Consider the following 72,089-nt stretch of genomic DNA (forward strand, 5'->3'; position numbering starts at 1 on the left):
ACATTTGCTGCATGGTGGAATTTGGTCTGCACCATTGCCAAATTTGAACATTATGCTGCGGAAAGAAATGGTTCTTTGATTACAATTCAAAATACATGGCAACCTTTGAAGGATTATTGTAATTTCTTAACCAGTTATTTTCACTGCAAATTATCACTTAGCACCAAAGTGCAAGCCGCCGATGTCGGAAGCATTATGAGGGCATTTAGGGGTGGAATCCAATTAGCTCCCGATTTTCATAGCCAACTGGCCAGTGTTAGCACATAAATAGGAGTACATAAATATCAGTCCTATCTTTGTGCACTAATGAATGGCTGATTAGCTCTGAATACTGAATTAATTGCTCATGTGCAAGCCATCTTGAAAAAAACTGAATATTCAATGCCGGTGAGCAGATATGACCTGGCATTGAAGTTCCAGGTTCAGTGGCAGACATTAATAGTCCTTCCCACCACTGGCTGAATTTCAGGGTGAACTATTCTTTGGTATGCATCATCCAAAAAAAAATATATATATGTGAATAATGGTGCTTATATGGATAAATATGCTACATATAGGATTGCTGATTTTAGGGTTTTAATATTTACACATGTAGAAGCCATAAAATGTACAAATAGGAATTCTATGAGCGTCGGAGCTAATTCTGCCACAGCCGGCAATAAAAAAGCCTAACGTGGCTTCGTAAAAGGAGGGGGAGGGGGGGAAAGTGTGGGAAAATCTGGGTTTAACATGTAATCTGAGAATTTCTTACATGCTAAACCCAGATTTAAAGTGGCATTTTTTTTTTTCTTCTTGCAGGTTGTGCAATATTTGAAAAAAAAAACAACAAAAATAACCCACAGAAATACTTAGGGCCTGATCTATAAATGGCACCTAACTTGGTAGCTGCCAAAGAAGATGGCACCTACTGCATGCCAATCAACGTTAAGTGACATTTGTAGAATCACGCCTAGCTGTACCTAAATCAAGTTAGGCTATGGTAGGCACCAGTATATTAGGCCAGGGTTTTTTCCTGGTCTAATATATAGGCACCTACCATGATCCACGCCCAGACTCTGCTCCTATCAATGTCTACTTTTCGAGTAGGTGCAGCTAGGCCCCTTGGTGTAAACAACTACCCTGAGGTTGTAGGCGTCTACCACCTAATTAAAGAAAAGAACTCACCGGGATGGGACAGGAAAATGAGTTCCTGCGGGAATGGGGAAAAATTTGTCCTCGTGTCATTCTCTATAATTCCCTAATTAACCCCCTCTTTTACAAAGCCACGCTAGTGTTATTGGCTCTGACCACGGTTGGTAACAGCTCAGACACTGATAGGAATTCTATGAGCATCGGAGCTGTTACCGTGGTGGCTGGTGCTGAAAACGGAGGGGGTAAGTCAGGTGCCTAACTTATGCGCCTATTTATTTAGGTATTTAGGTATTTGGCGCCTGTCTCTAATCACCTGTTATAGAATTTCCCTTTAACTGGATATCATAAGAATGCCTACTCTGACTATGACTTTTTTTTTTTTTTACCACAGGGTCCCATTTTAGGTGATGAGACCCTGTGTGAAAATAACCCGACTGATGGTAAAATAACCTGTCTTGTGGTAAAATAACTCAACTTAGCAGTAACTCACAGTGAGTTGTGAGACTTCCTATATTAAATTTATGGCTCCTTTTACTAAAGTGCGCTAGCGTTTTTAGTGCACGCAGCAGATTAGCGCATGCTAACCTGTGCTACATGGCTAGAACTAACACCAACTCAATGCTGGCATTAGCGTCTAGCACGCATGATATTGTAGTGGGCGCTCTTCCGCGCTTTATTGCCCTATCGCAGCTTAGTAAAAGGAGCCCTTAGAGTTTCTTTAAAAACCTATTTATTTGGATTGGTGTTTCTTTCTTAGTTTTGTTTTTATCATATGTTTTAAATCCTTAGTTGGGCATTGGATCATACAGTAACTAAATGAATAAGAACATAAGAAGTTGCCCACGCTGAGTCAGACCAGAGGTCCATCTTGCTCAGCGGTCCGCTCCCGCAGTGGCCCATCAGGCCTAGTGCCTGAACAGTGGTCCCTGATTAATTTTGTAACTTACCTCTAATCCCATCCCAATAATCTACCTTTACTCTTATCTGTACCCCTCAATCCCTTTGTCTTCCAAGTACCTATCCAAAGCTTCTTTGAACCCCTGTAGCGTGCTCCTGTTTATCACATCCTCTGGTAGCACGTTCCATGTATCCACCACCCTCTGTGTGAAAAAGAACTTCCTGGCGTTTGTTCTAAACCTCTCCCCTTTCAATTTCTCTGAGTGCCCCCTTGTACTTATTGATCCCCTTAATTTGAAAAATCTGTCCCTGTCTATTTTTTCTATGCCCTTCATGATCTTGAAGGTTTCTATCATGTCTTCTCTAAGTCTCCGCTTTTCCAGGGAGAAAAGCCCTAGCTTTTTCAGTCTGTCAGTATATGAGAGGTCCTCCATGCCCTTTATTAGCTTAGTTGCTCTTCTCTGGACCCTCTCAAGTACCTCCATGTCCTTCTTGAGGTACGGCGACCAGAACTGAACACAGTACTCCAGGTGCGGGCGCACCATAGCACGATACAGTGGCAGGATGACTTCCTTTGTCCTGGTCGTGATACCCTTCTTAATGATACCCAACATTCTGTTTGCTTTCCTTGAGGCCGTGGCACACTGCGCCGACGCCTTCAATGTTGTGTCTACCATCACTCCCAGGTATCTTTCAAGGTCACTCACCCCTAGCGCTGATCCCCCCATTTTGTAAGTGAACATCGGGTTTTTTTTCCCTATATGCATGACCTTGCATTTCCCTATGTTGAAATTCATTTGCCACTTTTTGGCTCATTTTCCCAGTGTTGTCAGATCTTTTTGGAGATCTTCGCAGTCCTCCATGTTATTGACCATGCAATATAGTTTGGTGTCATCCGCAAATTTAATAACCTCACATTTTGTTCCTGCTTCCAGGTCGTTAATGAATATATTGAATAGGAGTGGTCCCAGCACCGACCCCTGTGGAACTCCGCTTGTGACCCATTGCCAGTCTGAGTAATGTCCCTTTACTCCAACCCTCTGTTTCCTGTCCGCCAGCCAGTTATTGATCCATCGGTGGACCTCCCCTTGCACCCCATGGTTCCATAGCTTCCTTAGTAGTCTTTCATGTGGCACCTTGTCGAAGGCTTTTTGGAAGTCAAAGTAAATGATATCTATGGATTCCCCTTTATCCACCTGGCTGGTTACCCCCTCAAAGAAGTATAATAAGTTCGTGAGGCATGACCTGCCCTTGCAGAAGCCATGCTGGCTCGACTTTAGCTGCCCATAGTTGTCGATGTGTTCCCAGATGTTGTCTTTAATCAGTGCTTCCATCATCTTTCCCGGGACCGAGGTCAAGCTCACCGGCCTGTAGTTTCCTGGGTCTCCCCTTGAGCCTTTATTGAAGATGGGCGTGACATTTGCTATTTTCCAGTCTTCTGGAATCTCTCCAGTTTTTAGGGATAGGTTGCATATTTGTCGAAGTGGCTCAGCTATTTCGTTCCTTAGTTCCTTGAGTACCCTTGAGTGAATGCCATCTGGACCTGGCGATTTGTCGCTCTTTAGCCTTTCTATCTGCCTGAGGATATCCACCTTGCACACCTCTAGCTGGACCAGATTTTCATCCTGCTCTCCTTTTACGATCTCCTTGGGCTCCGGAATGTTGGTTGTGTCCTCCCTCGTGAAAACTGACGTGAAGAACTTATTTAGCCTGTCAGCTATCTCCTTTTCCTCTTTTACCACTCCCTTTCTGTCCCCATCATCCAAGGGTCCCACTTCCTCCCTTGCTGGTTGCTTCCCCTTAACGTACCTGAAGAATGATTTGAAGTTTGTTGCTTCCCCTGCCAGTCTCTCTTCATATTCTTTTTTTGCTTTCCTAACCACTCGATGACACTCCTTTTGGTGTTTTTTGTATTCCTTTTGGTTCTCCTCTGTTTTGTCCTTTTTCCATTTTTTGAATGATGCTTTCTTGTCACTTATCGCCTTTTTCACTGCATTTGTTATCCACACTGGGTTTTTTGTTCTATTTTTTTTTGCACCCTTTCCTGTACTTGGGGATGCACAGGTTCTGTGCTTCGTGCACTGTGCCCTTGAGTATGGTCCAGGCATTTTCTATGGACTCCATCTTCCTTGCACTGTCGTTGAGTTTCTTTCCCACCATTTTCCTCATGGCATCATAATTCCCTTTTTTGAAGTTAAGTGCAGTCGTTGTAGTTCTTTTCACCTTTGATGATCCAATTTCTAGCCTGTACTGGATCGTGTTGTGATCGCTGTTTCCTAGTGGGGCTAGTACCGCCACCTCCTTAGCGGGTCCCCCTAGTCCGTTGAGGATTAGGTCAAGAGTGGCATCACCCCGTGTTGGTTCCGTGACCAGCTGTTCCATGAAACAATCCCTCATGACCTCCAGGAATTTGGTCTCCCTCATGCAGTTTGAGTGCCCAATACTCCAGTTTATTCCTGGGTAGTTGAAGTCTCCCATCACCACCACACTTCCGCTTTTGCATACCTGCCTCAGTTCAGCCTCCAGATCCTGGTCGATTTCTTCCGTTTGTCCAGGTGGACGATAGTACAGACCCAATTTTATGTCTTCTCCAGTTCCTCCTGGTAGCTTAACCCATAGTGATTCCAAGTCGTCCGCCCTTACTGTTGTTTCCATTCTGGTTAAAGGTATGGAATCTTTTATATATAGCGCTATTCCTCCACCCTTTTTGTGTGACCTATCTCTCCTGTAGAGTTTGAATCCTGGTAAAGTCACATCCCATTCATTGTCATCAGTCCACCACGTTTCTGTGACTCCAATTATGTCTAGGCCCTTTTTGCTGGCTAGGATTTCCAGCTCTCCCATTTTAGCCCTTAGGCTCCTAGCATTAGTGTATAGGCAAAGTAAGTCCCGTTTGTTCGTCTTTCTTGCTGTTTTTCCTCGTGGTTTGGCGCTCCTGGCCCCCTCGTGAGTTGCCAGACCCCAAGCCTTGTCTCGGTCATCCTCCTCCTGTGGTGTCTGTTTTGTCCTCAGCCTGTTCCCCTGTTTTTGGTTGTCCCTCTGGATTCCGTTGTTCCCTATTAGTGCTGCTTGCCAGTTTTATTTGTGCACAAGACCCCTGCAATTCTCCCTTAGGTCCTTTTTCAAAAAGTTCCCTCTTTTACAGTGTCCTTGCTCAATATCTTTGGCCCGGGTCCCCTGCATTGCGTCCTTAGGTTCTTTTTCCAAAAGTTCCCTCTCAGTCCCGATCCCTTTTTTACAATGTCCTTTCTCTATGTCCATGGCCCTGGGCCCCTGTGTTGTATCCTTAGGTCCTTTTCCCAAAAGTTCCCACTCAGTCCCCAGCCCTCTTTTATCTAGTCTTATAGCCCGTTACATTAACGGGTGCTAGAATATATGTGTGTGTGTCTGTCTTTATTTCTTTCTCTCTCTCTCCTTAGCCGCTTTCTTTATTTCTGTCTTTCCTTTTCCTTGGCTGTCCATCACCACCCCTTGCCTGCTCCCCCTGTCCATTCTCCCTTCCTTTTACCTCCACTGTGTCCACCACCACCCCTTTACTGCTCTCCTTATGCAGCAGCAGCCCTTCTCCCTTTATTTTACCTCCCCCCTGTCCAGCAGCACCTCTTTCCTTCTCCCCCTGTCCAACATTAGGCCTCCGTTCCTTTTTCTTCACCCCCCTGTCCATCAGCACCTCTTTCCTTCTCCCCCTGTCCAGCAATAGGCGTACCTTCCTTTTTCTCTTCTTATCCCTATGATACACTTATCTTGCTCTGCCCCTGATCAGAGGTTCCCGACAGCCACCCAGTTGCACCCATTGGAAAAGTTCCCACTGCCACATCCCGCACCCCTCCTGACGTGACTCCCGCTGTCTTTCTTTCTGTCTGTCTCTGTCCCTGGCCCCCTTTGTCTTTCTGTGTATCTCCCTGCCCCTGTCTTTCTTCTTTTCTTTCTGTCTCCCTTCCTCCCTCTGTCTGTCAGTCCAAAGCAGCATTCCCTCCCCCTCCATTTCCCTCCCCCCACACCAGTTCCCTGCAGCAGCATTAGCGTTTCCTCTACCCCCCTTTCCCTTCCCGCGGTACAGACTACGAATCTGGCGATTCCAGCATGTGCAGCAGTCTTCACATGCTGCTTTGGGTCCTTCTACTGGCCTGATTTACTCTGGCACGTCACTGATGACATCATCAGAGATGCGACAGGGCAAATCAGGGCAGTAGAAGGGCCCGAAGCAGCGTGTGAAGACTGCTGCACACACTGCTTGAATCGCCAAGGTAGTCGGATCCGCGGGAAGGGAAGGGGGGCAGCAAAGGACTCGGGTCCCGATCCGGGGCAGAAAGTTTCTGGGCTCCTCGGTGGGGGCGCTGAGTGGCTGCGATCCCTCTCCTCCGAGACACCCCCCTGCCCGGCCGCTCGCCCGCTGGCCTGCTGGAGGAACGGAGATCGGCGGCTGGCTGCGGTCCCGGCTTGTGGAGGCATCGGCGGCTGGTGACGTAAGTGCGCATGCGCACTCCTACCTAAGGTGCCCTACATCTCACGGAAAACAGACGCACGCAGATGGGAGTGCGCATGCGCGGCCTAGCATTTTATTATATTAGATATACTCGTATATACTGTATATATTTTTCTCTCTCTTCTGTTCCTTTTCTTTTAACTGTACTAAAATTATTGGCATTCTTTTCCTTATAATTGTACATCATACTGATGTTGTAACAAAGAGCGGTATATCAATACTAGTAAACATAAACTTAACTTCACCCCATAGTCTGTTTACCATGGCCTTGCCGTCCCCGTTTGCCCGTTTTGTTCTTGGATGGTCTAACAATCCAACTAACTTCCTCAAAGGCTTCTTGCTTCTAATGTACCTGAAAAAGTTTGTATTATATGTTTCTGTCTCTATGGCAATCTTCTTTTCAGATTCTTTTTGCCTTATTTATCAATGCTTTTCATCTAACCTGCTGGCACTCTCATATGTAGGTGCCAGAAAATATATGTGTATTTTTAGAGATTAGCACTTAAGTGTGTGCTTTTTGCCAGCAGTTACACTTATTATACCCTGCATGAAACAACTCTTGTTTCAATGTATTTCTTTCTGAAATAGCTGTTGGCAGTGGATATATCAGAATATGCATTTGTATTTCCCATTGTCCTTATAACTATTTTCTTTTATTCTTAATGTCAACACAATTTAGATAGTAAATTATATGAAAGTGAGGTAAATTTCTACAAAAACAAGAAAATAGAAAAAAAAAAGCTATAACATTAATTTCCTCACTTCTTGACCTAATCAAAGTGTGTGTGTGTGTGGGGGGGGGGGGGGGGGACAACAACCAAAAAGTAATTAAAAGTTGACTGGCTTCATAGAAGCCCACTCCTGATGAGTCTCAAAGGAAGCTAAGGGACTCTTTTGGCTAGAATCTGCTAAAATAGGAACTAAGGCCCAGAATCTAAAAATGGTGCCGTACTTGGTGGCTGCCTTAAAAATGGCTGCCGATCGCATGTCAAACCGACGACAGCGCCATTTATAGACTTGCACCTTCAGGAAATATAGGCGCTGGAAATGTAGGATAGGGTTTTCAAGGCCTCCATTTCCAGCACCTACCTTATACATGAATTGCACCAAGGGAGGCGATTTATAACACCTAATTCCACTTCCAGTGTTGGCCACGCCTACAGTGGCATTAGGTGTCTTAAAGCGCCTTTGTAGGTGCAATTCTGGTGCTGTTTTTATAGGCATCAGCAGGTGCCTTGAATTTGTTTTAAGACCACTTTTAAATAGAGTTTTGCACTTAACTTTGGTGGCAGTAAGGTGCCTACCAGTGCTTAAGTTAAGACATCATTTATTTAATTCTTTATTTATATTTTCAACAATTTACAAGAAAGTTAACTTCTTGTTAGAGAAATACAGCATAAACATATATTTTGCAGTCAAAAGAAAACGAAAACAGTGGCATATCTGATTATCCTTCCTTAGACCACAAACAAGGGGGCGTTGGCTCAGAATTATAAGAAACTTATTAAATAAGAAGAAAAGAAAATGTAAAGAAAGGCTATAACACAAGTAGCTTGCCATTCTAATTACACTGGGTCAAAACTTCAAGTCAGCTTTTTCAACTCCAGAAAGGACTTTAGCTGGTCAGGAAGAAAAAAATACATATTTAATTTGTGCATACTTTACAACACATTTACAGGGGTATGCCAACAGGAAAGAGGCTCCTAAAGCAATTGTTTCTTCCCTTAAAGATAAGAACGGTTTCTGTCTTTCCTGTGTTGTTTTTGAAACATCCATATATGCCCATATTTTTTTTTCCATAAAATAAAGATTTTGAAAATCTAAAGTACTGCTTCATAAATGAGTCCAAGTCCTGTTGGAAAACGAAGGAAATCAATAATGTAACTCTCTCCGCCACCTCAGAGATAGATTCTTCCAAAAAAGCAGATATATTTTCCATATCAATTTGCGGAGCCTGTTTAATTTCACCCTCTCCTTCCTTAGACTCCTGGGGATTTTTTTGTGAATGATGGAAGATAATAAATTTTGTTTAATGGAGGTATATGTTCAGAAGAATATTTCAAAATTTCCATCACGTATTTTCTAAACATTTCATATGAGGAAATCCCAGGGGTTTTCGGGAAGTTTAAAATTCTAACATTTAACCGGTGATTAAAGTTCTCTATATTTTCTATTTTCTGTTGTAACATAGCACTATCTTTTATCGCAGCGGTTCTATAGGCTTGTAAAGACTGGACTTCATTTTGTAATTTAGTTATGGAATTTTTTGTTTCAATATTCGTCTATTCAAAAACCTTTGTGAAGTTATCCAACTTCTTCTCCAAAATCTTTACCTCTTCTGAAGTCTTCCTGGTCGCTACGTCCACCCTCTGGAGTGTTTTCAAGATGACTCCTAAAGTGTCCTCTCTGTCAGGAAACAAGTTCCCAGAGCTGGTCAACACCGGCAGGGGCTCCTCTGCCATGGATCCATCCTCCACGGAAGCATCGGGGGCATCTCCGGCCGCCATGCTCTCGTCCTCCAGTGCAGCTGCCTCTGCCGGACAGGGAGGCAGGACATCTAGTGCGGGCGAGAGCGAAATCTCATGACCCAGCAGGATTGAGCGCCTCTGACTCTCCCCCACAGCAGGGCTTAACTCGCCCGATCTCAAGGCAAGTGTTGCTAGGCATTGCTTAATCGTAGGTTGATTGGAGGGCGCCGAGGGTGTTGAGGAGGAAGGCACCCTCACGGTATCCTTTTTTGTTAGTATGCAGCATATTTAGAGCTAGTAGAAAAACTCCTCCAAACGAGAGTAGGTCTCAGCATACCTAGCACGCCGCTGCCATCTTGGCCAACTCACTAAGACATCATTTATAAAATATGGGCCTTAGTGCATTTTAATATTAGGCTTTCCTGTACCCTACGTCCATTTTTAAGGTTTTGGAATTTTATAAACCTTTTATTTTGCAGATTATATGGTAGTTTTTCTATTAGTGCATGGAACTTGCAAATAATTAGCACGGGAACACTTACCATCTTATATGTAGGAGTCACTTACCCCAAATTCAATAAAGTCTACGGGCTTTGGGAAGGCTTAGCACTTGGACATCTTGCAGTAATAACATAGGCCAACAAAAAAACAAATTTTTCATGGTGCCTTGGGTTTTTTGACCTGTTCCTGGGGTTATTTGGGGTACTGATTCAGAAAATTACATTGGATAGACCGCATTAGCTCTAGTTTCTTAGATATGGTTGAATTTATTATATTTTTTCCCACTATTTAAAAGATCTTTTCTGCATAATTGAGATATCATACCAAGTTTTTTTTAATGGGAAATTTATATATTTGTATTACCCACATTTTTTGTGTATAATGACCTTTGTTTCACAACTATTCATTCACTTCCTTTACTATAATGCACACTGGAATAAAAATGTAAAGCTCAAATGACAAAATCACCTTTGTTCTGTTATATTACATATTTATGGGCAAAAATTTAGATGGTAGACATAGCTTCCTTAGACTACATAAATTTGTATTTCTAAGGTTTCTCAACCTGATCTGTTTAAAACAGTTCCACATAGATTTAAATTCTAATGGGTTTTTCAACTTTGCTTCCTGTTACCTGGTTTGTATTTTGGGGCCGGATTCTGTATAGGGTCTCAGAAGCCGCCTATCTGGCTTTTGAGAATCGCATATGGGCGTCCTATATAGAATCACCCTAAGCCACCTAACCACCACTCATGCTACAGACGCCGGTTAGAGAATCGCATTGCCACTGAGCTGATTGCAGCAAGGGAATCTCTCTGCTCTGATCAGTTTAGCAGCCTTGGCAGGTAACCCATCCCCCTATGGAGATGACAAGCAGGAGGGATGCCCAGTCCCTCCTGCTGGGACCTTCAAAGCCAGCCCCCCTGAATGTCCATGGCAGGAGGAGTGCCCAATTCCTCCTGCCGCCACCCCTCAAAGACATCCCCCAGCAGGAGGGATGCCCAAGCCCTCCTGCTGGAACTCCCCCAAGATCACTAGCAGGAGGGATGTCCAGTCCCTCCTGATGGAACCCCCCACCTCCTCAAAGATCATCGGCAGGAGGGATGCCTAGTTCATCCAGCCGGAATCTTTCCCCTCCATGACCATCGGCAGGAGGGATGCCCAGCCCCTCCTGCCAGAATCCTCCTCATTGGTCCTTTGGCACAAGCTCTGGGGCTCCTAATAGCGGGATGGAGACCATTGCACTGACTTCACAAATGCCGGAATTTGCACCCAATGTGCTCACACTGACCGACATTGAACTGGAAACCGGAAGACCTAAAGGACCCACCTTGCTGACTTCCCTGCCACCCAAACAACCCAGGTCCCCCAATAATACCTGCTCTGGCCTGGCCAAAGCCCAATGGTCCCCCAGAATTACCCCTCCCCAAGAGGAAAGAGACCACAGAGGAGGGTGCTCCCCATAAAATGCTGATCTCAGAGAATTCATTTCTATTAACCATAAGTCAACATCCCAAAAGCCCCATGCCTCCGTCTTATCCTGAACAAGACTATGCCAAAAATGCTTGTCATAATTCAACCAAGCCCACCCACCATAAGTCCTGTAAGCCCACAATATCAAATCTGCATAACGAAGTAAGCTAGAATACAAACCTTGTTTTGCACTACCTAACACACTAGCATAAACATTGAAACCTAATAGCCAATTAAAAATAATCCACAAAACTCTACCTTTCTTCCCCTCCTGCCTAGAATCATCACCCTTTTTCTTTTCAAGACCTTCCTGCATCTACATTTCTTGTCAAGACCCTCCTACATCAACATATCTATCTTTTAATATCTTCCTCTTCCACTTCTGGGAGAGCTGGCCATCCAGCGGAGCAATCTCACATAAAATATGGCCAGACCAGGAAAACTTTACCACGTCTCCCATAGGCACAGCTATATGAGGACCATATTCCGCAGGGTTGACAACAGGTACCACATCCGAAGAGGAAGAAGGAGAATGCGATGAATCCCACAAATCTGATGACTCCCACGCCCTCTTGGCGTCACTCGACTCCATTCGACAACTCTTCCTTTCCTTATCCAAATGTTTAACAACATGCTGCGAGACGATGCATAAATATCCTATCATGCAGAGGCTGACCCAAGGACTTGCCCTTAGACCCACCAGAAACACCTGCCACCCCTCCATCTAACCCTTTGTCGACCCCCAACATCTACCATACCCAACAAATCGGAAACAAAGCAAGAAATCTCACCAGATGGAGCCAAAGCAGGATCTGTAGCACCCTGTGAATGCAAAGTACCAGGGACAGCACCCTCCTCCACTTCTTTTGAAACTCCAGGCAGCATGGCCTCCTGAGCAGTTCACCTGGACAGGGTACTGGCCCTAGGTTGAGTAGACAGTATCTGGTGCTGAGCACCAGCAGCTCTGCTCAGGCATTCTGCTGCTGCTCTCCACTCGCACGCACCAGCAGGAACTTCCCTTTTTGCAGAAGAAGCAGACTTCCCAGCGGCCCTCTGTACTCCAGCCACGTTCTTATCTTTCCTGGTAAAAACCATTTTTTAGAAAACATAATATCCAGAATAAGATTAAGGCCCCCAACCACTAACTCCCAACCTCAGTCTACCCTAAAACTCACCACTTACAGGCAACTCACAGCAGAATCCCCAAAACCCTTAACAAAAAAATGCTGATCCAAACCCCCCCTCAAATTCCATCTGCCCCATATTTACCACACCCAACCGTCCTGACCAGGCCTCCCAACCAGTATCGCAAAGGAAGAACCACTCTCTATGACCAGCAATGAAGACTACCAGCCGACTGCAGAGCACAAAGCCGTGAAGACATGCCGTTGTCAATGCCGCCAGCCCGATGTACTGCTGATCACACGGCCTCTCACTCACCAATAACTCACCATGCAAAAAACAACCTGAAAGATCACTGATAATGCATGGGAGGAACTGGAGTTGGAAACAGCCTTGTGCACGGCACCTCATCCGCCGAGCAACAAACCTTCAAAAAGCCGCCAGCCAATAGGTAACAAACACCCCGAACCTACAACCACTCCAAATAAAATAATAACCAAAAATAAAATAAATCTAATATATATTCTCCATTAAAACTTCGCAAGTCATCTCTAATCACCTACCCTCCTAAGCATCTACCACCCAAAACCTTTTCTCAGAATCTCCCGCCCAAATCATCCAATCCCTGTCATTACCATGTCCTCCAATTACACGCTATCTCCCCCTTGTATCCAACCATTCCCAGATATCCACCCAATCACATCTTCTCACTGTTTACATACTGTGTCCCAATCACCACTCAACCCTAACCCCCAGCCCCCAATAACATTTTCATGCTGTGTGCTTGCCCAATGTTAATAGCCCACTGATTACCTCAGTGGGCTTTCTTTAGTGTGAGAAAGAGAAACCATAATCATCACCTAACATAATTCTGGACTTAAGGGTACACACATGTAAATAGAGTGACTTTTTGGCCAGTCCTGGTTTTAAATTTACATCCCAAAGCAGGATGAGGTTGGCCTAAATCCAGGACTGGTCAAAAAGTTTCCCTTCTGGAATGGGTAACCTGGTCACCTTACATATAAAAGACTGTTTTATCTTCCAAAAATAATGGAAATAGTCAATGTTTAACATTAGAAACATAGAAACATGATGGCAGATAAAGGCCAAATGGCCCATCTAGTCTGCCCATCTGCAGTAACCATTATCTCTTTCTCTCTCTGAGAGATCCCACTTGCCTATCTCAGGCCCTCTTGAATTCAGACACAGTCTTTATCTCCACCAACTCTTCCAGTAGACTGTTCTACACATCTACCACCCTGTCTGTAAAAAAGTATTTCCTCAGATCACTCCGGAGCCTATCACCTCATAACCTCATCCTATGCCTTCTCATTGCATGCTAATCGGTTAGCGCACCTTAGTAAAAGAAAGCCTTAGTAATGAAACTTTGCTATTACAATTCTAGGTCTGTGTCTGCCAGAAAGCTTGTGGCCCATCCTATGTACCCTATCTAATTTCATAGGCCATGCAGCAACATTAAACTGTAATACCTATATCGGTTAGCTATCCAACACTTGGATCAGAGTTCGATCACCGATGGTCTACTCTAAGGTGAGCCCACAAACTTCAGACTGTTTCTTCAGACTATTCTCCAAGACCTCAAGTTTTTCTGATTGTGTTTGAATGGCCACCTTTAAAGTCTGGAGTTTCTGCAGCACATTTTTCATGCTGTCCTCAGTGCTCAAAATCCTCTGCTGTAGCTCATTGATACACCCTGAAGTTTTGGTAAGAGTTGTTGAATACTAACCAAATTTTGAGTCCAATGCCCAACCCACCATAGCTGTCAGATCTGTAATCAAAGATTACTGAGAAAGTATAGAAACCCAACCAGGTCGTGCATGTGCAAGACCGGAGGGCTAGGACTTCGATGGGAAGATAGGACTCATCAGGAAACCAAGGTGGCATGGGGGCCCCTTCTGATGATTTAGACAGGTCATGACCTGTTTGGGCCGCCGCGGGAGCGGACTGCTGGGCTAGATGGACCTATGGTCTGACCCGGCGGAGGCACTGCTTATGTTCTTATGTTCTTATGATTTGCTGAGAAGTAGCTGTGGGCTGGGTGGCCCACTCAACATTTTATCATTGGCAGTTTTGCTTCAGTCTCCTTTTAATTAATTAATTTATTTTTTGCAGCTTCAAGGACATGATAATCATTGATTTAGTAGTGTAGATTTCTATGAACCAAAATAAAATAAATGCTGAAGCAAAAAGGCTTTAAGATCTGGTTGGGAGAGTTGGATGGAATAAGATTGAGGGGAAAGCCAGAGAGCAAATCAGGATCATACCCTGCTCCACTTACTGCATCAAAAGACCATACCTCTTATAAAAAGTTGTAAATTGCCTTGGAATGTAACTTTTATTTTCATTCTTCCTGGATACTTTGGGGTTCCTGTAGCTTTATTGTATGTTTTCTCTGGGAATTCTTCGCCTTTCCAATTTATCTTTAATAGAAGCATTGTTTTTTTCTCAGGCACTTTAGTTTTAGATTGTGAGGCCCACCTGGGACAGAGAGGGTTGTTCTTAATGTGCCTATTATTAGCTTTATAAACCGCTTAATACTTACCATATGTAACAGCGATATATCAAATTCAATAAATACAATAAAAATACAATACAATTCCTCTGAGCGTCGGAGCTGGTTAATGCCATGGCTGGTGCTAAAAACGCTAGTGTGCTTTTGTGATTCATTCCACTCACATAAACATAGATAGTAAGTCCAATAAAAAGCTATATATTTTCATGTTGAAATTCCAAGCAGTTGCTAAGAAAACAGCAAAAAAAACTCTTGGGAGTTTCTTTTTTTTGCCTTACCCTATATATAGGTTGCAGAAGCCAAAAAAATTCCAGCTTTACTTACAACAGTTAATCCATCCAATACCAACAAAACATGATATGTCTCAGATCAGGTCATTTTGTTCCTTCCATTCTTCTCAAGCTGTCTAGCTTCTGTTATTTCTCTCTAATGGAGATATAAAACCTTTTGTAATGAACATCTCCCCGTTATAGTGAATGATCACTTGGCAGCCCAGCTTATTTTAATGAAAACATTAATTTCGGTTTCAACTAAACATTTGCCATCTGTTCTGCCCTCTAATTACAAATATATGGAGGCCATAATTTACAATTGCATCTTGAATAAGCTGTAAGTACAAGGGATTTAAATACTTTTATTTGACATGGTTGTGCTTTAATTAATGCAGATAGGATCAGCTACATTAAGTAATGCTCTGCTCAGTTTTTCTCATTATAAAAGAAGGAATACACTTATAAAGTGATGCCATGTGCTATTATTGAATGTCTCTATCTTCCTCATATTGCCTTTTTCTTGCCTTCCCTCTTCTGTCCTACAAATGTTCTGTCCTTCTATTTTATGCATCCTGTACTTTGTCCTCTTCAAAAGAATGGAAAAAGCTGCCATCTCTTCCTCTCTCCACTATTTTGTCCCATCTCACCCGCTCAACTCATTCCAGCAAATGAACCAAACATGGAGAAACTGACAATCAATACACAGTACAAGATCATAAGGAGGGAAAAGAGGCAGAAGTCATCATCTTTCAGTTTTTTGCTGGGATTATTAAACTTTATTATTTTACTTTTATTGCAGCTAGTTCGAAAAATCTGAAGGTCCTAGGGCTCCTTTGTAATTGCTCATGTTTATTCTCTAAGCAACCTGTGATCAAAGATGTTCATTTGCTTTGATAGAGTATGGAGTGTAGAGTAATTTTTAGCTGGTGCAGTGACCATATTAATTTAAGTGCTAGAGCCAGCCCTTCATTTATGTAGTCAGTGCTATCTGTATATGTAGTGGAGCTGAATATCTGAATAGTGAAATCACTGTGCTGGCAATATCCACTTCATTTAGGCTTGCTATTCAGAAAAGGCTTGCTATTCTGAATGTACCGTGGCAAAAGGGGAACTGCTGTAAAAATGGGGGTTCTGCCAGGCGGACACTAGTTGGGTGAGGGGTGTAAGAAGTATTCTAAGGTTTTTATTCTGTGTGTGGCACCGCCACAGATAATTGTGAGGCCTAGCAACACCGCAGGTCTTGCAAATAGGATACATGAAAGTGAACATGATTATTAGAATTGGTGGCTGAGCAGCTAGGTCATGACCGACTAGCTGATGGGGGAAAAGGAGAGTTGGAGGGAGGGTCGCCTAGGAAGAAGGGTGATAAATTGTAGCACATTGTTATTAAGACTTGTTGAAGTTAAATAAAGCTGCAGCCAAATTATTGCCAATACTTGAGTTTGATCATTATTTAATGGTACAATTTTGGTTAATTGTTGTGGAGGCAGTAATGCGAATGTCAAATGTTAGAGAAGACCGACAGATAGCAGTGTCTCAATTGGCTGCAAATTTGGATATCAGCTATGGATCTGCATTTGCCATAATGCATGATGACTTGAGATACAGGAAAGTCTGCTGCGCATGATGGGTTCCCAAACAGCTTAGAGATCTGCTCATTTAACACCGTATGGAGGTTGTGACCCAGTTCCTGAGAGAGTATAAAGACGACCCGAGTATTTTGGAGAGAATTGTCACCAGAAACGAGAGATGGGTGCATCACTGTGACCCAGAGAGCAAAAGACAAAGCATGCTTCGGGAGCAGCCAAAAAATTTCTTCTCTGCAGGAATGCAGAAGCTAGTTGAGTGATACAACAAATGTGTCATCTTGCATGGGGACCATGTGGAAAAGTGATATGTTCAGTTGCTCACAGTTACTTCTATTAAAGCTATTAAATGCATTTTGCCCTTACTTTTTGATTTAACCTCGTACTTGCTGGAAGCGTGAAAAGTTAACATTTGATGTGAGATGTTAGGCCTTAAGAAGCGCACTTTAAACAGCAAGAGGAAGAGATCATGCCATAATATTTCTTGTGTGCCTGCTAAATTCTAATTTCCATATGGAATTATTTCATTTACATGAGGGCAATTTTAGCATATATTTGCTAATCTCTTCTGAGATCAGTTTAACATGCGTGATAGAGCCTTGGTGCACACAAAGTTTGCCACCCAATTTGCAGAGCTATTTAACTAGCTAGGAATGCCTCCTGACCAGCTAACTACTACTATTAATCATTTCTATAGTGGCACTAGATTAAGCAGCGGCTGTACACATTATATGCAGGTTCTTTCTCTGAAACTAGTGGCCTCATCTAAGTTATGTTTTGTTTTTTAATCTAGGGCAATAGAGGGTTAAGTGACCTGCCCAAGGTCATAAGAAGCAGCAGTGGGAATCGAACCTAGCTTGCTAGGGATCAAAATCCACTGCACTAACCATTAGGCTATTCCTCAAGTAAATAAGCACATTGCTACATAAGTGCTAATATTCAGTGTGAGATGGCCGCTGAGTATTAGTGGTTAGTGGTTAACGCATAGTCAACTATATCACGCGACTTACCCAGCTATCCACAAAATTCAAACTGCTGGATATCTAGGTAGAGAGGCTAAATCAGGCCACTCAAGTAGCTGATCTACCTTTTGCCAGTATAAACTTAGCTGGCCAGTGTTAAATATCAACATGGCCAACTAAGTATTTAATAGCCAAAAATAGACCGGATATTCAATACCAGTCACTGGAAATGAATATCGGGCTCTTGGTGTTTAATCCCAGTACTTTTATTTTTTTATTTATATTCTTTTACAAATTGTTAAACAACAATTTTAGTAGAAATTAACAACAGAATAAGAAACAAAATATAAATTATAAAAGAATTTCACATTTATGACTAATTCAAAGAATGGAGAAATGGCTTAGTCCTAGAGGACCACTAGCCAGAATAGCCCTAATGAAAATGCATGAAAGAGATTTGCATGTAATAAAGATGATAGGAATGCAGATATGCCCCATGCATATTCATTAAGGCTATCCCAAAAACCCAGCTTAGTGGGTAGAGTAACAGGCTGAAAACCAGGGAAGTTAAAGTTGAAATCACAATTAACATAGCCTAATCATAGTTCTTATTGCATAAAATCAGCTGAAAGACAAAAGTCTTCAAAATGTTAGCCTTTTGTTACTAAAATATCTTTCAAGAAATAAGTTTGGATCTGTACTGGTTATAGCCATGATCGGGCTCTGGTACTTCACAGTTGTCTTAGAGCAGTGATTCCCAATCCTGTCCTGGAAGACCACCAGCCAGTTGGGTTTTCGAGATAGCCCTAATGATTATGCATGAGAGAGATTTGCATACTCATATAATGCTGTCTTTCTGTGGTTACAATCAAAGCAGTTTACATATTGTATTTATTTTCTGCCTGGGGCAATGGAAGGTTAAGTGACCTGTCCAGAGTCTCAAGGAGCTGCAGTGGGAACTGAATCTGGTTCCCCTGGTTTTCAGGCCACTGAACTAAACATTAGGCTACTCATTCAGGTGCGTGCACAAAATATCGAACAGCACCTGTGTAACTTCAGCAGTCACTCAAGACCTGGATTATTCAATGCCAATGTCCTGATATTGTCCAATAGTGAATGCCCAAGTCTAATTCAGGGTTCAGGTTTATTAAAAATTTGATATACGGCCTTATCAAATATCAAAGCGGTTTTACATAGTATAAAAAAGAAACTATATAAAAATACATTAAAAACATACTGGTGCAAAAGATAACTGGAAATTCAGTTGTCAACGGTGAGCATTTATGAAAACACTGACAACCATGGCCTGAATTCCTATCTCTATATTTCCAAGTGCTTTATTAGCAAGAATGGAAGTTTAAAATAAACCTGGAGAATAAATCACAATTTTAAATAAGAACGAGAGACTGATTTAACGAAAGCAAAAAGAGAGGGGTGCGAAATGGATGACAGGAAACTAGCCACAAATGTATACATTAGTGTAAGGAACAGATGTCAGCTAGCACTTTCCCCTGTAGCGATGTCCTGGAAAAGCCTGAACTTGTTAGATCTCAGAAACATGAGGGTCCTTTTATCAAGCTGCGGTAGGGGTTTAGCGCGCGTAATACCACGCGTTAAACTGCCTGCTGCGCTAGCCGCTAATGCCTGCATTGAGCAGGCATTAGTTTTTTAGCCGGCCGCAGGGCTCGTGATGAAATGTCTGATGCGCTAACCCCGTTAGCGTGGCTTGATAAAAGGACCTCATGGTTAAGCCTTGATAGTATATGGCTAGAGGAGGATGGTAGGGAGGGAACACAAGGGGAAAGCAAGCAGACTGCAGAAAGCAATTGTAATCTGGAATATTCTACCAGTAAAAGGTCACAGGTTCCATAGCGGTGCTCTGGTCTTCTCAAAACCTAGAAATGGATATAGAGGACAGAAAGAGAAGACCAGTCTACAATGTGTTTATTTACTCTTTATTTTTTTTTAAATAACAAGAAAAGCAAGTGACTTATTTAAGATCACACGGGGAGTGACTTGAAACCTGTACCTATGGATTCACAAAGGCTTTTTCAGAATAGTCATTAAGCTATAATAAAAGTTAAATTTGTTCCCTTAAATAAACAATTTTATGTTCTCTCTCTAAATAGAGTTGTGCTTTGTAATGATCCAAAGATGACCTTAACACCAGTCAGTATCCCATTAGACACCATCAAACTACGCATAGAGAAAACAGCTATCAGAAGGGTCCCAGGTGAAGCATTCCATCTTCTTTCAAAACTTGAATTTCTTTGGATGCCCTACAACTCTATGGTCAGCCTCAGCCAAGTTTCCTTTCGGGGTCTGCATAAAGTACAGGAACTACGGCTGGATGGAAATGTCCTTTCTTCATTCCCATGGGAGGCTCTTGCCGATATGCCCCAGCTGAGACTGCTTGACTTGCATAACAATAAACTCGGCTCAGTCCCAAATGAGGCTGTTCTGTATACGAAGAACATCACTTATTTGGATCTATCCAGCAATAAACTGATCACCCTTCCACATGAGCTAATTGCAAGTTGGTGGAATGTCCAGGCAGATTCTTACATCTCCAGTGACTATCCCAAAATCATCGTAGGTAAGTGGCATTACATTTACTAAAGACCAGCTGCATACAGAACATTAAGAATAATGAGGTGTTAACACTTACTGTTCCTCTTTCGCTGTAGTGGCATTACACTCCATAAACTGCACCATTTCCTTAGGGTTTTGCAGCCCAAATGTATGACATAATGACGTAAGAACATAAGAATAGCCTTATTGGGTCAGCCCAATGGTCCATCAAGCCATCCAGGTGGCCAATCCAGGTCACTAGTACCTGGCCAAAACCCAATATTCCATGCTACTGATACAGGGCAAGCAGTGGCTTCCCCCGTATCTTTCACAATAATATTGCATTTTTAGCTGCCAAATTCTGGAGCATTCTTCAAGCTTCACTGGGTCCTTCCTCATGTTAATGTTCACTGACCAAACCTCTGAAATAATGAGAAAAGATTTCTAAAGACTTAGGCCCTCTTTTACTAAGGTGCGCAAACGCATGCATGTTAGTCTATGGACATGTTAGCGTTTAGCGCGCTAATTCAATTTGTGCGCACTAATCAGTTAGCGCACCTTAGTAAAATTGGAGAGCCATTATAAAAACCTACAAACAACTAATAAAAGATAAACGCAAAACATTTTACTCAAACAAAATCAATTCATCCTGCAACAGCTCACGGGGAGTTAATACAAAAGAGCTGTTCAATCTGGTTACTAACCTATTTGACACCACCCGCTACACTCTACCCACACACAACTTTAAATTACCCTCGGCGAACGACCTAGCCCTGCACTTTGACTCAAAAATTAAAAAACTAAGAAACAATTACCCAACAGAAGAACCTAATGAACACCATATAGCTAACACACAGGGAAATGAAACCTCTGCAGACATGTTCTGGGATTCATTTCAAGACATAGATTAGAATAACTATACCAAATTATACAACAAATACTCCAAATCATACTGCTTCCTGGACTCATGTCCCCCGGAAATCATGAAAGCGGCACCACTTGAATTTAAACTATCTCTACTGCACTACTTAGCCCATAACCTGAAAAACGGAAAATTCCTCACCAACAAAGGCCACATAATAATAACCCCTATTCTAAAAAATAGCAAAGAATCGTCAGCCCTAGTTTCCAACTACAGACCAATTGCTTCCATACCACTCTTTGTAAAGATCATGGAGGGGCTGGTACACTCCCAATTAATGGAATATCTAGACCAGTTCTCACTCCTTCATGAGACTCAATCCGGCTTTAGACCGCTTTTCAGCACAGAAACGGTAATTGCGGCCATCTTAGATTACTTGCACCTATTTTTAAGCAAAGGCCTCAGTGCCCTGATCATGCAATTCGACATGAGCTCTGCCTTTGACCTTGTAGACCATGCGAAATTGCTACAGTGTCTAGACGCTATTGGCATCAGAGGCGAAGTGCTAAACTGGTTTCATGGTTTCCTTTCGTCCCGAACCTATCAGGTTCGCTTCAACAATGATCTCTCCAACACCTGGAGCAACCCATCCGGCGTTCCGCAAGGGTCCCCACTATCCCCTCTGCTTTTCAATATCTACATGACCTCACTGAGCGTTCAATTAACCCAGCTGGGGATAAAATTATTCAGTTACGCTGATGACTTCACAATTATTATCCCATTTGCCAACTCCATCTCGGAAACAATTCCAAAAGCATCAGAAGCCATAAACTTGATGGAACATTGGATGACAGACTTCAAACTCAAGCTCAATACTGAGAAGACAAAATTCTTTGTCGCTTCACCGCGCCCTCTTGACACCAAAACCCCACTAGACATCAACAAACATAACTACCCCATACAGCCCACCATTAAAATACTTGGTGTAACTCTGGACCAATGCCTCACCATGAAAGATCAGGTGGACTCCCTAATCAAAAAGAGTTTTTTCACCCTCTGGAAACTTAAATCCATTAAAGCATACTTTGATAACTCTGCCTTCAGAATCTTGGTACAATCCCTCGTATTAAGTCAACTCGACTACTGTAACATCGCCTACTTAGCAATCCCCCAAAAGAATATGCGACGATTACAACTAATGCAAAACACTGCGGTCAGACTAATCTTCGGTCTAAAGAAGTTCGATCACGTGACGCCATACTTCAAACAGCTACACTGGCTGCCGATGGAAGCTTGTGTAAAGTTTAAGTTCGCCTGCCTCTGTTTTAAAGTTTTCTACGGTCTAACCCCTAAATACATCACTGACCTATTCTCCTTCTCAGCCAACAAACACAAGAGAAGCTCCCACTCGCACTTCGTTTCTCCCCCGGTTAGAGGATGCAAACTAAAAAAACACCATGAGCATCTTCTCTCACATCAGGCTGCTCTATGGGGTAAAGACCTAGAACAACTCCTATTGCCCACCACTTATGAGGTATTCAGGAAACGCCTCAAAACTCACCTATTCCTGAAATACCTAGACAGCTGACCCACTTCCCTCCTTCCCCTCTCTTGCTCTTTCTCCCCATTGTTCCCACATCCCTTAAGTTAACTCAACTTGTACATCAACTCAACTTGTACCCCACTAATCTTCTGTAAACCGCATAGAACTTAACGGTATTGCGGTATATAAACTGTTATTATTATTATTATTATTATTAATAAAAGAGGGGGCTAGATCTCTATGGGCCGTTAGACTTCTTTAACAAAAGCTTACATATTCTGATGCATACATTTTTCACTTCCAGAATTGATTATTGTAACATTATGTATGCTAGCATTTCTAAATTTAATATCAGACATCTACAAACTTTACAAAACACCGCTTTGAAGTTATTAGGGCATAAAAGTAAATTCAATTATGTTATACCTCTCCCCCTTTTACTAATCCGTGATAGCGGTTATTAATACAGGGACCCGTGCTGAATGTTCCGCGCTGCGCACGACACTTCTAGAAACTCTATGAACGTCAGGAGCAATGCGGAGCATTCAGCACGGCTCCCTGTGCTAATAACCGCTATCACGGTTTAGGAAAGGGGGGGCATTCTTCACTATCATGCTGCCTATATCATGCAAAATTAAATTCAAAATTCTAATGTTAACTCATAAATCTTTACATACATTGCAACCCAGCTATTTTGAATTCATTGACAATTTCATATGCTCCCTCACATTCCCTCAGATCTTTGCAAGACAACAGGCTGGTTATGCCCTCAGTTAAAAGGACTAAATAGGTATCAACACGATCAAAGGCCTTTTTTTTTTTTTTTGCTTAGTGCCCTGTCTTTGGAATCAGCTCCCAAATCGGTTCATAGTCTAAAGCGCGCGAGGACAAAGACGCGCTGACAATCGAGCATGGACAACTGAGTGCAGGACTTCATCGCGCCGAAGAAAAACTGTATTTTAAAGGGCTCCGACGGGGGGTGTTGGTGGGGACCCCCCCCCCACACACTTTACTTAATAGAGATCATGCTGGCGTTGTGGGGAGTTTGTGGGGTTGTAACCCCCCTCATTATACTGGAAACTTAACTTTTTCCCTGTTTTTTAGGGAAAAAGTTAAGTTTTCAGTATAATATGGGGGGTTACACCTCCCACACCCCCCCAACATGGCAGCGTGAGACAGCACGATCCCTATTAAGTAGAGTGGGGTTTCCCCCCACACCCCCCCGTCAGAGACCTTTAAAATACGTGTTTTCTTCGGCGCGATTAAGCCTTGCGCTCAGTTGTCCGTGCTCAGTTGTCGGCGCGCCTTTGTTCTCACGCGCTTTTGACCCGTCACCCCCAAATCATATCCACTTGGAGTCCAATTTCAAAGCTTTTAAAACATTACTGAAAACCCACTTTTTCATCTAGCCTTTGGAGAGAGTATCCCTCCCCTAAATGACCACATTTGTTAATTTTGATAAGTGACTTTGATAGTGGCCTTTCCTCATAAATCCCTTCCTTTACAAAGCCGCACTAGCATTTTTAGCACCAGCCACCGTGGTAACAGCTCAGACGCCTCATAGGAATTCTATGAGCGTTGGAGCTGTTACCACGGTGACAGTCACTAAAAGCGCTAGTGTGGCTTTGTAAAGATCTGTCTGTTAATTTGATATTTTTCCTCCTCTTTGGGGGTCCTTTTACAAATGCATGCTAAGCGTTTTAGCGCACCCTAAATATTAGCGTGCGCTAACCATGCGCTAACTGCTAAGGCATGCATGGTAGTCTATGGATGCATTAACATTTAGCGCATGCGTAGATTTAGCGCACGTTAAAATGGCCAACTCGACTTTGTAAAACAGAGTATATGTGTTTTGTGTGTAAATATAGATCTGTCCTATATATCTGTCCTTGTTCTTTTCTTTTTTAATTGTTCTTTTATTGTAAACCGCTGAGAACTGCTGTAAGTTTCAACAGTACAAGTATATCAGGTTTTAATAAACTTATACATATTTTTATTAGAATATGTGATGTATCAAATAAAATTGAACCTTGAACCTTGAATAGTAGTAACATGAGATATTCAGCAATTACACTTGCTGTTTTCCACATTTTAACATTAAATAAAAATGTAATTCAATTTTTATTGAGATTTATGTCCCACTTCTATGAAAAGATTCATGCAAGGCAGTGTACAGAAGGTACAGCTGGACATTGGTAACTTACACTGCAATAACAGTATGAGGCCAATAGTCAAAGGGTCCTGCATATTTAGCAGCTGTAGTTAAATGAGTAAGGCCCCCTTTTATGAAGCTGCATTAGGGTTTTTTAATCGCAGGCTGCTGTGGTAAAAACTCTGATGATCATGGTATTCCTATGAGTGTCAGAGCTATTATCGCAGTGGCTGATGATAATAAACCCTAATGCAGCTTGATAAAAGGGGGCCTAAGTCCCCTGTCTGTGAATTTTCATTGGCACCATGGCTCATATTCAATAAACAGTGCCTAAATTAGTTGGTAAAAGCCATTTAAAATGTTTTAAACATCGTTTAAAGAAAAATAGGCGCCTACTGGTGCCTAGAAAAACATCACCTTCATTGCATCTATGGAGGCGCCTTAGAACGCCTAAGGATGAAGTAGGCATGGTTAACACTGGAAACAACCTTAGGCGTTCTAAGATGCCTCCATAGACGTGATTCTTATCAAAGGTAAATGCCAGAAATGCAGGCCTTTAAAACCCTGGCCTACGCTTCCTTTGACAAAAGTCACAATTCTTTAAACGGTGCCATTCGTGACTGATATGCGATCGGCAGCCATTTTTTTAGGCAGTCACCAATAACGGCACTGTATACAGAATCCGGCCCCATATGGATAGTGCTGCCAAAATTTTCCTCTAAACACTCTGACTGATAGTGTTGGGTCAGAGCGAGAGTGGAGCAAGGGCATGTCAATCAACCGCTAAGTAGTTTATAGAATCATGCCTAGCCGTGCCTAAACGGACTTATGCATTGCTAGGTGTCCTAAAGGTAGATGCTGCAACATTAGGTCAAGTTTTCACTATCGTAATTGACCGGCTCTTATCTCGGATGCCTAGCAACACCTAACTCAACCATGCCTATTCTCTGCCCCTATCCATACTTACTTTTCAGGTAGGCATTGTTAGATGTTGAAAGGCACCTCCACTTAGACATCACTAGGCACCATGTGGAATTCCATGCCTAACTTTTAATTTTAATTATTATTATTTTTTTAATCCATTCAATTCACTTCAGTGGCTCAGTCAATTACCATGGCATTTAAGCTAACTGAATTTAGGTTAGGCGCGGATTTTTGTTAGGTGTCACTAGGGAGCTTCAATTACGGCGCCTAGTAGCACCTAAGTTGCCGTTTATAGAATCAGGCCTATACTTTTTACACATATGTACAGTTTTATACATATGCACAGTTTCCTCTAAATTAGCAGCAATAAATTCATACTTCATCTAGCAAATTATGTCTCAGATATATAACCTCATAGCACTTTAATCAATACGTATGGGGCAAAAAGTGAAAAAAAAAAAATCATTTTCATGTGTACCAACTACATTACAATATACAATGTTCCCCCACGAATTTGCGGTTTGCGAATTGCAGACTTGCTCTTTCGCGATCTGCTCCAACCGCCTCTTCCTGTAGTAAAGTCAGGCTACACCAATCAGGAGCTGCATGTCAAAACAGCTCCTGATTGGTGTAGCTCAACTTTACTACAGGGAGAGGCGATCGGAGCAGACCGCAAATGATTTTCTTCACCTGCCGGCGCTCCAGCTGCCCTCTCCTGCCTCCCCTGCCTTTTGACAGGTGAAAAACCACATTTGCGGTTTTTCAAAATTTGCAGGGGGTTCCTGGAACGGAACCCCTGTGAATTTCGGGGGAGTACTGTAATCTAATATTAAAATCAACTACTGAGTAGATGAGCAAACACATAGTAGCGTACATCAGCAGACAACCATTCTACATCATTTTCTAAGCATTTTTTCATTGGCCTGCAACTGAAAACATCAATGCTTCACCACAAATTTAATTCCACCTCTGTGTTTAACGATAGATGAACTGACAAGGTATTCAGGGTCCCCCATTACAGGGAAAAATTCCTTTATTCACCCTCTACTGACATCTCATACCTCATTCATAATGTAAAGTACTCTTTATAAAGTGACAAATTTAGGAATTGAGTACGGTTCTTTGAACAATTGTTATAAGTTAAAAGATTCATTAATAAACATTTGCCTCGTGTCAGGTATATGCTAAAATCATTGCAATATAAAATAAAGATGTTAGAAGCTGGTTTGTAATTTTATTTGATTACACAGTATGCCTAAAACAGGCATTGTAATATATGTTAATTACAAATTTGGAAATCATTCTTCCCTTAGGATATGTCATCCCTTTGATGATGTTTCATGTTTCATTTTTATTTAATATACTGACCATCAAATATATCTAAGCCAGTGGTGTCAAAGTCCCTCCTCGAGGGCCACAATCCAGTCAGGTTTTCAGGATTTCCCCAATGAATATGCATGAGATCTATTTGTATGCACTGCTTTCATTGTATGCTAATAGATCTCATGCATATTAATTGGAGAAATCCTGAAAACCTGACTGGATTGCGGCCCTCAAGGAGGGACTTTGACACCCCTGATCTAAGCTATGTACATTTCTAAAATAATCATACATCAAAAACTAAAATATAAGGTAGCATACAAAATAACAAAACACAATTATATCACTATAAAAACAGGCTGGCCAATTCAGCTGGTGGGGTTCATGCATTTCTTTAAACACTGACCTTGGCTGGCTAAATTAGTCCCAGGTATTCAGTGCCAAGCTATGTCTGGACCCTGGCACTGACCAATGCTAGCTGCTGGAACTTATGCTAGTCCCAGTCAATATTCAGCCGGGGCCCGCATAAGACACTTAATTGCATAAATGGCAGTAGCATTCCTATGCACTATAATTATGAACTTATAGAGCATATAATTGTTAGAGAGGCAGTCACAGGGGAGAGGCGTGGGCAGTGCATAGGTGAGGATGATGTTTACATAGGCAACTCACAGAATACTGTAATATGCACATGTAAATTTTGCATTTAGGTGTTAACATTTACCTTCAGGCAATATTTGCCTATGTTGTTTTTAAGCTGAGCAGAAGTCCTCCATCTAAAGTCTTACCAGTGGAGGGTGCTGTTTCCCTATCACGCTTTCAATAGCGAGGGACAAGCGAGCTCTGCAGAACTCCGGGGAATCTGCCTGTCCCTAGCAACTGAAAGCAGGACATTGAAGCACTCTCCCCTTCTGGCAGCAATGCAGTCGTAGAACTCCTATTCAGCTTAGCCTTAGAGGGAAGAATTTACCAGAGCCATAGATGTGCATGCCTACATTTTGATGCACTAGTTTTTACTAGTATTTTATAATGATATGCACATAAGTGTCCCTTTGGACTAGACTGTTATAGAGTTGTTTCCCATATGTCTGAATACTTCTGTGCATACATGCTATTTATTATTTTATTTATATTTTGTATATCCTACAATTATATGTGGATTACAAATTATTCAGGCATTATTCCCTAACTGTCCCTGCGGGCTCCCACTCTATGTATCTGGGGCACTGGGGGATTAAGTGACTTGCCCAGGGTCATAAGGAGCAGTGTGGGATTTGAACCCACAACCTCAGGGTACCAAGGCTGTAGCTCTAACCACTGCACCACACACTCCCTTGCAGAAAACTAATAGTGATTTCTCTTTGCAGGTTTGCAGGACAATCCTTGGTTATGTGACTGTAGCCTATATGATATGGTGCACTTTTTGAACACCCGAGCCTCTTCTGTAGCATTTATAGAGCCAAGACTGCAGTGTTTTGCACCACAGAGTCTCTCTGGAGTCTTGTTCAGCCAAGTAGAACTGAAGAAATGCCAAAGGCCAGTGGTTCATATGTCTGTGGAAAAAATGAAGGTCACCGTGGGTAGCACAGTGTTGCTGCAGTGTGGTAGCTCAGGGGTACCCACTCCTGAACTTAGCTGGAAAAGGGCTGATGGATTTCAAATTAATGGAACAGGTGAGTTTGTCATTAAATCTCTGATGGCTGTTCTTTAGTATTGAAAGATATCTGTCTTCATAGTTTTTGAAACTATAAAATACACTTAGGGCTCCTTTTATCAAGCCGCGCTAGTGGGGTTAGTGCGTGCAACTTTTAATCACGCACTAACCCCCACGCTGGCCAAAAAACTACTGCCTGCTCAAGGCAGGCGTTAGCGGCTAGCGCGGCCGGCAGTTTAACACGCGCTATTACACGCATTAAACCGCTAGCGCGGATTGATAAAAGGAGCCCTTAATGAGCCAATTTTGTAACTGATTTTGTTTTTTTAGGATGGGGCTCACAAAAATCTCATTCCAAAATTTTGTTATGTCATAGCTTCTGTTTTAATAGCCTAGTAATTACAGGGCTATCACGTTGTAGATTCTGGTTCAGTTTTCACTTTTTACACATTGGCATAAACTTATAAACGGTACATCCTTTTAACTCATTGCTTTGTACTTTTTGTATACAACCACAAAAAACAGGGAGGAGTGGAGGGAAGTGTAGTACAAAAATTCCAAAATATCACTCCAAGACAAAAGCACCACACAATCCAAGAAAGCTAGCTTATTACCAATGGCGTACCAAGAGAGGGGTGGGGTGGGGGGGGGGCGGTCCGCCCCAGGTGCAGCCTTAGGGGGAGTGCACAGCCGGACAGGTCCGGAAAATTCCTGGGCTGCGACAGCACTCAGCGGCATCGGCGCCCCCCCCCCCTGCCCTGCGACAGCATTCAAGTTCGGCCTCCTTCTCCCTGCATCAGCAGAACTTCAGAACGGCAACAGGTGCTCAGTTAAAAGCTTCCCCTGACTCAGCTTCCTGTTTCCGCCCAGGCAGTTTAGTCAGGGGAAGCTTTTGACTGAGCACCTGTTGCCGATCTGAAGTTCTACTGATGCCGGGAGAACGAGGCCAAACTTGAGTGCTGTCACGGGGTGGGGGAGGGGGCACCGATGCCGCTGAGAGCCGTCACGGAGGGGGGGGGGAGCGCTGATGCCGCTGAGTGCCGTCGCAGCCCAGGAATTTTCAGGACCTGTCCAGCTGTGCACCTCCCCCTAAGTCTGCACCCGGGGTGGACCGCCCCCCCCCCTCCCCGCCCCACTCTTGGTACGCCACTGCTTATTACTTAAGCGAAAGAAAAGCCTCAAACGGAGAGGTGTGCCCACACTCTTCCAACCCAGCATCATAGGCAAAAAAACTTTCACACAAGTTTAAAGTTAGCAGGTAGGAGCAAAAAAATAGCTGAAAATGATTAATGGTAAAAACCACTGAACAGAAACAGGCCAGGCCGATGATCATGTCGTGGCTGGTAACAACATCTTCAGAGCCTTAATGCCAAATCCAGGCTATCAGTACGCAGCACCTACCACTTGTCAATAAGATTAAGGTCTGTGGGATATTAGCTATAGTCTATATCCCTGCTGACACTGAGGTCTATTCTCCATCTTTAAATCTGATTGCTATGTTCTATTGAATTTTGCCCCCATTGTGGTTCTTTTTCACTAAATGGCTTTTGTCTTCAGATTAATAACAGACTAGAGTTAATCTTATTTTATAACTTTTGTTTTATTTTGCTGGGTTTGTTTCGTTTCTGTTTTTTTAAATTTCTTTGACCTTTATTTCTCTTATTTTCTGCCATGATCCTGATATTTATATATTATATTGTTAGATTTTTATTTTATCCTTTTCCTTGCAAAGTAACCATATTACTTTATTTTCATATTTGGGTGAAATTTGTTGCCAGAAATAATTGGCTGAAACATATCATTCATTTTCTAATATAGCTCAGAAAAGAAATCTTGAATGCAATTTTTTTAAGACAAGCTAAGAAGCCAAAATGTACACTAACAAATTCACATCCCTACTTTTTACAGTATTTGTATAAATTGCTTTGAAAATTGATTTCCCTGCAACCTCAAGTAAGCCAAGTTAATCTTCTTATGTTCATTTAGAGATTGTGCCATCTAGTCTGAGCTTGGAAAGGAAGCAATGGTGAATTACATTTCAGGCTCGTCACATGAATAGCTTAAATGTTCTGATTTGGAAAATTTTAGACTTTGGAGTCTGAATAGCTTTGTATTAGCCATTAATTATCACATAATGAGATGTTTGCTAGCACAAACTGTATTATCATACTCATTAAAATACACAAAAGCCTCATTATCCCACTGTAAGAGTGCTGGATACCTTTTTCTGAATTTTGGGTTATTGGAAAAACAGTCTGAGAGAAAATGAAAGGGATGCTTTCATATCCAATCACAAATTATTCAGTCCATAGTTCATAACAGGTCAAGTCATATCCAAAATACTTCCTGACTGTCCCAAGCAGCAAAATATTTACAGAAAAGAATATTTTTTTAAAATAAAAAACCCTACAACTCATAAATCGGTTTAGCCTGGGCCAACATTAGGGGAGGGCAAACAGGGCAGCTGCCCTGGGCCCCAAAGCTAACACTCACCTTCCTGGTCTCCTTTCAGTCAAATCTTCTTTTTTGGAGGGGCCCTAGTGCGACAGCCATTCTCACAAGCTGCCTGCGCTGCCCTGAAGATTTTCCTCGATCCGCCCAGGTGGAAGTTGTATCAGAATGCATGGATCACGGCAGAGGGAAAGCTTTGGGGCAATGCCGGCAACTTGAGAATGGCTGCCACATTGGGGCCCCTCCGAAAAAGAAGATTTGACTTTGAAAGGAGACCGGGAAGGTGAAGGGAAGAAAGGGAGAGGGACAGAAGGGGAAGAGATGCCTGGACCATGGGGCTCCTTGGAGCAGTTTTAAGTTAGCCAAGGGGTTGGGGCAGGGAGGGATGTGAGGAGGGAGAAATGCAGATCAGAGGTGGGGAGGGGGAGGGACTAGAAAACAAATTGTGAAACAGAGGAGTTGGGATGGGGGAGAGAGAGAGAGCTGGTGGACAATGGGAGGGAGGGATTTTACTGGAACATAGGCAGCCCTCCAATTTGGGGTGGCATCATATTCTTCTTCCATACCCCCCTCTTCGCAGGTGATCATGCATTTCTTTCCCTCTCCTACTTCCTAAGATGCACTGTCTTTCCTTCCTCCTTGTCTGGCATCTCTTTCCTCTACCCCATATGCTGCCACAGGGGGGTTGGATCAGACGTTCCCGTTGCATTTTGAGTGAAGCATTTCGGTTCAGCAGGTAAAGTTTGAGTTCCTCTAGTGATCTCTATTAGAGACACTGAAACCATGCTGCCACCATCTTGGACTGCCCCCAAGCAACCCAGTATCAGCATTTAACTGGTTAAGACCTGTATAAAAAGGACCACATAAAGGACCCCTTTTACAAAGCTGTGGTAGAAATTCTTCCGCAGCAAATGCACTGAAGCCCATAGGAATTGAATGGGCTTTGGTGCATATGATGCTACGGAACTGCTACCATGGCTTTGAAACAGGGGCCCAAAATGCAGTCCTATTTTTATGTGGTTCTTCATAGCTGGATAAGTACCGAATGTTGCACTTAACCAGCTGTGTTTTATCCAGGTCCCTATTCCTGAAAATTAATTGCCGGAGCTCGAACATGGCCTAGCATTGAATTTCTGGGTTAACACCAGAGGCAGTTAGCAAAACCCAACTAACAAGCTCATCAGTCGTGTGTACAGATCTTAGATAAACACACAGGTATAAGAGGATATAATAACATTAAAGTGTGTCACGTAAAATTATAAGGTGGCTCATACAGTCATATACTTCAAAAAGATGATACAATAAGACACGTCTTGTGTTCATGACTCATGACTCTTCTGCTAGAAATAGTCCCTAGCATTCATAGAGGGGTCTGCATACAAAAGCCTACAAAATCAAATATGAGAGTTAGAGTATATAGCACTGAATGATGAGGTAGATATAATAGGCTTCTCGGAGACCTAGTGGAAGGAGGACACTCAATGGAACACTGTGTTATCTGGGTACAAATTATATCATAATTATAGAAAAGATCAAATTGGGGGTGGGGTTGCAATATATGTTAACGAGGGAATTTAATCAAACAAAATAAACATTCTGCATGACATAGATAGCAGTGTGTAATCCATATGGATAGAAATTCCATGTGTGAAGGAAAGGAATATATAGGTAGGGTTATACTACCGTCCCCTGGGACAGAAATAGCAGACAGAAATGTTTTCAGAGAAAGCTGGTACATTAGAACATAAAAACATTAGAATTGCCACTGCTGGGTCAGACCAGTGGTCCACCATGCCCAGCAGTTCGCTCACATGGTGGCTCAAAGGTCAAAGACCAGTGCCCTAACTGAGACTAGCCTTACCTGCGTACGTTCTGGTTCAGCAGGAACTTGTCTAACTTTGTCTTGAATCCCTGGAGGGTGTTTTCCCCTAGAACAGCCTCCGGAAGAGCGTTCCAGTTTTTTACCACTCTCTTGGTGAAGAAGAACTTCCTTACGTTTGTACGGAATCTATCCCCTTTTAACTTTAGAGAGTGCCCTCTCGTTCTCTCAACCTTGGAGAGGGTGAACAACCTGTCTTTATCTACTAAGTCTATTCCCTTCATTATCTTTAATGTTTCGTTCATTTCCCCTCTCAGTCTCCTCTTTTCAAGGGAGAAGAGGCCCAGTTTATCTAATCTCTCACTGTACAGCAACTCCTCCAGCCCCTTAACCATTTTAGTCGCTCTTCTCTGGACCCTTTCGAGTAGTACCATGTCCTTCTTCATATACGGCGACCAATGTTGGACGCAGTACTCCAGGTGAGGGCGCACCATGGCCCAGTACAGCTGCATGATAACCTTCCCTGATCTGTTCGTGATCCCCTTCTTAATCATTCCTAGCATTCTGTTCGCCCTTTTTACTGCCACCGTGCATTGCATGGATGGCTTCATCGACTTGTTGACCAGTACTCCCAAGATTCTTTCCTGGGGGTGTCTCTCCAAGTACCGCTCCGGACATCCTGCATTCGTGTATGAGATTTTTGTTACAGACATGCATCACCTTACACTTATCCACGTTGAACCTCATTTGCCATGTCGCTGCCCATTTCTCGAGCATGGTTATGTCACGTTGCAGATCTTCGCAATCCCCCTGTGTCTTCACTACTCTGAATAACTTCGCATACTCTGAATAACTTTGTATACGTCATCATCTCAGAAGACTGTTGCTATGACTTTGCCTGCAGATTTTTCTGTCATGAACTTTTTGGGGGTGGGGGATACTTGTGCTTCCACTGCATTTACTCCATTTTGGACCCAGAATCTCTGTGATAGACCCAAGTCTCATCTCCAGTCACCAAATGATGAAGAAAAAAAAAAAAATCACTTGGTCTTCACAGAGCATTTCCAAGTTTTCCTGACAGCACTGGAGCCTCTTGGCCTTCTGACATAGTGCTAGCATTCTTGGAAACCATCTTCTGCTAGCCTTGGACATGTCCAACTTATTTTCCAAACTTTACCTGCTGAGTGCCCAATAATTCTTCTGTCTGACAAAATTAAATCCTCAACTTTCTTGCAGTTTCTGTGAGGGTCATCTTCAATGGACTCTCGACCCAACTTAAACTGCTTGCTCCAAAATTTTACTTTGAAGGATGATGAGGCAGACTCGCCATAAACTGCAGTCATGTGTTCATGGATCTCCTTTGGCTTTTTCCCTTCGTTTGTGAGAAATGTTATCACTGGATGGTGCTCCAAAACTAGCACTTTTTTACTTGATTTGCCTGAGGACTCTCCTGACATTCAGGCTCTTTCTGCACAAAATAAGGAGCAAACAGAAGCAGCTTTGTAAAGATCATTTGGTGATAATTCTGAAGTTGGTTTGAAGAGAAATAGTTGTCCTGTGCACCCTGAATAACTATTGTACTTTTATTGTGTGACTTATGCTTCCTGTCATTGTAAATCACATTTAAAGCTTGCTTGCACTAACACTGCAAGATGTTTAGGAAGAGTAATTCAGCAGAATGAAAGGAAGAAAGAAATTGCTATCATTCTAGGTGCCATAATGGCTTACTGCATTGGCAGATTGCCATAGTTTGGAGAATCAGAGGAAAGGATTTTACTTCTATTTTAGGCTAACTTAATTTTATGATAAATTTGTCTTCATTGATCCTTTAAGTATATCATTTTGGACATTTTTCATTGCACAATTATTTCTATTGCTTTAAAAGATATGTAGATATAAATATTATTGTTGCCGATACTCTAAGGGATTTAAGTAGACATGAGAGGAGGGGCCACCTAACTCCGACCATTTAGTGGCACTAAACCAGGCACTGCCACTGAATATTGCCATTGCCCCAAGTACGTTAGATAGATTGTGAGCCCGCCGGGACAGAGAGGGAAAACTGCTTAAGTACCTGAATAAATGCATGTAAACCGTTCTGAGCTCCCCTGGGGAAATGGTATAGAAAATGAAATAAATAAATATCATCTCTGCTCACAAAAAAGTGGGATGCTCAGGGGTTTTACGGGAACAGTGTTAGAGAGGAGCTCGCGGTTATGTGGGTGCTTACTGACCTACAAATGCACTCACTCAGCTCCCCCTCACTATCTCTCTTCACTTAACTCCCTCTATGATCCCCCCAGAGAGCTCTGCTCAGCTGGTAAGGCCCTCCTATTAGTGCCTTTCTCTTCAACTGCCAATTCCAGATCTATCCCTTCCGCCTTGCTGTGCCGTATGCTTGGAACAAGCTGCCCAAATCCTTATGGTGAGTTCCATCTCTGGCAGTGTTTAAGGCCCAGTTAAAAGCCTACCTCTTTGAGAGTGCTTTCAACACCCAACTCCGTTCACCTTGGGTTCTGCATCCCCAACCCTATATGTCATGTCTGTCTGTCCAAGTTAGACTGTAAATTCTTCCAAGCAGGGACAGTCTATAAATGTCAAAATGTGCAGCGCTGCGTATGTCTTTCAGCACTATATAAATGATAAGTAGTAGTAGTAGTGCTGGCAATATTCAGTGCCGGCACTTACATAGCTAAATGGACTAATTTAGGACAGCTCAAAAGCTGCATTTTTTTTTTTTGTTTGTTTTAAGCCCCTAATCCCCTTACAAATCCCCCTTCTTCCATTCCTTCCTCCTAGCCCACAGCAATAATCTTCCCTCCCATCCCCAGGAGCAGGAGGTCCAACCCCCCAGGAGGACTTAACCCCGGGTATACTTAACCTCTCACCCAGGGCTATCTTATTTCCCTGGTGGTCCATGAGGATCATTAGGGGGCAGGATCAAGGCCACTCACTCCTGTCCCTTGTGGCTGCTGGAAGAAAATGGCTGCCTCTCATGGCAGCTTTTGGTACTTTTCTAGTAACACATGCTGCCAGAAGAGATTGTGGCAACCATTATCTTCTAGCAGCCGCAAGGAACAGGAGCAAGTAACCTTTGCTCCTGCCCCCAATGACCCCTATGGACCACCAAGGAAATACAGTAGGCTCAGAGGGGGCCTACCTATACTGTGTGTGTGGGGGGGGGAGGAGTTGGATATTTTGGTGGTGGAGTGGGAAAGAAGACAATCATTGCAGTGGGTGGGGGGAGGAGGAAAGAAGGGGGATCCCTATGGAAATCAGGGGGGGCTTGCTTAAAAACCACAATAAAAAGTTATACAGATCCCAGCTGTCATTTAGCTAGGGCCCACATAACTCTCTTATTTGGACCCTGGCTGAATATCAGCCAGGCCTGGATAAGCTCTGGCAGCCTGCCCGCTCACATTTTGCACCCAATATTCAATGCAGGTGCCCAGACGCGGCCTTTACTGAATATTGGTAGCTAATTCAGGCAGTGATGGTAAACATTAAAAAAAAAAAACAAAAAAAAAAACTGACTGCTACAGGCTGAATATTTGGGTTCACAAGAGAATATCAAAACCATCATACAAAAAAAATGGTTTGGTGTGGTATGAATTGAAATAAACTAATGATTTGTTAAAACTAATGAACTATTATTGAACTAATAAACTGCTATGATCTGTATGGAAGGGTTTTTTTTTTTTGCCAATGAAAGAGAATTAGTTTGTTTTTCATGGGAACAATTGAATTATGACTGAGTTTTTACACATATGGACTTCTGAGCCTTTTTCCTCCATTTTTTGTATGGTGGTTTTGATCTCATCTCTTGTGATTCCATAATGTGACTTAATAAGTTATTTGATTTTCTGCTTTTGTGCACTGTGAATATTTGGGGCCATTTTCTACTTCCTTTATATCTGCTGACTCTCATATAGTATAGTATAATATGTGCTTTAGATTTCTGCATATCAGAAGTTGACAGGAAATTTAATTGTTTTTACATGAAGCCTTGTGTGGAAGCTAGAAGGAACAACCCTAGTTTGGCAGTTTGGTTTCTTGTGGTAGTAATGCAAGACTATCATGGGATCAACTAGCACCATTTTGAACCCTGGATCCTATGGGACAGAAGGAATCAGAGATTGCTTCTGCCCTTACCAACAACCATCAGGAGGGTGGGGGATTTCCTTTGTTTTCAAGTTGAATTTGATTTGGTGGGGATTTCTGTATGCTCATGGAGTGGAAGAGGGAGGGTGGAAAGATTGATGAAACTGGGGATCGATGTTATCAGGGAGTGGTAACAGAAAGGAAGGGGTTGATGCTGTTGGTGGGGTAGATGTTGTTGGAGTGATTGGGAAGTGGAGGATTGATGCTGTTGAAAGGTTTGGGGGGTGATGGGAGGTTGATGATATCTTGTGCCTGCCCTTTATTCATTTTTGCACTTGCTTCAGTGCAGGTGCAAAAGAAATATGGAATTTTAAAAAATGGATATGTTTCCCTATTATAAAATTGGAAAATATATGTCAGTTTATGTAGACCACCCAAACCACTCATAATGGATTCACTATGCCCTTCTAGATAACTGTGCATTCATAGAGAATGACATGGTGACAAAATTCATCACCGTTCCCATCCCCATGGGAAACCGTGGGAACCCATCCCATGTCATTCTTTAGTGTCCATCTCAACCTCAGTCCTATACCAGCATTCTTCAATGCAAGGCTTGAGGGTCAGTGGTTGTGCCAATTCTTTCTCTGATTCTTTCCTCTCTCCTTAAAGAATGACATGGAGATGGTTTCCTGTAGTTACTCATGGGGACGGGAATCTATATGCACAAATTAGCAGCTCTTAAAGCCATGACTTCCATGTGTATGCCATCAACACAGGTACATGTTGCTATTTATACATGTACAGTACATTCTCTAAAATAAGAACATTAATGCTGCTTGATGATCCCTATCTTTATTTTGCAAAATACTAGGGTCCTTTAACTAAGGCACGCTAGCCGTTTTAGCGCGCACTAAATGCTAACGTGTCCATAGACTATAATGGACGCATTAGTATTTAGCACGTGCTAAAACGCCTTAGTAAAAGGACCCCACTCAGTGAACATGTAGTTTTTATTAATGTAGAAAATTGATGCTATTAAGAATAAGGGCCAGGGCTTTATTATTAACTGTCCCATAACTATAGAACTCGGGAATTCAACACCCAGAGAGAGGAGATTAATGAAGACTAATTGAGACATAAGAAAAGTAATCAAAATATAACTTTAAAAAGGTTTGGATAATTTCTAAAAGCGAAGTCCATAGGCCACTACTGAGATGGCTTATTCCTAGGATAAGCAGCATAAAATCTGTTTTACTACTTGGGATCTAGCTGGGTACTTGGGACATGGGTTGGCTATTGTTGAAAACAAGATGCTGGGCTTGATGGACCTTCAGTCTGTCCCAGTTTGGCAGTTCTTATATTCTAACTTTCAGCAGACCTTCCTTGACAAATCTATCTTTGCTCTTTTCATAAACTTGCTCTTTGAAGCCAATTGTTTATAATATGTCTTTTTTTTTTTTTTTTACCACTGTTGGAGGACATTCTAGAAAGTGCAGATAGTTTTACACTTATAAATAGCAGCATTTATACATGTAAATGACCAGTGTGTATAAATAGTTATTTTTGAAAGCTGTTTCTTAGACATGTAGATCTGCAGCACACACAGCAGAGCTAAATGTGACCATTTTATATGTGCTCCAAAGCAGGCATTTCAGCTAACTGCTGGTTTGGTCTTGAGATTTGCATGAGAGACTGAGGATGCAATTATGTCGACCTCTGTGGTTTTAAAAAGCAGTTCAAAAAGAAAAAAAAAATTTCACTCAGTTCCTTGAAATTTTCTAGATGTCTGATTTTGAAGAATGTGAGACTTGTATGTGGTGAAATTGGCACTTATACATTCAAAACCCTGAGTGATGCCAGTCTTCTACCTGGATAAATATCTATTTACATGTGACGATGGCTTTTGAAAAATTTCCCTTTCAGTGAGCATACGTACTTTGCAAAATCATAACTCCAAGAAAATACTATTTTGACATTAGTAGAAAACAGTAACAGTTTGTAACTGTAAAGATGGACTGTGGTAACCCTTACTGGTCATTTTGCTTTACTCATATTATAATATGACAAATTGACCAGTAAGGGTTACCACAGTCCATCTTTACAGTTACAAACTGTTACTGTTTTCTACTAATGTCAAAATAGTATTTTCTTGGAGTTATGATTTTGCTAATAATTATTAGTACAAATGAATTACAAATGCAATTTGTACATTATTGTCTATCCCCCCCTTTTACAAAGCTACATTAGGCTTTTTATACAAATTCTATGAGCATGGGAGTTAATACCGCCATGACCGGCAATAAAAAAGCCTAATGCGGCTTCGTAAAAGGGGGCCTCTATTATGAACCTAGGAACATTGTACTACATTACGATGATAATAGTCACTGATAATGTATGTTTTCATTGTAGTGTACCAGGAAATTTCAAGTGATGGCATAAGCTGGTCCATCCTAGGCTTGCCTGTTGTTTCCTATCAAGATTCTGGACAATACATCTGTAAGGCAAAGAACTTTGTTGGGGCAACAGAAAACTTCATTTTTCTCATTGTCACAGACTCAGTTTCCACCAATGATTCAGGTAGTGTCAACCATAATTCTATGAAAGCATGGACTGGAAAAGATGGTGTTATGGAAGCAGCAGCTTATGACAAACTGGCTGCTAAGCATGCCATGACATATACAACTTCTACTCCTGTGGCAGATAGATCAATCCATATTAATGCTGAACAAAATCCTGTTCTTGAGGACTATAAGATCAATGACAGTGGGAAACTTCTAAATAGTGGAGAACACAGTACAATTTCAAACACTGCCATGGGAGTGAAGGATGGCCAAAAAGATTTGGGTAGGTTTTTATTGAATCTACCCACCAGTCAACCCAAGAGCGAGTGCTTAGTCAGAGCATTGAAAGTCATTGGAGACACAGATCACAGCATTTCATTAGCATGGAAAACACCTCAGACAAAACATGTTATACTCTTCAGCATTCTTTATGCTAAATTTGGAGAAAAGGATATGCGTAGAATCAATGCTGAACCAGGGAAGACCAAGATCGCAATTGATGGACTCATGCCTAAGACAAAGTATATTGCATGTGTTTGTATGAAAGGGCTGATTCCCAAGAAGAAGCAGTGTATTATCTTTTCCACCGATGAAGCATCCAGTGCAAGTGGAACCCAAAAACTCATAAACGTGGTAGTTATAAGTGTGGCCTGTGTCATTGCAGTTCCTTTGACATTGATAGTATGCTGTGGCGCCCTGAAAAGGCGTTGCAAAAAATGTCTAGGAAGAAAAGCTAAGGACATCCAAGACACTTATATCACATTTCAAAGCTTCTCTCCTGGGGCAAAGACCAAGGGAATATCAGTGAAATATTTGTCTAGATATACAACAGATGAGTCAAAGAGATTGCTGTCTACACGGTCAAGTGTAGATTCAGAAGTCGTGTCAAAGATGGAAGATCAATCAAATGAGTTCTTTTGCTGACATATCATCTGACAACATGTGGCAGTTACTGGCAGCTCTCAACTTGACACTGTTTCCTTTGAAGATCTGTAATTTTGGATGAAAGTCATGCCTTTTATGAAGGATCCCAAATTGCCAGCACTGGAAGATGACTGATGTTTTACACTGAAGTTTTTTGAAATAATCAAAATGACAGCCATATTAACTTGTGTTCATGGTGTTTACAGTGGGTTAGTGAATAGATTTTTTTTTGTAACTTTTTGTTTCCACAGTGTATATTCTCTCACTGTTTCTTTTTCAAAGCAAAGAACATAATATGTTTATTTCCCTATATCATCCTGCTCACTGTTATTTCTGAAAATTAAATTGGCTTAGTAAAACTGGCTATTCATATGTATATGATCAGTAGCTTGTTCAGTGTTTTGTTTTGTTTTTTATTTTAGACTATTTTCACTGTTCAGATGATATTTATTCTACTTTTAGTTCACGCTCATTAAATGGTAACTCAAGGTGAGTTACATTCAGGCACTTCCTTATCCCCAAGCGGTTTTCAGTCTAAGGTTTAGATTGCTAGTACATATTAGTGCACATTAACAAATCCCATTATTGTCAATGGACCCTATATAATAACTATGAGGGCAATTCTGTAACCAGGTATCTCCATGTAGGCACCCCAATAATGCAGGTGGTGAATATACATACATATTCTATAAGAACACTAGCATGTCCAAGAGTCCTTACAGAATGCTAGCATAAGCTCGTACTGGTACAACTTAATGTAGGCATACCCATTTAGAACAGATCTATGGCAGGAGTAAATAGGTATATCTAAGTGTAGCACGCAATGCCCACCACTTAGAGCACTGTATTGCAAACTGTGTGCCGCATCAGATTCCAGGTGTGGCCCGATGAGACATCAGTAAGGAGGAGAGGTGCCGGCGCTGGCGAGAGGCACGTTCTGAAGGCAGTCAACCAGCGACAATGACTCTCCTCCTTGCCAGGGTCTCTCCTTCTCTCCCCGCACTTCCCCTCCTCCTGGATCCCCCACCGGCGAAGTGACAAGTTCAGGGACATAGCCAGAGGGCCTCTGCGCATGTATGGACATTGATGTGATGACATCATGCGTATGACATCGCGGTGACGTCCACTCACTTCCAGGTGCCTTCCGGCCAGGGCACTAGGTTTAGTGTGCTGCTGGACCAAAATGTTTGTGGGACACTCACTTAAGAGTATTCTATAGCATAAGTTGCACACCTAAGAAGGAGACATACCTATGGCCTACCCATTCTCCACCCACATTTACACCCCCTAGCATTAAATCCACACCCTTGTAGAATAGCTATTAGAATGTTTGTGTATGTTTTTTTTTTAAATTTATTTATTGAGTTTTCAAATACAATTCACAAGAAAAAAAATCTTGTTACATGGCTGCTAAAAGAAAAATAGATATCTTTAACCCTTCCTTAGACCTCAATTAAGAGGGAGTAGACAAAACATAAGATTGAAAACTTTGAGGTAACATCGCAAAGGACAGGCAATAATGTGAATCACTTTGTTAATTTTTATGTCCCAAAGTCATTCTTTGATGATCTTCTTAACTTCCAGAAACTCCATTAAATGGTCTCGAGAAAAGAAAGTATATTTAGTTCCAAAATACCGGACCAAACATTTACAAGGACAGGCCAGGAGGAAGGTGGCTCCCAATTTAATGGTCTCTTGTCTTAATGAAAGAAACATTTTTCTTCATTCATGTGTAGATCTTCAAACATCCGGATAAACCCAGATTCTTTGACCTCCAAACAAACTTTGAGAATTTCTGAAATACAATCTTAAAACCGTATTCATATCCTGCTCAAATACGAATGATACTAAGAGCCGTAGCTCTCTCAGTGATTTCAGTCATAGTTTGTTCCAAAAGAGCAAAGACATTCTCAAAATCTATCTGCATACCTTTTCCATTTGAATGTTTGTGTATGTTAAGCGCAAATTATCTCTGAGTTCACTTACCCCCTCTTTTAACTAAGGTGCAGTAGCCGTTTTAGCACACGCTAAATGCGAACACATCCAAAAAATATAATGGACACGTTAGCATTTAGAGCGCACTAAAACGGCTAGCGTGCCTTAATAAAAGGACCCCTTAATGAGGCATGCATACCTGGTGAGTATGCAGTTATAGAATTGCCCTTCACATGCATAACTCATGTCAATGTACATCAACACATTAATGTACGTTACTACTTTTGGCCCTAAATTTAGCCACAATTAAGAGCTTGACTTACTAAAAGGCACTACCCTACCTTATTTACTCTAGGTTCTATTTTATGGCTTATGGATCATTAAAATTTTATATGCCGCCTTTCTTTAAGATAAACAAGGCGGTTTACAATGTAATTAAATAATAAAATCTTAATAGGAAAGGAACTCCAAAATTGTTAAAATGCCAATAATTATTGGCACTCGTTAGTTTATTATTTAATTACATTACATTACATTACATTAGTGATTTCTATTCCGCCATTACCTTGCGGTTCAAGGCGGATTACATTCCAACTAAAAAACAGGAATTACATACAAATTAAAAGGAGTAGAATAATATTGTTTGGTGTATTATGTTTGTCATGGTGGTCTTTGGCTGATCATATGGTATGAGGATGGTGATGTCATCCGCATAACTATAGGTGGTAATGCCTAGGTTATCCAGGTATGCCCCGAGAGAGGCAGTGTATAGGTTGAAGAGGGTAGGGGATAGTGGGGATCCCTGTGGTACGCCGCAAGGGTTTGACCAAGGATCTGATTTTTCTTTGTTTGATTTTACTCTGTAGGTTCTGGATTTTAGGAAGCCTTCAAACCAAGAATATACTGTATCTGAGATACCTATTGCATCCAAGATTTGGTGAAGGATGTTATGATCAACTAGGTCGAATGCTGCAGTTAGGTCCAGTTGTATGAGAAGCATTTTTTTTCCTGTGCTGAGGTGTTGTCTGGCTGTGTCCATAAGGGAGCCCAGGAGTGTCTCTGTGCTGAAGTTAGTTCTGAATCCTGATTGCATGGGGTGGAGTAGGTTATGGTCATCTAGATAGTTTGTGAGGAGTTTGGCTACTAGGCCTTCTGTAATTTTGACATATAGCGGTATAGAGGCAATGGGTCTGAAGTTGGATGGTTGGTCTGTTGGTCCTTTTGGGTCTTTTTGAATTGGGGTGATGATAATTTCGCTGAAGTCAGTAGGGAAAAAGCCATCTGTGAGTGTTGTTTGTATCCATTGCAGAAGTAGAGTATGGAATTTTATACTGGAGGTGGTAAGGAGATATGCTGGGCAGTGGTTGAGGTCACAGGAGGCGTGGCTGTATTTTTTGTAGAGTTTATTGAATTCGGACCATTGTATGTTGGGGAATTGAGACCATGTTCTGTCCGCTGTAGTAGATTCTTTATCCGTGGGTTGGGTTGTGATTTCGTTTAGGTGGGATGGGGTAAAGTTGAGGGTGGCTCTGGCGTTAGTGATTTTGTTCTTGAAATAGTCTGCTAGAAGGGTGGCTGAGGGGGTTGGGTTGTTGTTAGTGGTCGTGTAGGGTTTGGTGTCCGTTAGGTCTTTTAATATTTTGAATAGTTTTTTGGTATCTTGGGTTTCTGTGCCTATTAGGTTTGTGTAGTGAGTTTTTCTCTTGTCTTTTAGTAGGATTTTATATTGTTTGTTAGTTTTTTTCCAGGCGGTTTTCGTTTGATCTAGGTTTGTTTTTCTCCATTTTCTTTCTAATCTTCTGCATTGTCTTTTAAGTTGGAGCAGATCATTGTCAAACCATTGGTCTGATCTTCTACTGGTTCTAGTTTTGGTTTGTAGAGGGGCTAGTTCGTCCTGGGTGTTGGTGGCTAGAGAATTCCAGTGAGAGATGAAGTCTTTTGGGTCGCAGTCCTGGAGTGTTTCATCTATTTTTTTCCAGAATACAGTTGTCTCGATATGTTTGCGTGAGGTGTATGTTGTTTTTTGGGATTTAGGTGTGGTTTTGTTCTTGGTCCAGTTAATGCTGAAATTGTAAGTGTAGTGGTCTGACCAGAGGGATGGGGACCAGGTTCCATTGGGTGTTTGAATTACTGGGGTGGTTGATTGGTGGGTCATGAAGGCTGCAATGTCTAGTTGATGTCCTTTTTCATGAGTGGTTTGTGGGTCTAGGATTTGGAAGGATAAGGCATTGAGAAATGCTAGACAGTTTTTTGCTGGTGTGGATTTTGGGTCTTCTAGGTGGAGGTTTAGGTCTCCTAGGATGAGGTTATATTCTGCTGTTAAGGAGTTTTGGTAGATGAAGTTTTCAAATTCAGGTCTCGTTGTGGTCCAATTTCCCGGGGTTATGTAACAGAGCATGCATGCTAGTGAGTTTTTTAGTGTGGGGCTTGTGAGATGACAGGCAAGGAAGTCCATTTGTGTGGTGGATGTTTTTTCTTGTATATTTAGGGTTAGGGAGTCTTTGAATATTATTGCTAGTCCTCCTCCTCTTTTTTTCTCTCTGCAGGTCACTGTTATTTTGTACCCCTGCGGGCATACCTCTGTTATTCTGGGGTCTGTGTCTGAGGTTAACCAGGTTTCTGTGAGGAAGAGACAGTCTAGGTTTTCGGTTTTTAACCAATTTTTTATATGTTCTGTTTTGGATCCTAAGGCTCTGATGTTTAGGTAGGCACACGTTAGAGTAGTGGTTTCTGTTTGATTCTTGTGGGTCGTTTCAGGGTAGATGAGTGTTTTGGGAGGAGGTTGAGGTTTGGTCTTGGGAGGAGTTGTTCTTTTTCTCCAGGTTGTGGTGATGGAATGTTGGGTGCTGGTCTGGTGGTTCGAGTTTCTTGTTAAGAAGGTTCTGCCGTTATGGAGTTGGAAATTGGTTACAGAGGAGCTTGTGGGTGTGGTGTATAAGTTGTTTGCTACTACTTTCCAGCTGGTGAAGAGGAGGATTATTATTAGGGTGGCTTGAGTATGTGTTTGTGTGGATAGCTTCATCTTTAGTGGCAGTTGGTGGGGGTCTGGACTGATTCTGAAAGTCGCTTGTCCTGTTGTTATTGGTGAGGGAGATAGATCTTGTTGTTTTGTGGTAGATGGGTTATGTTGTATATCTGATCAAATGACTGAACTGTTCGGGACTTCGAATTAATTAAATTGCGCACACAAATTGGGTACTTGACCAAACTTGCATGCACAATTTTTAGTGATTTTTTTTCTAGAATTGGGGGGGGGGGAGGTTTTTGTAGTCCTAGCTCCAGAGAATTTCAAAGAGGACTAAGAAAAAAGAAGACACAATTTCTGGTGGATTCAAGATGAGCCGAGGCCACTGGTCATGCATATAGGGAAAAAAAACCCGATGTTCACTTACAAAATGGGGGGATCAGCGCTAGGGGTGAGCGACCTTGAAAGAGACCTGGGAGTGATGGTAGACACAACATTGAAGGCGTCGGCGCAGTGTGCCACGGCCTCAAGGAAAGCAAACAGAATGTTGGGTATCATTAAGAAGGGTATCACGACCAGGACAAAGGAAGCCATCCTGCCACTGTATCGTGCTATGGTGCGCCCGCACCTGGAGTATTGTGTTCAGTTCTGGTCGCTGTACCTCAAGAAGGACATGGAGGTACTTGAGAGGGTCCAGAGAAGAGCAACTAAGCTAATAAAGGGCATGAAGGACCTCTCATATACTGACAGACTGAAAAAGCTAGGGCTTTTCTCCCTGGAAAAGCGGAGACTTAGAGGAGACATGATAGAAACCTTCAAGATCATGAAGGGCATAGAAAAAATAGACAGGGACAGATTTTTCAAATTAAGGGGATCAGTAAGAACAAGGGGGCACTCAGAGAAATTGAAAGGGGAGAGGTTTAGAACAAACGCCAGGAAGTTCTTTTTCACACAGAGGGCGGTGGATACATGGAACACGCTACCAGAGGATGTGATAAACAGGAGCACACTACAGGTACTTGGAAGACAAAGGGATTGAGGGGTACAGATAAGAGTAAAGGTAGATTATAGGGATGGGATTAGAGGTAAGTTACAAAATTAATCAGGGACCACTGTTCAGGCACTAGGCCTGATGGGCTGCCGCGGGAGCGGACCGCTGAGCAAGATGGACCTCTGGTCTGACTCAGCGGGGGCAACTTCTTATGTTCTTATGTGGAAAAATGCGGAAAGGAACAAAAAAGAGGCAAGATAAAGAGCACAGTCCTTATACAATATATTGCCATGTATACTAGGGAACAGATTTTGAACTTGACATGGTGAAAAACTTTAAGCCAGTGATGATAGCTTAGCAAAGGAGCTACATGATCAACTTTCCTTGTATGTGAAAGAATACAAACGAACTATCTGAAATCATTTCATAACATTTTTAGTATTTATATACCACTTATAGCCTAAGAGGTCTACATTCAGGTACTAAAGTATTTCTTCCTATGAGGCTCATAATCAAAACTTTGAAATGTCCAAAAACCAGCCTAAGTTGACATTTGAACGTCCTAAAAGCAGGGACGTCCAAGTGCTGATAATCAAAATCAACTTTCTGGACATGCAGCAGCACTTCTAAGCTGCTGAACATCCAGAGTGCAAAGAGGCAAGTTGGGAGGTGTATTATGGGTGGAAATCAGGTGGGCTTAAACCTGGACGTAGTGATAATCAAAGCTTTCCTAGAGGGAACTTAGATGCCAGCATCTAAATGCCCCAAAGCTAACCAAACTGACCAGATGACCACTGGCGGGATTAAGGTATGATCCCCCTACCTCCCCCAGTGATCACTGACTCCCTCCAGTCAGCCAGAGATGGGGGGAAAAACAGCATATTGAGGGCTTGCCATCAGGTGATTGGGGCAGAGGAATCCCCATCAGCTGAGACAGTTTTGGGGATTCCTACTAGCTCAGCTGATGGAGTCCCCCCTGCCAGGATCAGCTGAACTGGCATGGAGATTCCTCTCTCCCTCCCTCCTTCACAGGCATGATCCCTTAGCTCCCTCCACAGAAAGCCCCTGCACTATACCCCTCCCCCCCTAATATCCCTTGACACCCTCAATAGCAGTGGCAATATCCCCACATCACTGACACCCCCAAAAGCACTGGCAATGCCCCCTACATCACCCGACATTCCCAACAGCACTGGCAACACCCCCTACCCCCCCCCCACACACACACACACATCACCCGATACTCCCGTACCTTGTGCTGAAAAATCAGCAGGAGGGAAGTCCACTTCCTCCTGCCTACAGGGCTGTGTGCTGCAAATGACGGACCTGCCCCTTATAATTCATCTTGGGATGCAGTGGGAGGGTCCTAAGGCCCTGATGGTTCAACCTCAGACTTAGACATCCTATCGAAAATGCCCATTCACCTGTCCCAGTGGGCTCACAATCTAACGTACCTGGGGCAATGGAGTATTAAGTGACTTGCCCAGGGTCACAAAGAGCAGCATTGGAGTTGAACCTGCAACCTCAGGGTGCTGAGGCTGCAGCCCTAACTACTAGACCTACATAAACCACATTAGCATAGTCTAGGTGCGATAGCACAGTTGCATAGAGAAAGGCAACCTGAGCTGAACTGTTCAGGACATTGAAATTAGCATGAAATTGTGAGAATTACATGGGAAATGTGAGCAAAGGTGTAGGTGGGTAAGGAGAAGGGTGGATATTGTGGCAAATCTAGTGCCGCTCCCAACTTGCCACGGGGGAAATATAAGGGCAAACTGGGATTAAAGGGGTTTAAAGGCCATCAGAGAAGTTTCTCCGATGAGCATGCAAGTGGGGCTGTCTCTCCCAATCCTAGTTCTCTTAGCCAAGATTATGGGCAAGCAAGTCCAGTGCAGCACCAAGGGAAAGCACACAGAAACAGACAGAGAAGCCATTTTATCCCCACACAGAAAAAAAACAGCAGTTTTTTTTTTTTTCCTGAGTGCAATTTGCAGTCTTACCAAAGGGGGAGGCTATTCCTATCCCACGCAGGTGTAGGCAGGAATCTCCCCTATTTAAGCCTGACCCTGAGACAGCACAGGAGGGCAGCAAAGGAAGCGAGCAGCAGAGGACCCAGCAACAAGGAGGAAAAAGCACATTTGATACTACCCAGAAGGAGCAAAGCAGCACCTAAGGAATTGCCTCCTAACAACCATCATCAGCCTGAGGGAAAGATTGATGTGGATATGGTCGATGTGGAAGGAGCTGAGGAATTGCCTAATCCAGAGCTGACTACTCCACAGGAGTTTATGGAGGTGAGTGACATACTCACTTGTGAAGAAGAGCTAGTAGAAGCAATGGAGCTGGCTTAAACCTCTGGGCTTAGCAGTGAGGATATTTTTATTGGGTGAATTATTGCTTAAAGCTGCTCTCACAAAAGCCAAACTGAATAGAAGCCTTGGCAGAAAGCTGTGCACAAGTAATCTAATTGACTGTAGTACCTGTGTGAAACAGAGTTTTGCATATTCCCTGTGTTTTTGAAACTGTGCTAGGAGGTACTGTTTTGCCACTGGTCAAGAACCTTTGAAGCTGTGTGTGAGTGTTTCAGAAGGATTGCCACAAGCTGAACTTTGATGCCTTGGGTTTTTTTTTTTTCTTTTTCCTTTTCCTTTTTGAAAGGGGTTTTTTTTTTTTTTTAACTGAACTGAAAGTTTTCAGCTAAGCCATTTTGCTGGACTGTAATGTTTCAATTACTTACCTGTTTTGGATAAAGATACTTATTAGATACGTATCTTTATCCAAAACAGCTTAGAAATGCACTTAAATGTTTATTGATTTATCCCTTTTTCTTTCTTTGAGAGAGAACCTGGAAGTTGCTGCAAACTGAAAACTGAACATGGCCCAACTACAAACCGCCAGAATTTTAGCGACCATCTTGGAGCCCTGCAGCCACTGAAGACTCACTCTCCATTGAGGAATGTACCCATACCATCAGTTATTGCTGTTACACATGTTGTGGGTTTTTCATCATACTGCTTTATTCTTTGCAACTGTTTTGGAGTGAGCAGCCTTGTACAATACACTTTTTTTCATTTTGAGAACTCTTTTGTGTTTTGTACTTTTGTGCTTTTAGTGTGTCTGGGTTGTATGAGAACTTGAAGTGGAGTGCTCAGTGGTTCAGACCAGCACCCCCTGTAGGGCTTTGGCCATACTGCTGGAGCATACGTAGTTTCTTTTTACTGCCACCTGGTGGAGGGCAGCTGTAAGGATAGCGCGGACCCCTGCCGGTGACAATATGTTTATATAAGTGGAAAAAATAAAATAATAAAAATCCGCCTAGACCTTCAAAAATAATAAAACAAAGTTAATAAGTTATATGTTTGAATTAGAAGCATAGCCAGGTTTTGATGTCAGGGGCAACCAAAAACAAAAGGAAAAGAAACTGCGGAATTGATATGCTTGATGCAGTGATTTATTGTAGCACACAAAGTTGCAGATGTTTCTGCAATCAACAGTATCCATGTTGACTTTGAACATACGGACCCAACACAGGCTGTGTTTCAACTTGACCATCTTCCTCAGGGGTCCTAAAATTTAAGGTAAATGTTTGTTGAGTAAGTTGTGGTGAGAGAAAATGTTTTAAGTGAGATAAGTGAATGTGGATGAAAACCAACGCAGTAAGTGTGACAAGTGAAATAGAGAGGATAATGATAGTTACAGGATGTGTGAGCGGAAGTGTAAACATATGAAAATCCAATGAAATGGCTAATAATGGGGTCCTTTTACTAAGGCGCGCTAATCAATTTAGTGCACACTAAATCGATTAGTGTATTCTAAATCAGTTAGCGTGCACTAAATTGGTTAACACACCTTAATTAAAAGGACCCCAATATTCTCTGACCACAACCACAGTCTTACAGCAAAAAACACAAATGACTACAGTGAGTTCAAAATGCAACAATAAGACTACTGAAAAATCTACAAGCCCATGACCCAGTCTCTCCAGCACTGATATTAGCCCACTGGCTGCCCATAACCCAATGCTGCATTTTCAAAAGCCTAGTGTTGGCAAATAAATCCCTCTACAACATGACACCCAAATACTTCTCAGACAAACTTCCTCTCTACACCCCAATGAGAATGCTACACTCTCAAGATGAAATATGCCTACATACGTGGAACAAAAGAAAGGGAACAGAAATCCCATGTACAATCAAACAAGAGAGCTACTAGTGGAGAGTGGGATAGATCATGTCAACCTTGAGATGGACAATCTTTATTGTTGTGTTTATGATCTCAAAATATAATACATATAAAATCACATAAATAAAAAGTCCCATAAATAAAATGTCCTATGTTGGAGAGATCCAATGGATGACACGACACGGTCTGTGTTTCAGCCCCCAGGTGGAGGCCTGCTTCAGGGGTGTGGTTATGGGTCTAAAAAGAGATACATTTTACATAAAAAGGTCAAGACTGCATAAAATACAAATTAGATTGAACTTGAAAGTATATAAATGAATAAATAAATAATATAAATCAAATCAATAAAATGGCATCAAATAAAATATCTTAATGTTAAAACAACAATGCTTAAGAACTAAAATGACTTAAACATAAATATGTAGAGACTGATTTAAATGTATACATGTATATATATGTCTCTTCAGGAGAACTAATGAACTGATAGAGGAACTAAAAAATACTTCAAAACACTTTTAACCCTGGACGGTGCTCAGAATCCAAGATGGAAATTAAGAACTCAAAGCGGGGGAGAAACCCCTACCCGAACTCTTATGGTATCTATCATTGCACCATGGTTACTGTAAAAGGTTGTTTGAAGCTCTTAATAAATTGATTCTAAATTTTTAATCGTTAATGACTTGCATAGCTTTAAAGTGACTTCCGGCTATAAATGATTCAAAAATGATGACTTAGCTGGAGATTGCTGCTAGCGTTAGTCTGGCTGGGTCCTGACGCGTTTCGCCGCACTGGCTTCCTCAGAGAACCCGCTAACAATCTTCCTTTTAAGCTTGTCCTAGTTCAAATCAATAATTTTTCTGTTTCCTGTGACGTCTTCAGGAGAGCAGCCATATGTGTGTATATAACAAACCTAGTAATAAACTCAATCACATACCCCATTCAATCCACTCTAAAACTTCTTGGAATGATGATAGACAGATGCTGCACCATGCAACCACAAATCAACAAAACAATACAGAAATCATTTGCAGTCATGAGAAACCTAAGGCAAGTTTGAAATTTCTTTGACAGAAAATAATTCAAGCTCATGGTCCAGTCCCTAGTCCTGGGTCTCCTTGACTACTGCAACATCCTATATCTCCCCTGCCTTGCAACAAAGATAAAACAACTACAAACAGTACAAAACACAGCCCTGAGACTAATCTATTCACTAAGAAAACATGACCACATCACCGAGGCATACCTCGACTCACACTGGCTCCCAATTCAAGCAAGAATACTATTTAAATTCTATTGTCTATTATTTAAATCCATAAATGGTGACAGTCCAGCCGATCGGAATGCAATTGAGCACCATGATAGGGAACAATATTCTCCAGAACCAAAAGAACATATATATAGAGAGAGGGAACATCTGATTAAAATGAGCAAATCAATAAAATATTATCAAATAAAATTTCTGAAATCAACAATGCTTAATAAATAAAATGACATAAACATTAATATGTGAAAACTGGTTTCTAAAAAGCGTACATATATGTATATGGTATATCTATCTTCATGGAGAGTGTCATGATAAAAAAAACAATAAAAATAAAATAAAAAAACAACCTGTTGATTTCAGAAATTTTATTTGATAACATTTTATTGATTTGCTCATTTAAAATCAGATGTTCCCTCTATATTAGCTGTAAAAACCTACCTTTTGCCTAGTTACTCCCTCAACCCTTCACCACCATCAGTATATAGGGTTTACATGCAGTATATAGGGTTTATATCAGTGTGTTGCAATATATGAAGAGATATTTCAACACACGGCATGTAAACCCTATATTATAACACTGTGAATGTAAACTATAACCTGTTCTGAGCTCTTTGGGGAGGATGGGATTTAAATAAATAAATAAAGTTTCTAGGTCAATATTTATGTTGTTACTTGCTTCTAAGGTTTTCCACAAAGGGAAAAATCAATGTTCTAATTCAAGAACAGTAAAAAAAATTCTACACCACACATAAATAATTAATATTTATTAATATCAGTGAATATACATATAAATATAAACATGAAGAGTAGTCACTGTAAACAAGTCCATAAAAGAATGAATGAATGAATAAATAAATAAATAAATAAGTGGAGGGGCATAATCGTAAGGGACGTCTAAGTCTGTTTGTGTCTAAGTCGCAAGTCGTCCAAAGTAAAAAACAGCTAGGACACATTTTTGAAAAATATGTCCAAAACTTTTTTTGTTTCGAAATCTTCTAATTATACGTCCTGCCGATTTGATCGTCCAAGCCGCTAAATCGTCCATCTTTATACCACATTTCCGTCCAGCTTTTCATCCAAGTCAAAAACGCCTAGAACAAGCCCTTTTGGATGTGGGAGGGGTCTGCAAAGTGATGGACTGAACACTCAGACATGGCATCTAAATAGTGGGGTACCTTACAGGGCACTGCTGTGAACTTCACAAAAAGGGTGCCATGGCATCATCTCACTACATCTCCCTTATAGGTCATGGTGAGCCTCCAGAAGCCCCTAGACCCACTTATCTACAACCCTAATAGCCTTTATGGCTGCAGAAGCCACTTGTATGCCAGTACAAAAGGTTTTTGGGGGTGTATAGGGGAGTGCACATGTTTAAGTATCAATGCAATGATTACAGGGGCTTAGGGGCATGGAACCTCCTTTCCATGGGTCCCTAACCCACCCTTAAGGCAGCTTAAGCCGCCTCTGTGCTGGACGACTAGGCTTTCCTATGCCAGGCGGCCAGGTGATGATGGTCTGGAAGCTGAATTTTAAAGGTGTGATTAATATTTTTATGGGGGTGGGGGGGGGGTCAGTGATCACTGGGGTAGTGTGTGGGGGTCTGTTTTATGTGTTTTCAGTACTTATCTGGTGACTTTAGGTTGGTTTTTGTGACTAAGACCATGTTTTACATGGTCTAAGTCACAACGTCCAAGTTCCGTCGATCCTGGGCTGTATAACTTTTGATTATACATGCTGTACGACTAATTCTAAACCGGCCCATATCCCGCCCAATTCCTGCCCTCAACACCCCTCCTGAAACTCCCTGTTTAGCTTTGATCATTCATCGGCACTATGAAGGCCTAGGTCGTTTAGAAATACGTCCAAACCCCGTTTTTATTATCGGCACTTGAACGTATTTGGGAAATGTTCATCCAAGTGCTGACTTAGGCCGGGTTTTGGACGTTTTTCTCTTTTGATTATGAACCCCATAACCCCGTTATTTAAAAATCTGTGCTAGCGCTTTTAGTGCTGACCACCGCGGTAACAGCTCCGACGCTCGTAGAATGCCTATAAGCGTCCAAGCTGTTACAGCCATGGCTGGCACTGAAAACGCTAGCGTGACTTTGTAAAGGAGGGGATAAATAAATAAAGTCACCAAACCAGTGCTATATAATTACATACCCTCAAGGTGTGCTTTTCTAACACATTCCACAAAGGAGTGACTTGAGGTAAAGTGTCACAAGTGCCCTTAGAGTTTAAACAAGCAGAAAAGCACCATTAATTATAAGTTCAAAATGTGCATTACTTATAACAAACTAAAAACAAAGTTAAAAGCTTGCCAAATTTTATCATGTACAGGGGATTCTGAAGTTTAAATATCTTTTCTTTGTCCCTGAATACCTGCTTCTTTTTGGATTTAAAAAAAGGCATCTCATTCCTCAGCAGCCTAGGATCCTGCAAGTGTAGGTAATAGATGGAGCCAGGTTGGTATATTCGTCTTAAGCCTACTATTGTAATTTATCCTTATTGTGCTCTCCACTAATTTTCTCCTCTACCTATCTCAGTATTGAGGTTTTCTGTAGTCAGGGGAGATATGGATGGATTTATTTCTTTATGATATATTTCTTTGCAAATATTTTGTTTGAAAGGTCCTCCTCTTCCATTATTACTGTAGCAAGTGGATATATACAGATAGATCAGTGGTCTCAAACTCAAACCCTCTGCAGGGCCACATTTTGAATTTGTAGGTACATGGAGGGCCGCAAAAAACATAATTAATGTCTTATTAAAGAATTAACAATTTTGCATGAGGTAAAACTCTTTATAGTTTATAAATCTTTCCTTTTGGCTAAGTCTTAATAATAATATTGTCATTTATAGCTAAAGAGACATATGATCAAGAAACTTTTATTTTACTTTTTACGATAAACATACCGAGGGCCTCAAAATAGTATCTGGGGGGGCCGCATGTGGCCCCCGGGCCGCGAGTTTGAGACCACTGAGATAGATAGATAGGTGGAGGGGCATAATCAAAAACACCATCTAAGTCCCTTTTTGGCCTAAGGCCTTAAATGTTGAAAGTAGAAGCAGGGAAAATGTCCATAATAAAAAAAACATCCTTTTTTTAATAATGGCCTGCCTCTAAATTCAGCTATTTAAACGCCCAGACCACCACTACGTCTACACTTGTACCCAAACGATATCTACACTTATACCCCATAATGAACCAAAAAAACGCCTAAGCCCCAAACATCCAACACAAGGGCTTTTAGGCAAAGGAGGAGCCAGTCCTTCGCCTAAAAGCTGGAGTCTGTAACCGGTGTCTGTCAAAAACAACACCGGTTACAGAATCCACCCCAACCCCCCCCCCCCCACACACGACATCGGAGCAGGAGGGAGTCCAAGCCCTCCTGCCCCGGGCACCGGCGGCACCCCACGACAATATTGGGGCAGGAGGGAGCCCAAGCCCTCCTGCCCCGGGCACCCGCAGCACCCCGCGACAACATCGGGGCAGGAGGGAGCCCAAGCCCTCCTGCCCTGCCGATTAACAATGGGCCAGGAGGGAGCCCAAGCCCTCCTGACCTCTCGCCCCCCACCACCTACACGATCGAGCAGGAGGGAGCCCAACCCCTCCTGCCCAGACGGACCCCCCTATCCCCCATTACAATACGGGCAGAAGGGATCCCAGGCCCTCCTGCCCTCGACACAACCCCCCTCCCCCCAACGTCTGCCCCCGAACCCATGATTTGGCCCCTCCCCCTCCGACCTATGACCCCCCCGCCGACCCCATGACCCCCCACCCACACAACCCCTTCCCCTTACCTCAAATCGTTGGCCGGACGGATGAGTGCCAAGCCCGCCTGTCCGGCAGGCCAGCCGGCTCCGGAATGGGGCTGGAATGGCCCAGGCGGCTGAAACCCCACCTACAGGTGGGGCTTGAGGCACCTCAGCCAATCAGAATAGGCCCGGGAGGCCTGTGGGCAGGGCCTTAAGCACATGGGCCCAACCCCTCCCATAGGAAGAGCCTATGGCTCCCAGGCCTATTCTGATTGGCCCAGGCACCTCAGGCCCCACCTGTGGGCGGGGTTTCAGCCACCTGTGCCAATCCGGCCCAATTCCGGAGCAGGCTGACTTGCCGGACGGGCGGGCTTGGCACCCGTCCGTCCGGCCAATGATTTGAGGTACGGGGAAGGGGGGGTTCGTGAGGTCAGCAGGAGGGTCATGGGTAGGCTGGGGGGCAATCAAGGGTTCGGGGGCAGAAGTTGGGGGGAGGGGGGTTGTGTCGAGGGCAGGAGGGCCTGGGATCCCTCCTGCCCGTATTGTAGTGGGGGGTGGGGGATAAGGGAGGCTGCCTGGGCAGGAGGGGTTGGGCTCCCTCCTGCCCGATTGTGTAGGGGGGTGGGGGGGAGAGAGGTCAGGAGGCCTTGGGCTCCCTCCTGGCCCGATGTTAATCGGCGGGGCAGGAGGGCTTGGGCTCCCTCCTGGCCCGATGTTGTCGCAGGGTGCCGCGAGTGCCTGGGGCAGGAGGGCTTGGACTCCCTCCTGCCCCGATGTTGTCGGGGGGGGGGGGTGATATATCGCGGCAGGAGAGATTGGCCATCTCCCCTGCTGCGATGCGATCACTCCTCTACCTGAACTGCCACAACCCGCAGCAGGAGAGATTGGGCATCTCTCCTGCTGTGGGTCGCAGCAGTTCGGGTAGAGGAGTAATGGCATCGCTGTAGGGGAGATGAGGCATCTCTCCTGCCGCGATCATTGCTGTAGGGGGTAGGCAGATTGCTGGGGCCGCTGAGCTGATCGCAGCAGCCACCATCAGCTCAGCGGCCCCTTTTTCGGCACTTAGACCTGTTTTGACTTTGTCTAAGTCAAAAAGGTATAAGTGCCGACTAGGCAACCTGCCTAAGGTTTTGGTTATACTTGCTGCATGCCTAGGTGTAGGTCGGCCCACCTCCCGCCCACCGCCCGCCCTTTCCCCTCCTCTAAACACTCCTCTTTTCTCTCCGTGTGTTTAGTGACAGGGGAAAGGCCTAAGCTGGTTTTAGATACGTCTAAAACCAGCTTTGGTTATGGGTACTTGGACGACCAGGCTTTTTGATTGTCCAAGTAGCCATGTAGGACACTTTTTAGACGTTTTTGTATTTTAATTATGAACCCTATAATGTTTTATTTTCAAATTACAACTAAATTTTTATTTTTTTTTAAGTATTGCAAATGCTCCTTTTTTCACAAAACTTGAATGTACTATAGCTCCTGGAAGAGAAACCATGCACAGAAAAGAATTGTGCTAATAAAAAATTTCCAAAAGAAGTGCTGTCAACCTTTCATTTGACTGCTTATTAAACAAAGCTTCAAAGTGTATTTTGAAGTTATTTCTGCTTGCATAGTTTTTTCCATTGTACGAAAAAAAAAAAAAGCTATTTGCTTGCGAAACTTTGCTTGCGAAACTTTTATGCTGATTGGCCTATACTGGTCCACTACGTTCTTGCTAGTGTTCTGTAAAAAAGAAACTACTTATGCTGTAGCTGTGCCTGCAGACACTAGATGGCCCCTCAATATAGTACATCCAATTCACTTTCAAAGGCATAGTTGATGGTGTTATATTATACAAAATTGATGTTTATCATCTTTAATCAAAACAGGCATTAGATATAAATATCTATAATATCAAATGGAAATGAAAAGAGAATATTCCAGTCTGTAAAATATTATTTATTTGAAGTACTGAGAACATTACACACTGACAAATTTTCAAATTTATTGATGATTTGAAAAAAATTAGTGTTTTTGATTAAGTACAGTACAATCCTACTTGCATGCCATACTTGTATAAAGTGTATGCCATATATACACTTCATAGCTATTAATGCCATAAAATGAACAAAATTAAGATGGCCTTTCAAGTGGTCTTAAAGAGGTCATACGTAGTACATGTAGTTAATGATCTTACTAGTTCCAGAAGAATCCTAGCTTATTACTAGTGATAGATTTTTTTCTACAAAATGACCCACATGCACTCCAAATTAGAGAATGACACGGGGACTAATTTTTCCCTGTCCACACGGGAGCTCATTTTCCCATCCCGTCCTGGCTAGTTCTTTTCCTGTCCCTGCTCCATTCCTGCAAGCTCCGTTCTCATCGGCACAAGCCTCAAACACTTTAAAATCCTAAGCGTTCGAGGCTTGTGCGGTTAAGGCAGCGATTACAGGAATGGGGCAGGGACAGTGACAAAACTCGTAGGGACGGGACCGGGAAATTGTTTTCTTCCCTATATGTTTTTCTTTCTACTTTATCATTGTAGTTCTAGCCCTTTTCCCTTTTGTTCCTGTCTGTTTTTAAGGGTTTTTTTAATAACTATTATTGTTTTTAAGGATGTGGCTGTTATCTTAAATATGTTTTTTAGTCAATATATGTTTTTATGACATTGTACACCGCCTAGAAGGCTGATTGGGCGGTATATGAAATCTTAAATAAACTTGAAACTTGAAACTTCCTGCGGGGTCAGGGACAAATTTGTCCCCATGTCATTCTCTACTCCAAATACATTATCAGGCTGATTTTGAAAGCCTGTGTGAAAAACTTGACATTCATCTTATTGAACTATTTTGTACTGATATTCCTGTAAGAAAACTGCAATACTAAAAATGGTCGCAAATCTTTTTAGGCCATGGCACACTAATCGCGGGGCCATGGCTGGAGGGCACCTGTAAATGCGCATATGTCGATGTGATGACATCACACTATGGGCCTGTTTTACAAAGCTGCGCAGCAACAGCCCCGAAGCCCTTTAAATCTCTATGTTACCGCAGCGGCCCGCGCTAAACGGCTTCGTAAAAGAGGCCCTATGTGTGATGTCATCGCGTTGATGTCTGCACATGCGTGGATGTCCTCCAGTCATGGCCCCGAGCCTCCTATTACTGCTGGTGGGGGTGTGCTGCAAGCAGAAGGAGAGGCATGGAGAAGGAGCAGCGGCGCCGGCAAGGAGGAGAGGCTCAGGCTGACTGACTACAGGACATGCCTCTTGCCGTGATAGGCATGTCCTTTAAGCAGTTAGCTGGCGCCGGTGCCTCTCCTCCTCGCTGGCATCTCACAGCACACCTGGAATCTGCCGCAGCACACAGTCTGCGATACCTAGAGGTTTACAACTTCTGGAAACAGAGTAGGGTGCTAGACTGAGAGTCACATAAACTAGGGGCTCCTTTTATCAAGGCACGCTACAGGGGTTAGCGCGTTGGACATTTCATCATGCACTAACCCCCGTGGCAGCCTAAAATCCTAATGCCTCGTCAATGGAGGCGTTAGGTACTAGCGCGGCAGGCGGTTTAACGCGCCTTTGTAAAAGGACCCCTAGATTTTGAACCCCACTAATACTCCTTGAAGTTGCCTCAGGTACAAACAGATTATAAGTTCTCAGGACACTGAAAAATATCAGATGGATCCATAAAAAACCAGGTAAGATAGCATCACATAAAGCTTAATTATAAATGCCTGAGGAATGGTTAGGTTTTCTGCCTTAATGCAATCTGCAAAATCTTTTGCAAGCATACTTTTTTTCATTGCACCAAGAAGTCATGAGCTATTTGACATAGTTCTTGCATCTCATTATCTCAAATGCATAGATTTAATGTTAGAACGATTACAAGCTAATCTGTGCATGTTAATAGTACTGTGACCATGCATAAACAGGCTGACACATTAGCAACACTTTTCAATGTGTTTTAATCGCTTGCAATAGCATTTTCTACATTATTTATATTTATTCATGAGTCAATATTCAAATGTGGTAGCATATTTTCATAAACACCAGGTGTAGCATTTAAATATATTAGAACTCATATATTCAGTGCCACTATCCGTATAGTGAGCAGTGCTGACAATACATGGAGAGTGATGATCACTGTTGGATTTTGTTATATCTATGGTATTCAGTGTTTGCCACATAACTTTGTGGTTTACTTTAGAACTACCATTTTGCTGTCCACACTCTGCCCTGGCATTATCTAGACAGGGCTTGAGTGGCCTTTAAAATTTTCAGGCCCAAAAATGGGGGATCTTTCTTCATTTTCCTGTGAAATGTTTGGTTAGATTGAATAATGTTTCATACATTTTCTATGACCCTAAGTCGTGATAAGAGGGGATAGTTACATAGATATTAAGTTTTGAGTGGTGGGCGGTGATATGTTGAGAAATGTCACGTTTACTGCCCTAAGATGTTTCTTATCTTTATACAGGGAGACCCTTGAGACAGCACAACTAGTGCGAAACATGTCGGGTCGGACTCCCAGGTCTAGCTGTATATAGACGTTAAGTATATAACCTTACACATTTTACAACTCTTTATTTATTGATTGATAAGTTGAAAAATTCTATTGAAAACTAAAAAATTAAAAACTAAATGCAACCACGGCGCTAGAGACGATTTACCAGTGATGAAGCACCACGTAAATCTCCCGCTTTAGAAACTATTATTGCGGTGGAGTGGTGGGGCTGAGGTATTTCGATTAAGCTTATTTCTGTATTGATACAACAACCCAGTTACTGTATCTACACCTAAACAACTTTTGGCATTTCTTGATAATAAATTTCCTGGGTAGCTATATAAGTCCTCAGGAGTGGTCTAACACGAATCTAAAGGGTACTTGACTCAACTGCCTTATTCTTTTTATTGAAATGTAATTTACAAGGGTGGTTTGAAAAGTTTAGTAAAAAAAATAAGCAAGTTAAACAATGTAGTCTCCATCGAGAGCTATACACTATAGTACACTTAGGCCCAGATTCTCTATACGGTGCAAATATTGGCATCTGCTGATTATGTGTGTCAATCATGCGATGGCACTGTGTACAGAATCGTACCTGCAGGAAAGATAAGTGCTGGAAATTTAGGCCAGGGTTTTCTAGGCCTATAGTTACGGTACCTATCTTTGATGTGAATCATGTCTATGTAGGCACTTTAGGCCGCCTAACACCACTTCTAGCATTAGCCACACCCACAGTGGCATCAGGCGGCCTTAAACGCCTACGGAGGCGCAATTCCAGTGCCAGTAGGCACCTTGAAAGTCAGTTAACAGCATAATTTAAATTGCATTTTTTACTGAGAATGGGTGCCTACTGGCTCCTAAAAAAAATCAGCACCGGTTAGAGAATCTGGGGCTTAGTCCAGCGAGTTTCCAATTTTTTTTTGTATTGCAGGAAAAATAGCTTATGAAAAAAACTGGAAACTCGCTGGACTAAGGCCCTCTTTTACTAAGGTGCGCTAACCGATTAGCGAGCGCTAATTGATTTAGCACAAGCTAAACGCTAACGTGCCCAGGTTAGTTTATGGACGCGTTAGCGTTTAGTGTGCGCTAATTCGATTAGCACATCTTAGTAAAAGAGGGGGTAAGGGTCAGATTATCTAAATGGTGCCGTTAGCAGCGGCTGCTTAGAAGAGTGGTGCCAATTGTATGTCAATCACATGATCGTGCCATTTAGAGACTCAAAGCCACTTCGAAAGTAGGTGCCAGAATGAAGGCCAGGGTTTTATAGGCTTTACATTTCCAGCACCTACTTTTGCTGAAAGTCACAACCATAGAGGTGCCTGCCAGTGCCAATATCCACTTCCGGCATAAACCACGCATACTTTAGACATAGGCACCTCTGTGGATGGGAGCTGGATACTGTTGTTTTTAGGCACTTGCAAGCACTTGCAAGCACTGTTTAAAAATTAGATTTAAATTGGTTTTAAATGACGTGGTCAATTACCACACCATTTATCACAAAACAATTAAGTTAGGCGGTGGCGGGGTGCCTAACTTTCGATGCAATGTTAAGAATTTAGGCTGTAAACAGGCTGTTCGCAGCCAGCCCCGACAGGGGCCTTTCCTCTACCACATCCGAAGTGATGCGGCAGAGGAAAGGCCCTGCCAGGGCTTGCCGCAAACAGCCTGTTTACAGCGCTCCCATTGCTGCTTTGGGTAAGGAATGGGGGGTTGGCAGATCAGGACTGCTGCCACTGCGTTGAAACACTTCCCTGCTTGGCGGTTCCTCTCTGCTCGGTGGTTCTTCTACTGCGCATGTGGAGGCAAGGAGGCACGGAGTTTCAAGTGCGCATGCGCTGCTAGTGTTTTATTATTATAGATATATGACTGTTACACTTATAGATGTAGTTTTGATATTTTTTTGTTTAAATCTTTATTGATTTTCAAACTTTGATAATGCAATACAATTGGTAAATCATAAATACTGTATGGAACGCACTAATAACTATACAATTATTACATTAAACAATCATTTACTCCCATCATCTTAATTATTAATACAATAATACATATGATGTGATTTCAATATTATAATTAAATATTTTATCTCCTCAATGTACATTTCCCTCCCTGGATGTGTAAAGAAATATAATGAAAAGGGAAGAAACATGACCCTTACTGTAATGCAACAAAAGTAGTCAATGGACTCCATACATCCTTAAAGAACTTACTAGTCCCCAAACGTACCACCATCATTCTTTCAACAGAAAGCTAGGAATGATAAAGAAGGGGATCACAAACAGATCAGAAAAGGTTATCATACCACTGTACCGGGCCATGGTGCACCCTCACCTGGAGTACTGCGTCCAGCACTGGTCGCCATACATGAAGAAGGACATAGTACTACTCGAGAGGGTCCAGAGAAGAGCAACCAAAATGGTTAAGGGGTTGGAGGAGCTGCCGTACAACGAAAGATTGGAGAAACTGGGCCTCTTCTCCCATGAACAGAGGAGATTGAGAGGGGATATGATCGAAACATTCAAGGTACTAAAAGGGATATACTTAGTAGATAAGGATAGGTTGTTCACCCTCTCCAAGGTAGGGAGAACGAGAGGGCACTCTCTAAAGTTGAAAGGGAATAGATTCTGGACGAACGTAAGGAAGTTCTTCTTCACCCAGAGAGTGGTGAAAAACTGGAATGCTCTTCCAGAGTCTGTCGTAGGGGAGAGCACCCTCCAGGGATTCAAGACAGGGTTGGACAGGTTCCTGCTGAACAAGAAGTGCGCTGGTAGGGCTAGTTTCAGTTAGGGTACTGGTCTTTGACCTGGGGCTTGCTGCGTGAGCGTTCTGCTGAGCACGATAGACCACTGGTCTGACCCAGCAGCGGCAATTCTTATGTTCTTATGTTTGGCTTCTTATTTAAAAATTCAGAAATCAATTTGTACCACTGAGCGGCCTGATGTCCTACTAGATCTGTCTGGTAGCAAATGATATGCAAGCTGTAATAAGTTTTTAAAGTTTTCCATTCAGGGAACCCACTCTGAATAGCCTGCTTCAACTGAAACCACCTATACTGTTGAGACTTTAGAATGCCAAATGATTGTTGCAGCCATGAAAAATCAAGCAGTTTCTCATTAGTTATAACATCATCCAAAGTCTGAATACCTGCCTGCATCCAATTCTTCCATGCGATCCCAGTACCGCCTATTTGAGAGGAAGCCTGGACACTGTTTAAAGGCACAGTGCTCGAGGCACAAGACCTGTACGTCCCAAGGTTTAGGAAAGGGTGCAAAAAAAATCGAACTAGAAACCCAGCGTGGATAACAAATGCAGTTAAAAAGGCGATAGGTGACAAGAAAGCATCCTTCAGAAAATGGAAAAAGGAACCAACAAAGGAAAACCAGAAAGGCCACAAAAGACACCAGAAAGAATGCCATCGAGAGGTCAAGAAAGCGAAGAGAGAATACGAGGAAAGACTGGCAGGAGAAGCAAGAAACTTCAAACCCTTCTTCAGGTATGTGAAAGGGAAACAACCAGCCAGAGAGGAAGTAGGACCGCTGGACGACGGAGACAGGAAAGGAGTGATAAAGGAGGAAAAAGAGATAGCTGACAGGTTAAACAAATTCTTCTCGTCAGTCTTCACCAGAGAGGACACATCCAACATCCCAGAGCCCGAGGAGATTATAACCGGAGACCATGATGAAAGGCTGGTACAGCTAGAGGTAAGCAAAGAGGATGTCCTCAGGCAGATAGATAGACTGAAGAGTGACAAATCACCGGGCCCAGACGGTATCCATCCAAGGATACTAAAAGAACTGAGAAACGAAATAGCAGAATTACTTTGCCAAATATGTAACCTCTCCGTGGACACATGGAACGCGCTTCCAGAGGATGTGATAGGCCAGAGCACTTTACAGGGGTTCAAGGAAGGTTTGGATAGGTTCCTGGAGGATAAGGGGATTGAGGGGTACAGATAGAACTAGAGGTAGGTCATAGAAGGGGTCAGAAAACACTTCACAGGTCATAGACCTGATGGGCCACCGCGGGAGCGGACCGCTGGGTGAGATGGACCTCTGGTCTGACCCAGTGGAGGCAACTTCTTATGTTCTTATGTTCTTAACCATAAGGACTGCAAAGTAGATTTCATTATAGGAACATCTGTTAGTTTATCAATAAATTTAATTGTTTTCCATGTATCCAATAAAATTATGTTGTCCTTAGCATATCTAGGTAGTCTGATACTTAATACATGAGATAGTCGCATAGGTGACATAATTTTCCATTCTAGATATAACCAGTCTGGAAGATGTTCCATGAGCTCAGGGAGGATCCAATACATACCCTGATGCATTATATAGGCTTGATGATACCTATAAAAATTGGGAAAATTTACCCCACCCTCCACAATTGGTTTTTGTAAAGATACTAGAGCAATTCTCACATTTTTCCCAAGCCAAATAAATTTTGTCAGAATTCTATTTAATCTATATATATAAAATCGGAGGTATGTATGTGTATGTATGTGTGTATGTGCCGCGATCACGCAAAAACGGCTTGACCGATTTGAACAAAACTTGGTATGCAGATCCCTCACTACCTGGGATGATATGTTCTGGGGGTCTCGCGGCCCACCTGCACACGTGGGCGGAGCTACAAACATAAAATCAGATTTCAACCATTCATGTCAATGGAAAAAATGTAAAAAGCTGCCATTCTCACAGTAATTCAAAAACGGCTTGACCGATTTGAACGAAACTTGGTATGCAGATCCCTCACTACCTGGGGTGATATGTTCTGGGGGTCTCGCGGCCCACAACTCTATGTTGCTTGCTCAGGGCTGGGATCACCCAAGAATTTATATGTTCTTGCTCCAGGAGGTGAAACTAAAAATGTTGTTTATAATCACGTTTTGCGTTTGTTGCATTGTATTCATTTTGTCAAATATTTCACATTATAATTTGAATATTGTACTTTTTATTAAGCTGTAAAAAAATAATTTCATTCACCACTATAAAGTATCTTTATTTGAATCCATTTACAGTGTTATTGCTATAATTAAATACCCTTGCAACGCCAGGGCATCAGCTAGTTTTTTATAAAACGACCCCGGGAAAAAACCTGGCATGTAGTTTTTAAATTTTAAATATTTTATTGTTTTTATAGATGTTGCATGTGTGGAGGGGCATAATTGAAAGGAACGTCTAGGTCCTTTTTCATCTAAGTAGCAAGTCGTCCAAAGTAAAAAACAGCCTAGGACACATTTTTGAAAAATACGTCCAAAATTTTTTTTGTTTCGAAAATCGTCTAACTATACGTCCTGCCGATCTGATCGTCCAAGCCGCTAAATTGTCCATCTTTACACCACATTTTCATCCAACTTTTTGTCCAAGTCAAATACGCCTAGAACAAGCCTTGTTGGATGTGGGAGGGGTCTTCAAAGTGATGGACTGAACACTCAGGCATGGCACATAAATAGTGGGGTACCTTTTAGGGCACTGCTGTGAACTTCACAAAAAGGGTGCCATGTCTTCTCCTCACTACAGCTTCCTTATAGGTCATGGTGAGCCCCCCCAAAACCACCTCCAGAATCCCCTGAACCCACTTATCTACCACCCTAATAGCCCTTATGGCTGCAGAAGCTACTTATATGCCAGTAAAAAAGGTTTTGGGGGGTGTATAGGGGAATGCACATGCTTAAGTATCAATGCAGTGATTACAGGGGCTTATAGGCATGGGTCCTCCTCTCCATGAGTCCCTAACCCAACCCCAAGATGGCTTAAGCCGCCTCTGTGCTGGACAACTAGGCTTTCCTATGCCAGGCTGCCAGGTGATGATGGTCTGGAGGCTGAATTTTAAAGGTGTGATTATGATTTTATGGGGTTGAGGGGTGGGGGGGGAGTTGTTGATCACTGAGGTAGTGTGTGGGGGTCTGTATTATGTGTTTGCAGTGCTTATCTGGTGACTTTAGGTGGGTTTTTGTGACTTAGACCATGTTTTAAATGGTCTAAGTCACAACGTCCAAGTTCCGTTGATCCTGGGTTGTATAACTTTCGGTTATGCTGTACGACTAAGTCTAAGCCTGCCCACATCCCGCCCAACTCCCACCCTCGACACTCCTCCTGAAATGCCCCATTTAGCTTTGGTCATTCAGCGGCACTATGAAGGCCTAGGTCATTTAGAAATACGTCCAAACCCCGTTTTTATTATCGGCACTTGGACGTATTTTGATAATGTTCGTGCAAGTGCTGACTTAGACCGATGTTTGGATATTTTTGTCTTTCGATTATGAGCCCCATAACGTGTTTGCATTGACTTCTTGAATGATTGTGTCCTATCCTATTTTATTTGGAGTTTCATTCTTGTCTCCGTTTTAAAATTTTTGTAAATCACTAACATTTCATCTTACCATAATTTGGGTGATCAATCAAATCTTGAATAGAAACATAGAAAAATGACGGCAGATAAGGGCCATAGCCCATCAAGTCTGCCCACTTCACAGACCCACACCCCTGAGTCTGCTCTCCTGGGGATCCCTCTCCTAATGACCCATCCTTAACTCCATCCTCTTAAGGATCCCACACGGGCATCCCATTTACCCTTAAAATCTGGCATGCTGTTGGCCTCGATTACCTGTATCGGAAGCTTGTTCCAATGATCAACCACTCTTTCGGTGAAGAAATACTTTCTGGTGTTCCTATGAAATTTCCCGCCCCTGAGTGTAAGCGGATGCCCTCTTGTGGCTGAGGGACCCTGGAGAAGAAAAATATCTTCTTCCACCTCGATACGTCCGGAGATGTATTTAAATGTCTCAATCATGTCTCCCCTCTCCTTACGTTCCTCGAGAGAGTAGAGCCGCAGCTTGTTCAGCCTCTCTTCGTATGAATAAACATAAACATCAACTAGGTGAAGTATTTGTGTTTGTCCAATAAATACTTCCCCCCATACTGGTGTTTATCAGTTAAGAGGTAAAACCAGAAGATCTAACTCTAGAATAAAAATAATATATATAGGATTTCTGAGCCTTTGTCCTTTGACGCAGGCTAGTTGGGTTGAGAGAATTCCTGATGCAGCACTTCCAGGATTTCTAGGAGTAAAAAGAATTCCAGAACACAGACCTCAAACTATAGTGTGTACATTTTCAAAATACATTATAAATGATAAAACAGAAAAACTCCCAGAAAGAGATGAATGTATTGGAATCAGAAGTTTAATCTAGGTGTTGGTATAATTCTGATCTCACAATGTTGTCTTTTTACCTTTACATGTACTGAGCAGTTATCTTGAAATATCAAATAATAAAACCTGGCAAGAAGCTTTAAGTCATATTTACCATGTTTGTACATGTATATAAATAAAAAGGTATGGCTGTAAGTTCTAAAGACAAATCCATTAGCTTATTACATACTGAGTTGCCCTCTTTTCTCAAACACTCTGTCAAGAGAGATTATGATTAATAGGATTTTCTGCTGAAACTCTTGGCATGTCCTTGTGTATATCAGGCACTTTGTTTCCTTACAGAAGAATATGGACCTTCTTTATTATGTGTTTTTTATAAATATCTTCTTACTCAAACTGAACCCAGCCACTTTTTTATGTATAACAGGATGTTCTTGCTCAAATGATCGTATTGGGAGGTAAGACAATGATATTTATATTGTAGTTGTGTGCTATATGATTGAGTTAAAGTAGAGTGGAATTGATTTACAACAGTGATGATTGGAAATAATAATAATAATAATTTTATTCTTCTATACCTCCACAATCTTGCGACTTCTAGGTGGTTTACAATCAAGGTAGCTGAACATTTAGCAAGTTATAATATGCGGATGATCAGAGGAAATACAGAGTGCAGAGATTTTAAGAAAGCGAAAATGTAAATATACAGTTTTCTGAGCGCGAATATCGGTTATTCAGTTTGCTAAGAAATTTCTGAGAGGACCTGTTAGGAAAAGGTCACGTGTTACAAAAAATACAATGAAAAATTACAATATGATAATAATGGTTGTAGTGGATTGCTTGGTGTGATCCTATCCATCATGATGCAATGCAGGGTTAAGTGTCTCATCCACAAGATCACAAGGAGCAGCAACAGAATCTGAACTGCGCTTCCCTAGTTGCCAGTTTGGTGTTCTTGCAATTCCTTGGAAGAAGTAAAATGACCTATTTTAAGACTAATCTATTACTCCCTGCTCATCAGTTTGTTCTTATTTTTGCACATGACTACATAATTTACTTATTTGTAAATTAGAATAGCATGTTAGACCTTATTACATTAACGTAAGCCTCTGTTTTCATAGGAGTTTACTTTGCATGGCTACAACCATGAGAATGATTCCCACAAATATTCCTCCAGACATCCGGAGAATTAGGATAGAAAACTGTCACTTAACAGAACTGCCCCGTGGGTCTTTTGATACAGTGAGTGCTTTGGAGTACCTCTGGCTAAATTTTAATAACATTACAGTTATGCATCTGAAATGCTTAGAGTATCTGAAGAATTTGACAGAATTGAGACTGCAAGGAAACAAACTACACTCAGTCCCATGGACAGCCTTTCAAGACACTCCTGCATTAAAAATATTGGATCTCAAGCACAATAGACTGGATGTTCTCCCAAAGCATGCATTGAGGTATCTTGCAAACCTGACCTACTTAGACTTATCCTTCAATCAGCTCACAGTCATTTCTAAGGATGTCTTTTCTAACTGGCCTCTCTACCAGAAGATTCAACTGTCTGAAAGCAAAGCACAAAGCAAACTTAATGCAGTGCTGGCTCTGCATGATAACCCATGGATGTGTGACTGCCGCCTTCATGACTTTGTCCAATTTATCAAATCAGTCAGCCCACCTGTCATTTTGATGAACCCATATTTGATGTGTTCCAGTCCTGATTTTAGTGCAAGGAAGTTCTTTCATGAAATAGAGCTGAATAGTTGTACAAAACCAATCTCCTCTGCTCTTTTATCTAACCTTACTGTGAAGATGGGTTTCAATGTTTCTTTGACATGCTTAACAAAAGCAAGCCCTGTTCCAGAAATATCTTGGATTTATCCGCTGAAAAATTTAAGAGCATTTAGTGGTAAGTATTAGTAACATTTTATGGTAGTAGTGGGAGGAGTGATGTCACGTCTTTGGTGGTTCCGATGTAATCCTTAGTGTCAAGTGAAGGAGTGGCCTGGCGGTTAGAGCTGTTACCTCAGCACCCTGAGGTTGTGGATTCAATCCTAGCACAGCTTCTTGTGACACTGGGCAAGCTACAAAACCCTTCATTGCTCCAGGTGCCATAGTTAGAATATGAGCCCACCAGGGACAGATAGAGAAAATATTTGGAGAACACTACTCTGGACTTCTCTAAGATAGGACAGTACATAGGCGTCAGAACAGGGGAGGCCACAGGGGCCATGGCCTCCCCAAAACCTGGTGCTTGCCCACCCTCCTGATTCCCAGGGTTTAACTTAAAATGATCGGGCAGCTGCCGCCACACAGCTTCAAGGAGCAGGCCTGTCCCTGGAGGTAGAATGAAGACTTCCGGGGGCAGGCCTTCTTCAGGCAGCTGCCGCGCAGCATTAAGATCATTTAAACTTGAAACTGCCACACAATTTCGCCAGGGCTAGGGCGGAGCGCCCTGGCCCCCCCAAACAAGACAGCATTCCGCTGCCCCTGCAACAGTATATCAAATACCAATAAACATAAGCACCCACAAGATTTATCATGTGCTGCCAAGTCTGTGATATGTGCCAAATCACCATGGAGATGTCACCATTTCTTTTGTCCATGCACAGGCCTTCACATTTCGGCCCCTTCCAGGCCAGGTTTTCAGGATTTCCTTAATGAATATGCATGAGATCTATTTGCATGCACTGCTTCAATGCATATTCATTGGGGACATCCCGAAAACTTGACTGGATTCGGCCCTCAAGGACCGGAGTTGTGCAGGCCTGCTCTAGCATCTACTTTAGCAGATGTTCCCTCCTCTATAACAGTACAATAAAATGTGGTATACAAGTCCCAATCCTTTTCTCTTCCCTTATCTCTGTTCAGTGAATATCACTTAATCTCTTCTGGTCAGTCTCTGGCAAGGTCACCCAGAACAGCCCCTGCCTCTTTTCCATCTCTGGAACATACCACAAGTTTCATAAAGGGTCAAGCTAAAGTTCCATATGCATTAACAAAAAGTAAATTGTCTTTTAACTAAAACTTGCTTGCAATGTGGTACCAAAACAAATACATCTGTGTTGGTATCAGGCCTTGTCCCAGCATGCCTCTCTACCACCATCTCCAGTGCCTCCAATTGCTTCAAAATACTGCAATAAAACTAATCACAGGAGCTAAAAAAATTTGATCACATAACTCTGCTGCTTAAATCTTCACAATGCCTCCCTGTGAAACATAGATTGACCTATGAGAACCTACAGCTGATGTTTACGATCCACCAGTTACACTTCCCACTCTATCTGGACCAAATGCTGATTCCCATACTTGCCATCTCTAATCCTTCACTCCCTACAACAAAATCAGCTTATTGTTCTTACTATCAGACAAATCACATATGAATCTAATCAAAGTGGTATCTTCTCCCTCTTTATGAAATGCTCTTCCCTCCTATATCCGGTAGGAATCTTCACTTGATAAATTTAAATCCACACTCAATACCTATTTGAGTGAAATCTCTTCTTTTTAGCTTCCCCTGCCCTGTCTACTTTTGGAGGGCATTCCTCCCTTTCCTTCCTACTCTATCCAATCACTCTCTTCTCTCTATCTCTCTTTATTATTTGTTTAAATGCAAATGACCTAGGTGCAATGTGATGGGTGGTATATCAAATCTTAAGTGCTTTAAATGCAGCTGCATTCACCCACTGACAGATGGCAGTGTCCTACCTACAGTCTTATTCCAGATTGCTTTGAAAACAATCAAGTTTCAAGTTTCAAGTTTATTAGGTTTTAATATACCGACCATCAAATAAATATCTGGCCGGTTTACATTACAATAAAAATATAAATAAGAAAGAGGAGTTAATATATTCAATATTTAGAAGTACAAACAGTGTATATTAAAACATAAACAAGACAAACTTGATTGTGAGGGAAGAGGTATATGGAAGGGTATAGTTACATTGCTAAGAGAAAAGGGAGAAAGAGGGAATGGGAAAAAAACATTTGGGTGGGGAAAAAGTCTTTTAGAAATAATTTTTGAAAGTTAAATAATTGAAAATAACTGAGAAGTAGATACTAAACTGAAATAAATGCATCACGGAATAGAAAAGTCTTTAGGCCTATCTTAAATTTATCCAGTTGTTGTTCGTCGCGAAGAGGTTGTGGTAAAGAGTTCCATAGCACTGGAGCAGTGACAGAGAAATTTATTTTCCGTGTGTAGTAAAAATTTTTAATAGAGGGGATCAGAAGGAGATTTTGATTTGTGGATCTCATACAATGCACTTCTGTATAGCAAAGGAGAAAACAAAGGATAACTTGGTATCTTAGTAACAGGAACTGCAGTCTGTCGTCTGTGGCTGAGTATCTTACGTTGTGGCCTCCCATCAGGGAAGGAAGTGCTCTGCTGTGACTCTTTCTTTTATAGGAAGTAGATTGTGTCCATAAGCTCTACCCTAGAACCGGATTGGAAAGGAATCATTGCCTATTGCTTCTACTAAATAAACGGAATGGCCTGCCTTTTGAGATCAGGGGGTATCCCTTTCCTGCATTTTCACTCGGAGATTGATTCTAAAGTTTACAGGCCAAGCTTGTTTATCAACTTCCTATTCAAGCTGGAGAAAATGCTGGGCTTCTCATTGCCAGTTTTGCCCTTTCCCCACCTTCCTACATAGAAACAAGATGACAGATAAAGGCCCAATGGCCCATCCAGCCTGCCCATCCACAGCATCCACTATCTCCTTCTCTCCCTAAGAGATCCCACATGCCTGTCCCATGCTTTCTTGAATCCTGGAGTTCTTTATGTGAGTGAAAATAGATGGTCTCACATTTAAGTTCGCAATTACATCACGGGCATTGGTTTCTGGGAGCTTAATCATAATTCTTTCTTTTTTTTTTAATATTCTTTATTCATTTTCAAGATTACATTAAGTGTTAAAATATATTCAATCACATAAACAATAAATATATCACTTAGAAATAATCAATGACACATCTCACAAATTCTTATCCCCATCCCTATCCAAACCCTCCCTCCCATAAATTCCATTCTCATATAAGACATGTAATA

General features: G+C 42.2%; 2 protein-coding genes across 2 annotated transcripts in view; both read left to right on the top strand.

Moving 5' to 3' along the window:
* Nucleotides 1-15,372: 15,372 nt before the first annotated feature.
* LRIT1 (leucine rich repeat, Ig-like and transmembrane domains 1) lies at nt 15,373-40,549 on the top strand. The gene is made up of 4 exons (XM_033942957.1): nt 15,373-15,419; nt 19,561-20,027; nt 28,171-28,476; nt 39,241-40,549. The coding sequence occupies exons 1-4, from the start codon at nt 15,373-15,375 to the stop codon at nt 40,314-40,316; spliced, it is 1,896 nt and encodes a 631-aa protein (XP_033798848.1). The 3' UTR covers nt 40,317-40,549.
* A 27,630-nt stretch (nt 40,550-68,179) lies between these two features.
* Nucleotides 68,180-72,089, top strand: part of LRIT2 (leucine rich repeat, Ig-like and transmembrane domains 2) — a 13,137-nt gene continuing 9,227 nt past the window's right edge. Inside the window, exon 1 of the mRNA XM_033940546.1 lies at nt 68,180-68,948. Within this exon, the coding sequence (XP_033796437.1) occupies nt 68,180-68,948 (769 nt within the window). The remainder of the gene's footprint in view (nt 68,949-72,089) is intronic.

The sequence above is a fragment of the Geotrypetes seraphini genome, chromosome 4 (genome assembly GCF_902459505.1).
Source record: "Geotrypetes seraphini chromosome 4, aGeoSer1.1, whole genome shotgun sequence".
Classification (NCBI taxonomy): Eukaryota; Metazoa; Chordata; class Amphibia; order Gymnophiona; family Dermophiidae; genus Geotrypetes; species Geotrypetes seraphini.

Coding starts and splice junctions, on each gene's coding strand:
- LRIT1 (XM_033942957.1), top strand. CDS start 15,373: ATGTCTCTATCTTCCTCATATTGCCTTTTTCTTGCCTTCCCTCTTCT. Junction 15,420..19,560: donor TTTCTTGCCTTCCCTCTTCT/GTCCTACAAATG, acceptor CTCTCTAAATAG/AGTTGTGCTTTGTAATGATC. Junction 28,477..39,240: donor ATTTCAAATTAATGGAACAG/GTGAGTTTGTCA, acceptor TTTTCATTGTAG/TGTACCAGGAAATTTCAAGT.